The 72,089-nt window shown below is 37.3% G+C and overlaps 2 protein-coding genes across 4 annotated transcripts in view; both read left to right on the forward strand.

The window, feature by feature from the left end:
• The first annotated feature begins 18,598 nt into the window (after nucleotides 1–18,598).
• CARTPT (CART prepropeptide) lies at nucleotides 18,599–29,683 on the forward strand. Of its 3 annotated transcripts, XM_056824731.1 has the most exons (5): nucleotides 18,599–18,890; nucleotides 24,476–24,530; nucleotides 25,635–27,458; nucleotides 27,942–28,025; nucleotides 29,152–29,683. In XM_056824731.1, the coding sequence occupies exons 3-5, from the start codon at nucleotides 27,306–27,308 to the stop codon at nucleotides 29,257–29,259; spliced, it is 345 nt and encodes a 114-aa protein (XP_056680709.1). In that variant the 5' UTR covers nucleotides 18,599–18,890; nucleotides 24,476–24,530; nucleotides 25,635–27,305; the 3' UTR covers nucleotides 29,260–29,683. The 3 variants fall into 3 exon arrangements, with proteins under 3 accessions (XP_056680709.1, XP_056680710.1, XP_007486564.1); XM_056824732.1 differs by lacking the exon at nucleotides 18,599–18,890 and having other exon boundaries at nucleotides 23,678–24,530; XM_007486502.3 differs by lacking the exons at nucleotides 18,599–18,890; nucleotides 24,476–24,530 and having other exon boundaries at nucleotides 24,593–27,458.
• A 27,404-nt stretch (nucleotides 29,684–57,087) lies between these two features.
• LOC100618941 (tubulin alpha chain-like) overlaps nucleotides 57,088–72,089 on the forward strand; it is a 15,295-nt gene continuing 293 nt past the window's right edge. The window contains 2 exon segments of the mRNA XM_016432586.2: nucleotides 57,088–57,173; nucleotides 71,825–72,089. The exon segment at nucleotides 71,825–72,089 is cut by the window's right edge and continues 293 nt beyond it. Coding sequence (XP_016288072.1) covers nucleotides 57,088–57,173; nucleotides 71,825–72,089 — 351 coding nt within the window.

The raw sequence follows: 72,089 nt of genomic DNA on the forward strand, positions 1-72,089 counted from the left end.
TCTCTGGCTCATTTTACATATGGGGAAACGGAGGCAAATAAGGTTAAGTGACTTGTCCAGGGTCATCTAGCTACTATCTGATGCTATATTTGAATTTGGGAAGATGAGATTTCCTCACTTCAGGCCTAGCATTCTATCCACTGTGCCACCTAGCTATCCTCTACGTAGATTCCTTCTAACTGCCCCAATGACAAAGTTCTTGGACTTTACATGTATCACCTTCTTATTTGGTAATATAAATAGTTTAATCTTAATTAAACTCTTGTGATTTCCTCATATATGTTTATCTTTTATTGACTCTCTTGAGCCGTGTGTTTGAATGTCAAATTTTCTATCCATCTCTCGTCTTTTCATCACTGGAAGTTGTTTATTTCATGAAAAATTCATTTTTTTCCTCTATAGGATTACAGTATTATGCTGGGTAGGTTATTTTTTATTGTAATACTAGTTCCTTTGCTTTCCTTTTAATGTGATAGTTGCTAAATATTTTGTGCTCCTGACTGTGGCTTAGTGATATTTGAATAATTTCTTTCTGACTGCTTTCAATATTTTATTCTTGAAGTGGGAGCTCTGGAATTTGGCTATAATATTTCTGGAATCTCTTTCAGGAGGTCATGAATAGATTCTTTCAATTTCTATTTTGCCCTTGGGTTCTAAGATACCTTGGAAGTTTTCCATTATAATTTATTGAAATATAATGTCTAAGCTCTTTTTAAAAATTATAGCTTCCAAATAATTAAATAATCCTTAAATTATCTTTCCTTGATTACTTTTTAGGTCACTTGTTTTTCTAATGAGATAGTTCACAATTTTCTTTTTTAAATTCTTTTGATTTTGTCTTATTTATTGATGTCTCATGGAGTCATAAGCTTCAAATTGAGCAATTATACTTTTTAAAGAATAATTTTTTCTGTGAAGTTTTGGATCTCTATCATTTTGCTAATTCTGCTTTTTAAGAAGTTCTTTTCTTCAGTATTTTTGTGCCTCTTTTTATAAACCAAGTTGTTAATTTTCTTTTTATATTTTTTACATAAATCTGATTTCTTTTCCCAATTTTTCCTCTTTTCCTCTTATTTAATTAAAAAAAATATTTTTTTTGCTGTGGGGGAAACCAGCCCTCTTGGGGATTGGGGGTCCTTGACTGGTGTAAGAAGATGGGAAACAGTTAACTTGCAGCCAGGCATCACAAGAACTGTTCTGCCTTGCCCAGACTAATTTTTGTTTTTATACCCTCAGTGGTTACACATATACTTGGCACAGTTTCATTTTTCAACATATATGCTTCCTTACAGGTAATGGAATAAGTCATACATTAACTTTTAGCAAATCATTTGATTAACATTCCATGATTATCCTACATACTTTGTTTCTATAGATTCTAACAACAAAAGTGAAGCTTTATAGAAGATATGTTTTCTCGTCATGGGTATCATGACTAGAGGTCACTTCTTCATTAACCTGTGAGGTGCCTAGACATGCAGTTAAGCCAAGAGTGATTATTCATTACACTAATCAACTACATAATCAATCAGACTTCTAAGGAGATAATCAACACAACATTGTTGCCAAGTCTGTGGGGTCAGAGGGTAATCAGCATAACCCAGTTTTAAGTATTATTCCAATGCCTGGTCAACAGTTAACAAAAACAATATAGTGAGGTGGGATGGAACGTATCAGCCTCTCCATGAAAGGCAATTAATATACCAGATCAGGGAAGCTTGTTGTCCCTGGCCTGTATGGGGGTAGAGAATCTAAATACAGTTTTGTTAGGGGTTTTGTACCTAAAAAGGGGGTCCCATCTATGATCCCTTATCTAAATGGGTACATAGGAATCCTTAGGTTTAATTTTGTAAGTAGCATCTCTTGACAATATTCTAGGGGAATAGATTGGAACATCTACTTCAACCCTGCAGGCATTATCTCATTTATGTTTTCCTGGGGCTGGGTAAGAATAATAATCATAATAATTCCAATAATAAGGGGGTGTTAATAAGAGAAGAGTCCCTCGGGGGTCTGAGTGGGTGTTTCCATCCTTCCTGGGGGCCACTGTGCAGTACCCGGTTTCTACCTGTGACTATGTCAGACAGTGTGGACTTGATGGCTCCTGGCATTTTTTGTTCTTTAGCTCTTCCAGAAATTCTTGTTGGTTTTGTGTCCAATCTTCATTTTCCCTTTGAGGTTTTGCTTATAGATATTTTCATGTTGTCTTCTTCTGTGTTTGTGTATTGAGCTACCCTGTCACCATAGAAAATTTTTGTGGTCAGTCAGATTTTTTTTTCCCATTTCTTGCCTTTGACCTTTATGTTAGAGTTGGGTTTTGCCCACACATGTGCATGTGCATGTGTGTGTATTTGAAGGCCACATCTCAAGTTTTAGGCTTTTTTGCCTTTCTTTTTCTCCAGCTAGTTCTGGGGATCTATAAGTTTTCAGTGCTTCCAAGATATTGTGATCTGGGGAGAGGTGTGGTCATTGCTCTCCTGGTTTATATTGGTCCTTACCCTCTGCTCCCCTTGAGACCAAAAATGCTAGAGTTCCTACTTCTCCCTGGAACTGTGACCAGGAACATGAGTCTTTGCTTTTTCTCCTCCCTGGAACTGCAACTAGGAACTAGGTTCCATGCTTCTTTGCAACTATAAACATTCCTCTCTGCCCTTCAACTCAGAACAGGCATTTGATCTTATGCTCAGTGCTGGCACCAAGATCTCTGTAATTTCTTTCTGACAAGATGTCCAATCTACTTTCTGTCTCTGGGTGGTAAGAGATGCCATTATTCATGCTGCTGCTGCAGCTGTTGCCCACTTCCTTCAAGGTCCATAGATAGTATTGCCACTGTAATCCTAGCCAGCTCCTATCCTAGTGCTACAGACCTTTTCTTCCAGCTTCCCAAGTTGTCCTGGTATGAAAAAATGCTTCACCCTGATCATTTGTTGGTCTTGCTGCTTCAGAATTTGACTTGATTCATTATTTTAAAGTTTAAAGCTAGAATGTCCCCTCTCTTCCATCATTATGACTCCCTCCAAAGTAATTTTCCCATTTAATTGTTGGTATAATTTCTGAGCTATTTTCTCTTCTAAATTATGTGCTAGTTGGTCACGTCATCTACTTGACTCTTTTCTATTAGAATTCTGCTAAAATGATACCTTATCTTTATTCCTCTAATGAATTATAGCTGTTAGTGATCCTTTCCCTTAAAGTTAAAGTCATAGCTTTTTTGGTGCCTTTATCCTATAGGTTCAGGGTTATTTAGGCACTTTTGTGAGTCAGACTCACAGCTAAACTGTGACTAAGCCAGTAAGCAGAAATATTCAGATTATCTGCCTTTGGAACTGCAAGCTTCAATTCTCATTTGATATTGTGCTACTTATTTGATTAAGATGATTAAATTCCTTTCAACTACCATAATTTCCCTTGGTTTTTAGAAATGGGTCCAGAAATTACTCTGGGACATCATGCAGTAAGGTTCTAGGGAGAGGAAGGGGTCTGTAATTTCAATTCTTCATTCTTTTGGCATCAAAATGACTCTTTTCTCTAATATAAATAGACTATCTTGCTTCACAGAGCCCTTGAAATTTCTATGCATTATAGGGAAATTGTAAGTGTGGAGTACAGAGTAGACATAAACCTGTTCTTTGACCAGTGCATCAACTCATTATTTTGAGCTACCATAACTCTGGTTAGCCTTCACTACTTCTCACCTGAACCAACCCCCCACAGTGCTATGTTCAACTTTACATTGTGATCCTTTCCTCCAGGTTCTGTCTTCAGATTGATCCTTCACTGAACAGCTCTTTATCCCTTGAATTCCAATTGTTGAGTCTTAGCTATTTCTAGCTTGCCATTTCCCAGACATCTTCATGCTATGTCTCCATGTCCAAACAACAATTGTCCCTCCCAGCTTGGCCATTCAACCAGATGAGGAGAGGATAATTATCTTATCAGGTTTAGGAAAGAAAAGATATAACCTGTCTCAATGGGGTGCTTAAAGGCAGAAAAAGGGTTTTCCAAATACAATTTTTGCAGATGAAATATGAATAGAAACAGAATTTACACAGTGGGAAAAACTTTGAAATAATTCAAAAGATCTGAGTTTGAATCCATTTCCTCCTTTGAATAGCTATATGACTTTGGGCAAGTTACAACCCCCCTAAGCTTAAGTTTCTTCATCCATAAAATGAGTTACTAATTGGATCTGCAGACAAAGGTGACAGTGAGAATCAAATGAGATAATGAGTTTCTCATAGTTTTCCAGTTAAAAACATTATTTGTTATATTATTTTAATGATTGTTATTAATACTTCATCCAAAGATTTCTTCTCCTTTAAATATATACTTTTTCAAAGATTTGTTTTATTTCTGTTGTATTTATTTAATCCTTGAGGTAAAATGTCCCTGGTAGACAAAAACTGTGAAATAGAAAGTTATTAAAAATAACTTGCTTTCAAGTCCCAAGACTTTGATATACGAAATATGGATATTAATACCACCCACTCTTAGCTCAGCCTGCCTGATCTCTGTGTAGATTGATAGGATTATAAGTAGAAGTGATCTTAAAGCATATCTAGTTTCCTTTCCTCATTTTATGATAAGAAGATTGAAACTGAGGTGTTGGAAGGAATGATTTGAGGTCCTAGAGTGAGGTAATAATGTCAGTGCCAGATCCTAAAGTGAGGTCTTCTGACTCCCAGTCTAATATTTCTATAAAGGTCTTAGAAATTTGATTCCAAAGATATAGAAAATTATATTTTTCATTTCTTGTGCCCAAACCAGTTACTACATTAAAAGTTCAGTGCTCAGGTTTTATATTATTCATCCTGTGGTGCCATAGCTATTATCTCATTTGATAAATTACTTTACCCATAGCACATGTCCTGAGTTAGATTTTTAAAGTTTTCCTTAGTACTTATTTGGTGAACTGAGGCAGGGTGCTAAAGACTAGAATCTTAGTTTGGCAACATATTTGGTGTGAGAAACCTATTTTTAAAGAAGTTATTTTTAGCTAGTAATCCAGCTTCTGTCCACTGGCCTCTTTGCTATTCCTTGCTCAAGACACTTTATCCCCTGATGGTGCATTTTCACTACTAGTCCCCCCCTCTACTCTTATATATATCTATATAGATATATAGATATATATCTAAAGTCCTACCTGGTATAGGAAGCCTTTCCTGATGCCCCTTAAAACTAGTGCCTTCCTTCCTGTCAATCATATCCAATTTATATATTATATATATAAATCCATCACTATATATTGAGAGAGATTTTAAAAATACATAAATGAGACTGTGCTTCTCAAGATCAGGGCCCATTTTTTTTTTTGCTTTTCTTTGTATCCCCAATTCTTGGCACAGTACCTGGCACATAATAAATGACTTGACTCAACTACTTCAAAGGCAAGTAGCAGAATCCAGTACTAGTTCCAGGTTTACCTTACTCATTCAGTCAAACAACAATAATTTCCTAAGATCTGCTATTACAATGGATTGTGATAGATACTGGAGAAGACACAAAAGTATGTAATACAGTAGCCCTGCTTTAAGATAATATGTTTCAGTGGATAAAGATTAGGGACTTAGAGCTTTGCAGATCTGTGTTCAAATTCTGCCTTTGATATTTGCTGACTATGGAATTTCTCTGGGGCTTAGTTTCCTCATCTTAAAAATGAGAATTTGAGCCAGATAACCTCTAACGTCACTTTCAAATCTAAATCTATGTTCCTATAAATTTTGTCCTTAAGGGATTTACAACTGGACAGAACTTAGAAATGTAGTTGAACTATGAAAAGGACAAAAAAATGAGCTCTTCGATGTGGTTCAAGTTGCCTTGGAAAAAAGTTTTACCTCCAAAAGAAACTAACCCATCAAGTTCTCTATGAGGGTACCATATTTGGACTTGTATGTATGTGCAGTGGGAGAAGAGTGGGGAAGATGGATTTTCTGCCTTAACCCATGGTAAAATAACTTTTTTTTAGGTGACAAAACAAGTGATGTAGGAGAAACCTAAATATGGGACTAAAAAAATCTTTTTTGAAATATAGTAAAATGCTTTGAAGTCTCTTGGCGGAAAGTTTAGCAACTGTTGTGCTAAGCTCAAGAAACAAGTGAAAGGCAATGTTTGCCATAGCTGTCATGTTGAGATTATAATAAATTATGAGAGAGGGGACATGTGAGGAGATTTTTAGCAGAAGCTATCCATTAATTAATATTAATCGATAGCAATAATACATTAATTATATTATCCAATCACTTTACCCTTCCTGATCTTTTTTATAGCATTTGATACTGTTGATTATCCCCATTTTCCTGGATATGCTTTCCAGCCTCAGTACTCCTACCTGTCTTTAATGCTTAGTGCTCTTTGCTGAATCATCAGATGTTCCCTGATCCTTTATCAACATATGCTTCTTAAGGCTCTTTTCTTCCCTTTTTTATACTCTCTTGTAATTATCTCATTAGTTCCACTGGTTTCAATTGTCATCTCTACATGCATGATTCCCAGATCTATATATCCAGCCTAAATTTTTTTTCCCTGAGCTTCAGCTCCATATCATCAACTTCCTGCTATTTGCTTGTTTTCTTTTCCATTAGACTATGAGCTTCAAGGATAAGGATAGCCTTTTGCCTTTCTTTACATCCATAGGGCCCAACAGTTCCTGGAATGGAGGAGGTGCATAATAAGTGATTATTGATTATTGGATCTGTCAATTTGCATATCCTTTAAGAATCTCAAACTCAACATGTCCAAAACAGAATTCATTTTCTTTCCCCTGAAATTCACCTTCCTCCCTAACTTTCTCATTTCCTTTGATAGATCCTTTCAATCACTCAGGTTCACAACATCAGAGTCGTTTTGGACTCTTCCTTCTCCTTCACTGCCATTTACTAATGCTTTGTTAATTATACCTCCACAGCATATTTCACATCCCTCCCATTATCTTCACACATAGAGCCAGCATATGAAAAAATGAAATTGCATTTAATGATAACATTTATTATAAGCCAATTGATCACATGTAACATTTAGGTAGGTATCTGCAATTATAATTTTATAAAGAGTTAGACCCAGTTAGCAAAGTATGTATAAGATATAAATAATAATAATATAATGTTAACACAGTAGTAGAAAAGATAGATGTAATGTGGGGTATTAGACCATTAGAGCTACCTATAAAATTAAGAGCTTCTGTTATTAGCTTTGGAATGTTAAGTGCACAGCTTCACTGACTCCTGATTCTTGATAAAGATGATAGGAACAATCATTGAGTGAATTGTAGAAATTAGGAATTTATTACAAGAACAAGATAACATTTTGCTTTTGTGAAAGATTTATATTCACTATAGGATCTTCAGAGTTTATGGCTCAGATAGGTATCTGTGATTTATATTTTAAGAGTCAGTATAGTGAGGTGTCTGATTATTTCAGTCTATTATTTGTAGTATCAATTAAAGACGACTGAAAATTGTATCCTTATCAGATTCATTCCCATATTTTTCTGTTACTGTTACTTTCAAACTGCAATGATGAATGGTGTTTGTGACATACCATAAACCACACTCAGTTTTAGAGATTGAGACATTTAATAGAGGCCTTGATCTTTGTAAATCCTTCTGATGTCCAAACAAGAAGCCTGAATTGTTGCTAAATTATCAGAAGAAGAAGGGTAAACAGAAGCTGCTTGTCTTAAACCTTTATTTGGACTTTATTAACTCCCTTAGCAAATATTTCCTAAACTTTAGTAAAATATTCTGTATGCTTGTTTTGTTAATCACTTATGTTAATTGACTATCAAAAATCTATAAAACAGACTGTTGTACATCTAAATGAAGTCTTTGCCACTGGCTGAGTGTGGCAAGACCTCCAGTTCTGGTTTCCCAAAATTAAAGTTGAAGCTTCAACTAGAGTTAATTGCCCAGATATTTTTATTTCTAGCACACATTGATTCTGTCTGTCATCATCTCTTTCATGGCCTATTGTGATAGCTGTCTAATTGTTCTACTAGATTCTAGTCTCTTCTTTCATCAATCTCTCTTCCATGCACAGTTGGCAAAATATTTTGTCAATTCCTTGAGTGAGAAGCTTCAGTGGTTCTCTATTGACCCAAAGATACAGTACAAATCTCTTGGCTTTGCATTAAGCTTAAGTCACATTACTCCCCTTCATACATGGCATATTCCAACCAAACTGGTTTTCTTTCCCCCTCTGAACTGTAAGGATGATATTAGAAAATAAGAATTGTTTTATTAGTTTAGGGATAAGAAGTAACGTGGCTGGCTTGAGAAAAGAACTGGAGTTTTTACAGAATCCAACAGCCCATCTCTCCATTTTTTTTCTTTGGCCATCCTTTCCTTCACAGCTGTTCACAGGAGTTCACTCCTCTACCTCTTAGAGATCATGATCTTCTTCAGAAGATCTTCATATGTCACTTTCTATTCTAAGACTTTCCATATCTCCTTTCCATAAACTCTCCTGCCCATAGCTGGCAAAATAGTATTCTTCCCTTCCTCAAATCATCAGGTATATGTTTATTGGCCTGCATGTTGTTTTTACCAGAAGAATCTAAACATCTTGAGTATAGAATATTTTCCTCCCCTTTATGTGCCTAGTACAATGTCTTGCAGAAAATATGTGCTTCAAAATAAAAGTGTATTAGATTGGATCCAAAACTTATGAAGGTGTGAGCTCCTTTCTATGCCATTTGAGTTGTTGGGGGCTCTGTCTCCCCTTCAACACAGAATAAGAATATTGTTCCTCTTGTCTCAGGAGTAAACATCTTAGTTTGGCTTTGCCCTTTGTCTTCCCTCTAATGTTTCTTAATTGGGAGGTGGCTATGCCATGAGAGCTGAAGTTAGTAGGGAGCTGCAATTCCTTCTTCATTTTGAGATGTGAATTTCAAAGGAATGAGGGCATGGAAGCATTTGGAGTAATAGGCTATGCAACAAGGAATTAGAAGGTTTTGTTCATATATTAAGACAAAGACTGGATCAACAAATCTAGTCAGTCAACATTTATTGAACACCTGCTGTACTCAAGACACAGAGCTAGGAATGTTGAGGGATTAAAAAAAAAGCACATCATGGTTCCTACATATTTATCAGAAGTGTTGCTGGATTTTTACTGGCTGATATACCCAGACTTCCTTTCCAGGGTCCCTTTTAAAGGAAGATTTTTGCTAGAATGGTGGGTTGGGTTAAAGGTGCAAGACTTTCTGTGCCCACAGAGAAGAAAAGGACAGAAAAGAGATAATTGTTTCATCTAAGAACTGAACCAGCATCATGGGCTCATTAGCATCATAATCTCTTCTCAGGCAGCCTTACAGAAAAAGGGGAATAATGTTGAACTGGAGCACTAATGGATCTACCATAGTCTAGGTTTCTAAAATGCAACAATATATTCTCCCAGCAGCCACAGAGAAAAGAAAGTCTTCCATCTGATTCTTCAGTGGAAATAAGTCAAACTCTGACTTCTGTATGAATTACCAGAGGGCTTCCTTTCATATATATATATTACTCCAGCCTCAAATCTGTGGATCAGATAATTGGGCTTAGGAAGTTTTGCCTGCAGTGAAAATGTAATCTCTTAGCAGTATCACTTACTCCTCTTCCTCTTTTCCATTTCATATTTGTCTTTCCGATTATTCTCATTTTGACTTGGTGGTGTGTCTGAGCATAGTGATTTTGGTGTTCATACTGTGCCTTCTTGGATACAAATCATATTTAAATCTTCATACAGAACTCTGAGAATGCAGTGTTAGATTTAGATCTGTCCAAGATTTCTCTTGAAATGTTCCCTCTCTTTAAACTCTTTCAATCATTTAAGAATACCTATTGCTGATTTTAAAAAATATTCATGGTATTTAAGCTACTTGCAGATTCCTCCTGTTTTATGTAATATTCAGATACAATCAGGAAGTGGTAGGAAGAATAGTAGAGTAGGAGAAAAGAGGACTCGAGTTTGAGTCCTGGATCTGGTGCTTCCTGTATGACCTGGGCAAGCCATTCAACCTTGCTGAGTTTCCTTTTCCTCATCTGTAAAATGAGGATAATAATGATAACAACACCAGCCTTCCTTCCTCCAGTCAGGTTGTCATGAAGGAGGTGCTTTATAAAACAACAAATGCTACGTATTGAGTGTAAATCTGGAACTGGAAAGGACCCAGGGACCATCTAGTCCAACCTCCTCATTTTGCATAAGGGGAAACCAGCCCACAAACATTATTAGGCATTTAATGCATGCCCAACAGTGTGCTCAGTATTCTTCTCATTGTATGTGTATATACATAGACATATATACATGTGTAAGCTTGAATACACTAAACCTGCACTAAGACTTTTGGGGTTCTCTGCCTAGGCACACAGACATATTGATGAATTATACATTTGTTCTGCTTCCAAGAGATGAAGAAAGTCTCTTCAGTTGTGTAGTTTATTTTGGAGTTCTTTTAATTCTGGTAGACACAGTAAGACAAATGGTATGAGGATCTGTCAGCACTTTGGCCAAATAGAGCTTTTCTAACCCCTGCTGCAGAGGCTACATCGCTACAGGCTACACTGAAAATTAAGGATGTCTTTATTCTGAGCTCATCTGGCTGGAAGTACAAAGGCCAGAAAGTGACATTTGCATTGGAGCATCGCTGTTTATGCTGAGGTTTCCTCTCTATCCCAGCCAGGCGGATGGGTATTTTGTGTAAAATAGGACGTTGCTTCTTATTTATGGTCCGTTAAAAAGTGAGATCTCATTATGACCCGCTCTCCCTTCAGCTCGGAGAATCGTCTAACCCAAGAACCTTTTCTTAGTGTAGAAACAGACCTCAATGCCGGTTCCGGCCAGGAGTGCTGAAGCTCTCCTCCATTTTCCCAATTCAGGCATGAAGACTGGGCTTAGTCATGGAGAGCCTCTTCCAGAGAGAGGGACCAGATTCTTCCTGTTTCTGGCTCTTCTACTCTGGGGCCTGGGAGAAATCACGGAAAATTTCCTATAGCCAGACTAGCAGGAGTGAGGCCGTTCCTCTCTCAAGGCTCTGAGGGTTTATGGGTTCTTTAATACTGCCTCAAGCTGAAAGAACGGTTGGAATAGAAATGCAGAAGCAAATAGATGATTTATTTGGGCTTTGGTTTTATAAGATTATTCAACTGCAAAAATGAACAACATGGAAATATGCTTTGGGTGATAATGCATGTTTAATCCAGTGGAATTGCTTGTCAACTCTGGAAGGGGGGGAGGAAAGAAGGGCAGGGCGAATCATGAATCATGTGACCATGGAAAACTTATCTGTAAATTTGTAACTGGAATAAAATAAAGATAAAATTAAAAGAAATCAGCCCTAAAAAATACTACCTCAAACCTCCCATCTAGTATGCTCCTCCCAGGATTAGTTGATCAGTCAAGACTTCCTCAATATCAATTAACCAATTGGCAGCCATTAGCTTTTAAAAGGGAATATTTTGCAGGCAGCTGGGTAGCTCAGTGAATTGAGAGTCAGGCCTAGAGACAGGAGGTCCTAGGTTCAAATCTGGCCTCAGATACTTCTCGGCTGTGTGACCGTGGGCAAGTCACTTGACCCCCATTGCCTAGCCCTTACCACTCTTCTGCCTTGGAGCCAATACACAGTATTGAATCTAAGATGGAAGACAAGGGTAAACAAAAAAAAAAAAGATATTTACTGAGAAGCCTTAATAAGGCCTTAAGTGCAGGAAAAAAACCCTTTTCCCCTAACTTAGGAACACTTTCCCTACTATACTCTCTCCTGGGTCCCAGAAAAGTGGATCCTAGTTTAGAGTGGTTGTTACAAAACATTTTCCCTTCAAGGTCACAACTGCATATAGCTTTAAAAAAAACCCTTACCTTCCTTTACTTTGAACCCAAGACCTCTCATCTCTTGGCCCTGCTCTATATCCACTGAGCAATCTCAGTTTATTCAAGGTTATATAAAGATATGATACAATTAATGATAGTTTCTTTAATCATAGAATTTAATCATAGAATTAATGAATTTAACTACTCATCAGAAAAAGTAAACATTTAAGATATTGTTATACTTTATTTTTTTCAAACCCTTACCTTCCATCTTGGAATCAATACTGTGTACTGGTTCCAAGGCAGAAGAGTGGTAAGGGCTAGGCAATGGGGGTCAAGTGACTTGCCCAGGGTCACACAGCTGGGAAGTGTCTGAGGTCAAATTTGAACCCAGGACCTCCCATCTCTAGGCCTGGTTCTCAATACACTGAGCTACTCAGCTACCTCCTATTGTTATACTGTTAATGTGTTGCTTGGTTTTGTCAAACTGATTTCTTTTTTGCCTTTTCTTTCTTTTATATTTTCTATTGCAAAGGACAGGGCATTGGGTAGGGGATATAGGAAAGGATATTTGGAAGTAAAGGTGAGATTAAACAAAAGATGACAATAAAAATTAAGAATTAAAAAGATCATTGGTAGCATTGGAGAGAACAATTTTATTTAAATGAGATTGGAAAGCAGATTGAAAGGGTTTGAAAAGCAAATTAGGAGAGAGGGGAGAAAGCAATGAATGTGGACAGTTTTTTCTAGGAGTTTGGATGTTTGAGAGGGAAAGATAGAAGCTGATAATTAGAAGGAATGAAAAGGTCAAGTGAGGACTTTTAAGAATGGGGAAGATGGAGAAAGATAAAAGATTAGAGAGAGGAGATCATCTTGGAGGAAATCTGCTAGAAGAGACACTCAAGTACAAATTGAGAGATAGATCATCTTTTTTTTTTAATAAACCCTTACCTTCCATCTCAGAGTCAATACTGGATATTGGTTCCAAGGCAGAAGAGTGGTAAGGGCTCGGCAATGGGGGTTAAGTGACTTGCCCAGGGTCACACAGCTAGGAAGTGTCTGAGGCCAAATTTGAACCCAGACCCTCCCATCTCTAGGCCTGGTTCTCAATCCACTGAGCCACCCAGCTGTCCCTTAGATCATCTTTTAATCAGAGACCAAAGTAAAGGAGGAGGGAGTGGGGCAAGGTATCAAAGGGTTATGAAATGTACAGTAAGGAAGGAGAGGGAGAGCTCTGCAAATGACTTCTATTTTCTCAATAAAGTAATAGGTGAGGCTCTCTGTTAAGAGGGTGGATGAAGAGGATAGTGTGTGAATCCTTAGGAGAGAAAAGAATGGTTGAGAGAATAGCTTGGGGGGGGGCAGCTGGGTATTGACTCTGAGAATAAGATTGCCTTTGGCAGTTGAAGACCCGTTTGAGATTAGATGGCACAAATGTATAGTCAGGACATTTGTGTGATTTCCTTCAGGGGTCCTTTCAAGGACAATTAAAATTGAGCCAATTACCTATAGAGTTAAGACTGAGAAGGGAGGAAGGTAAAGCATAAGTAGGAGTGATATTCTGGGCTGATCACTGACAGAGTAGAGAGAAGAGAGGTCATGTTGGAGACAAAGAATAGGATTAGGAAGAGTGAAGAATGGGGAAGGATGTTTAAAGAAGGAAGATTAAATTAACCCTCTCCTGATTGTGAAGATTAAATTAACTCTCCCCTGATTGTGAAGATTAAATTAACTCTCCCCTGCCCATTTTTAGATTTAATCACCCAAAGCATATACACCCCACTTACACTTGAGTGGGGGAGGTCTGTGACCCACTTTTACAATAGTGGGTGATGAATCAGAATCGATTGACTGACCACTTGACAATCCTAAGCAAACCTTTAGCTGTAATTGGTACATGTAAAGTGGAGGAAAGTCACAGGAAGTAAGAAAAAGGAATGATTTTTAAAAATGCCAAGAACTTCCTGTGAGGTGGCTCTCTTTGGTCTTTTGTCTTCAACTGGACTTTGGAGGAGCTCTGACTGAGGATCTTGAACTTCTTCTATTTTCCTTAAACTACCACATGGAGTGAGTAAAAAAAGGCTGACTCCTTTTCTGGATTTTCTGAAGGGACTAGCTTCAGCAGAGAACTGCCCTCTTGAGAAAGGCTCCCTGCATCCCCAGGTTTTTGGCTCAAGGCTGAGGTCCTTCTGACTAAGGACTAATTTGTCCTGCCTGAGTTGAACCTGTGGCTGGAGCAAAATACTTAGTGTGTAGGCTAGATATCTTACCCTATTCTCTCTCTGATTTTTCTTACTTTCACTCTTTCCATATTTTATAAGTAAATTGTTAAAAATAAATCTCTTTGGAATTAATTAAATTTCTGGCAAACCCATTCTTAATCCAGTCTAACTTTTTATAAAAGCTCCTCACAATTTCTACTCCTTACAGATTAAATGATCAGACAGAGGAAATCCAGTTTATTAAAAAACAATAATACTATATATTGGTTCTAAGGCAGAAGAATGCTAAGGACTACGCAGTTGGGGTTAAGTGACTTGCCCAGGGTTACAAAGCAAGGCAGTATCTGAAGCCAGAATTGACTCCAGATCTCCCATCTTCAGGCCTAGCTCTCTATCCACTCAGTCAACTAGTTGACCCCAATCCAGATTTTTTTTTATCATGAAAGTTACACATTATGGGTAATGTTGGGTTTAACAATTCCTATGAAGGATTGAGGTAGAGTAAGGATCTTGGACATTGTAATGTAGGAGGTTGATTAAGTGGAAGTCCAAAGTATTTGAGGGAACATCAACATATATGCCAAAGTCTCCTAGTATAAGTGTAGGAGGTTTGGGATGGAGAGAAAGACTGAGTCAAAAAGTGAATTCCTTGAGAAAGATGGGAAGATGATCTAGAGGCTAATGATCTGAATAGAGTGAACCTCATTGAAGGAGAGGTTATGAAGTGATGGCAACAGAGAAAGGGTCTGGAAGTGACTATGGGTAGAAGACATTTTTCACTAGTATGTGTAAGGGGAAAAGGGCTTATTTTTAAAAGCATTGGACTGGATTATTTAAGAGTGTGGTCGCCAGGAATTTAATTAATTGCAAAGAGATTTATTTACAATTTATTTACAAATTGTAGAAAGTGAAGTAAGAAATCAGAGAGAGGATAAGGAAAGATATCTAGCCCAAGCACTAAGTAATTTATCTCCAGCCCCCTGACTCAACCCAGGCAGGGGAGTTTTGTTCTCAACGGGATAGGCCCCTTATAGCTCAGGACCTGGGGAAGTCTCTTCAGAAAAATGCAGCAGTTAAAAGTCAGCTTTCAATCACCATGTGTCAGTCTAAGGAACAGGGTCTCAGGTCCAGTCAGCAGATCCTTCTGCCCCTCTTCACCAGCCTCAACTCGAAAGCATGAAGAATTGAATTTCTTCTGGAAGTTGTCACTCCCTTTTTAAAGATATTTTCTCTTATATCACTTCCTTTGTCTTCCCCTAATTTTATGTCTACCAATCACAGTTGAGGCTCTGCTCTAGGACTGCCCAAAAGGCAGTCAATTCTGATTCGTCACTCACTATCACACACATGGGTCACAGATCTCCCACTCAATGATTAAGTGGGATGTTTACACATTTGGTGATTATATCTAAAAATGAGCAGATCTCCATACTCAACTTTTAAGTAGGGTGTTTACACTTTTGGTGATTAAAATCTAAAAATAGGCAAGGGTTACAATTTTCATCTTCACAATCAGGGAAGAGTTAATTTTAATCTTCACATATGTCAAGGGTAGGAGAGAAGTTCCAGTCAATGCTGAAAAGAATTGCTTGGGATTCAGTGTCTTGTTGGGTGACTCAGGTCTCTCTATAAATGCCACAAAAGAAATATAAAGGGAAGATTCCTAAGGTGAAGGGATATTTGTTGTTGATAGACTTGGGTTTCTAGAGAGTTAATATGAAGGGGAAGGAAGAGTTGAGAAGTATGTTCTGTGGAATCTAAGAGATTGCAATTTAATAGCCATTGTATAATGACATAGTACCTTTTGACAGGAGCTCCCACCCTTAAGCCTTGTATGAATGGCATTAATCTTTTTTCAAGTCTTAAGGGAGAAGGGATTGGGCTTGGTATTAGTGATCATTGATTTATTTGTGGTCCTGGAAGCAACAAGTTTTGTATTTAAGTTCTTGGTTCTTACATGGGTCCCTGAAATAAAAATATGGAGTTAGATGCTCTTGTCTTGGAATGGGGGGAATGCTCTTATCCTAGAAGTGAGGAGACTAAGAATGGTAATGTCATTGGAGAGAAGGGTATAGATTTGAGAGATAGATAGATTTGGAGGAAGAATTGAAGGACTTGACAACTTTTTGGATATAAGGGGTAAGAGAAAAGGAATAAACAGCTAAGAATACCTTTGAGGCCACCAATGACTGGGAAGACTGGGAGGGTTGGTGGTACCTTCAACATAAATAAGGATATTTGAAGGAAGGACAGGTTTTCTTGGGAAGATGATGAACAGCACCATAATCTGCTAATTTTGTACCTGAAGCAAGAATATAAAATTCTCTCCTACCACCCTAAACAGTATGGCATGATTGGGACAGTAGGAACATTTAAAACCTTTTTTGCTTTCATTTTTGTATGCTTGAGGCAAATGAAACAAACTTGAATTTGAGGTGCCAATGGGAGAGCAATGTAAAGCTTGTTTTTTTTTTTTTTTGTACATATGACTCAGAATAAGACTCATGGAAACACAGAGAACAAAAGTGCCATTAAGTTTATTTATGATCTAAATTTCAGGTTTAATTCTTGATTCTCCCAAGCCTGTTTCCAGGCTCTAAGACATTCTGTAGATACAATAAAAAAAACTTTAATACCTTCTAAGGACTTTTTGTTTAGTTCCTCATATATTAGAAAGTCTTTCATCTTTGAGACAGGCCTGAACACACATAATTGATATCTTATCTAGCATTGTAAATCTAGTACCCCATTACATATTTAATATATAGTAATGAATTTAATTGAAATGAAATTGAACTGTGTGATATGAATAGTCACTTCTTTATACCCCAGCTTCCTCATCTGAAAAATGAAGGGTTTGGATTTGAATATCTTCAAGGACCTTTTAGTTCTAAAATTCTCTGATTCTATATCTCAATTCCTCTGCTTCACTAGAAATTCACTGAAGGCAGATTGCTTGATTGACAATTTAGTTTATTCATCTTAGATCCATGATAAACCTGGGTGACAGTGGGTAGCCAAATTCTTCTTTGTGAATTTCAAAGTTTGCCTCCCCAGGTGAACAGGCATGAATGGAAGAAGAACCCATCCTGAATCCTAAAGCCTTCCTCCATGGAGACAGTCTAATTGACTGATAAATTCTTTCCCCTGCAGAGGAAAAGAAATAACTATAACTCTGCTTATAGAGCTTGATTTTCAAAAACCTGCCTTCTTTCTGCACTAAGACACTCACCAATTCCTGCCTTGATAGGATACTGCTTTGCTATACAACCCAGGGCAGGTCATTAACTTTCTCTATATCTCAATCATCTAATCTGCAAAAAGAGAATTGGGGATCAGACTATGGATTAACCTCTCAGCATGATAGAAATTGGGAATGATGCTGAAGCATTTCCCCTTCAGATAGGCTTGCTTTGAAAAGGCTTATTTGAGGAGCTTAGGGAATCTAATTCTAAGTCTTTACTAGTCTGAGTTGAAAGAATCTATCTCTGAGTCTTTACTAGACTGACTTTCCTGAGACAGCTTGATGGAAGTTCAAGGGCCAGTACATCTAGACTTAGAGGGCATGAACAGTCCACTCTGATTTAATGGCAAGCCAAGTCAACATGATGAATCTGTTGTTAAGACTCGAACCACATTAAACGTCTGCTGACGCACACCATGATAAATGTCAAAAGCTGAGGTCCCTTTAAAGATACATACAAGGAAAAACAACTGATTTCTTTTATATCTACAGAACAGACTTTCCCCCTTAGGGCTCAGCCTCTTAAGATCATGACAGAATGTGTTTTGTCTTCACCTTCAAGCTACTTTATTCTGGTGAGTGGTAAAAGATTCAAGGGAAATATTCTGGCTGATGGGGACAAAGTCAGGTTTTTGGTTCCTCAGTTCATTTTGGATGTTATACATCTCCATTTTCTAGTTACATTAAGTTCAATTATATCAAAAAGTTAGAAGAGTAAAGAAGAACTTCATGAACCGGGAAATGCTTTTCTTGTGACATGAAATTTTCTTCTTAGGAAACATTTCTCTTTTATTTTGTTCTATTTGCAACTTATATCTGACACAAATAGTCTTGGATTTTTCATATGGTTTTTGTTGACTTGTGTGTCCACATGTGAGAAACCTGGGAAACTATCCATAGAATCCTCTAGAACAATGAGGCTGGCTCTACAGTTGCATGCATACATTTTGCAATATTACAGAAGAAAATTTTACAAAAAATAAAAAAGAGGTCTTTGAATAAGTGTCCAATTATATCGAAATTTCCAGAATTACCCAATGCAAATTCCTCCTTACTTATGGTCCCAGCACATGACTGTGAAGAGAACCTTGGATCTGGAGGATCTAGGTTTGAAGTCTTCCTCTCTTACCATCTGTATGATCTTAGATGAGTGATTTCTGCTTTCTGGGTTCAGAATAGGTAGCCCCCAAAGCAACTTTCTTTTCACAGTCCTAAAGTTCTCTATGTGAGAGATTTCTCTCAGAGGCTTTGCATGAATCCTGTCTATTATTGTTCGTTATTCTCTGTTGGCTATATAACATAAGACTTGGGGTTGGGTAAGTAAGTGACAGGAGTCTGAGTCCTATCAGGCTGACAGACCGCCTTGATCTGGAACCTTGAGCTAAGGCCTGGCTTAGGAATTCTGTGAGACCTGGGAGTTGGCAGTTCTGTTAAGTCAACTGTCTTTTCTCTCTCTGTTGGTGTTCCCTGCCCAGAGAGGTGGCCAAAACTTTGGCTCTTGGGAATTCCTTGAACTGGAGAGACAGTTGTGGAAAGAAGAGGAAATTAGAACTTTTGGGAAGAGTTGTGAAAGGAAGATCTGTAGTTAGAAGAAGAAAATCTGGTTTTTACTCTTCTGTGGTTGCAGAAGGCAGCAGGTTGGGCTTGGCCTTTTCAGGCCAGAAGTCACTAGGCCAAAACTCCTTCCTGGCTGGCAGTTGGAAACCTAACTGAACAAGGAGGCAGTAACTAAATAATATATAAAATTAATAATTATTAGAAATAGACTTCATTAGTTAGAAAATTGGTTATAAGATAGTAATAAGGAGTGAGAGCAGGTCTGGTTTTTATCTGATGGAAGCAGATCCCTCCAGGGACCTTGAGTTGGGTGTGTTGGAGTTAGTGCCCCAGTAGAATTTAGGGATCTTTTCTGAGAAGCTTTCACCTTTCCTTTAAATCTTTTTCATCTGTATAACCTTAATAAATAGGTGTTTTATTTTTACCAACTGCCTCCACAGTTGTGTCAGTTCTAATCCCTCAAGAAGGTCTTACTGTTAGATGGTCCACTGTTCTTCCCAGCCTATATCAACTTTGTTACAAAGTTAAGGCTCTTCTGAATCAATCTCCAAATATCCACAACATGGCTAAAGTTGGTAGAGGAACAGAATGCCTTTTTTTTCTTCTAATCCCCACCCTCCTTGTTCTGGGTGTCTCCATGATGCGCCATAGTGCAGCTGCATAAACCACACAGTTTTAGATAGGTGTCTACTGTTCCACATCTTTTGGTGCCATCTCCTCCATGTATGAAGAGGACAGATCCTTTAAATTCTTCTTTCGCCAGGTTACCTCTTTCCTCTTATTTGGGGATGAGGTAGGATTAGAAATAAAGACTTTGGTGCCTTTGAAGGTTAGATCTATGTACAGAAAAGAAGAGTGATATTTAATTTGTAAGAAAGTGTCACCTTATGAAACAGAAAGAGAACAATCTTAAATACAAATATTTAAGAAGTCAACAGAGCCCAGGAAGTTTTACTGTTGAGCAAGACCTCAGGGTGATAATGGATAATAGAATAGACAGATGTTTATTTGTTATGACAACTCAAAAGGCCAATGCTATTCTGAGCTGTGCATGAATATATACCAGGTACTGAGATATGAGAATAAAGAAATACTACTGGAACTTGGGGAAAACTAATTTCTGTGCAGGGGAAACTAGGTAGTACATTGCATGGAGTCCTGTGCCTGAATTAGGAAGACCAGAGTTCAAATGTTACCTCAGGGTTTTTGTGAGAATTAAAAGAGGTAATATTTGTAAAATGCTTAGTGTAGTTTCTGGCACATAGTAGCACTTGACAAATGCTTTTTACTTTCTTTTATGTCTAGTTCTGCCATTAACTGTAAGGCTTATTATTTATAGCCTCTCTGTTCTAGCTTCATCAATTAGGGATGATTATTTTTACCCCATCTTAATGAGTTGGCCATATGAGAAGGTGATGGTGACACAGCAGATTGATGAGTTCTGAATTGTTTCCAAGAAAGGTGATAGAGGTAGAAGAAGGATGTTCCCAAATGGTGTTTCAATGAACATAAAAAAGCATATGAGGAGAAGTGATCATTTTTGGCAATGAATAACTAAATGGTCATCCAAGTAATTTCTAATCACTGCTCTCAAAAATATTAGGGTGTTGTTTTCATTGATCTTCTGTTGAACAGTTGGAGTATGAAGTTCAGAGTATGTTTTCAAATTTGTTGAGAGAGCCATTTATATGCATGTTTGCAATGAGCATCAATGTGTCCTTTGAAGTTTATTCAACTTCAACTGACTTGTGAACTGATCAGTATGGCTAATTCTTTCAATAGTTTAGGCCAAAACCCCTCCCTGCTTTCTTATTCTTGGTGATTCTTGTCCATATCTTGAAACAAATTGTCCATAAAGGATCTTCCTAATGTGCTGGGGGTCTTGCTATGATTCTTTGAATGTTTTATGGATGCTCACTCAACAGCTGGGCTCTTCAACTGTAGCCCAAACTCTTGTTTTTGACCATTCTGAGTCCTTTACTTCCCTTAATACCTGACCTTAAAGATTTGTACCAATGCTTGTGTGTAACCATCGTTAGGGATGTATTGTAGGTTATATATATTTTCTGTGTGTTTTCCCACCATCTTTTGAGATATTTCAAATGTGTATTGATTGATGGATTTAGCAAGCATTTAATTTTGTGCCATAGACCAAGTCCTTGAAATACAAGGACAAAAATGGCAATAGATGATCAGGCTGACTAATGCAATAAGAGGCTATAGGAGTAGTCCAGCGAAAGGTAATGATGGCCTCAATGAGGGTAATGGCTGTGTGAATGAAGAAAAGGGAATGCTGATAGATGTAAAAGATGTTATGGAGGTAGATTTTTTAAAAAGACTTGCCAACTAATTAAGGATAAGGGAGAATGAAGAATTGAGGCTGACTTTAAGGTTGCAAACCTGGGAAACTAGAAGGTGCTGATTGTGCCTTGGACAGAAATAAGGGAATTAAGAAGCAAAGTAAGTTGGGGTAATGGTGGAAGTATAATGAGTTCAATTTTGGACACCCTAGGTTTGAAATGCCTACAGGATGTCTAACTGGTGATATCGAATAGACAATTAGTGATGCAAGACTGATGAGAGACTAGGGCTGGTTGCATAGATCTTGGAAGGAGGGAATAAAGTACTAGATGAATACATGGGATCTATTGTTATCTGATGAACTGATGAAGTCACAGGGGTCCATGATTCACAATGAAATAACATCACTATTAGAATATTGTTATTAAAAAGGCAGACTTTTTATTCACCCACAACAGAAAATACTTTGGGATACCTGAAGGTGCTATTTCATTTCCCAAATCTGACATAGTGCAATATTCTTCTATTTAGGGTTGAGGACATTTTAAATCTATAGTATTTGTACAAGATAAGTGTTCTAAGAGGTAGAGATGAGATGGGGATGTATTCTAGACATGGTGAAAAAGTCCTGAGATGGAATGTAGAGTTTAAGGAATAGTTAGGAATCCAGTTTGGTTGAAATGTAGCACCTGTGAAGATATAGAGTAGGAAATAAATCTGGCTAGGTGGATGTGATGAGATTATGGAGAGCTTTAAATGAGAGAGCTTTCAAATAAAAACTTTTATAGTTATCTAAAATGCAATAGGGAGCCTCTGAAGATTTTTGAGCAGGAGGGTAAAATGATACAACCTAAGCCTTAGAAAGATTATTATTTTAAAATATTCATGCTTTAAAAAAATCCCTTACCTTCCATCTTGGAATCAATGCTGTGTATTGGTTCCAAGGCAGAAGAGTAGTAATGGGGGTTAAATGACTTGCCCAGAGTTGCACAGCTGGGAAGTGTCTGAAGTCAGATTTGAATCTAGGACCTCCCATCTCTAGGCCTGGATCTCAATCCACTGAGCTACCCAGCTGCCCCCATCTTTTGTTTTTAATATCACTTTCATTTATAAATGTATCTCTCATCTCCTACTTATCAAGATGCTCCTTGAAATGAAGAATTTTAAGAAGAGAAAAAAATAGTTCATCAAAACCAACCAACATATCAATTGAATCTTATGATGTCATAGTATTCCAAATCATGGTCTTCCCCTCTTTAATAAAGGAAAAAGAAAAGAGAAATTTCAACTCTTCTCTAGGGTCAAGCTTTTTAGTCATTACAATTATTCAATATTCTTTTTATTTTTTGTATATTTTATTTTTCCTAAGTATACATAAAAATTTTAATATTAGCTTTCTAAATATTTGAGTTTTTATAAATTCTCTCATTCTCTCCCTCTTTTCCAACCTCCCTTCCTCCTCTTTCCCTTCTCTGAGACAGTAAACAATTTAAGCTAGGTTATAGATGTGTGATTGTGCAAACCATATTCCACATTTATCATGTTGTGGAAGAAAATTGATATAAAAGAGGAAAAAACACCAAAAGAATAAAATGAAAAATAGTATGCTTTGATCTTCATTCAGACTCCATCAATTCTTTCTTTGGAGGAGGTTAGCTTTTTTCACCATGAGTTCTTTGGAATTGTCCTGAATTATTGTATTGTTTAAAATAGCTAAATCATTCATAGGTGATAATTGAATTGTATTGTTGTTACCATGTACAGTGTTCTCCTGGTTCAGTTCACTTCAGTTTGCATTGGTTCATGTAAGTCTTTCAGTTTTTTCTGTAGCCATCTTACTCTTCATTTGTTACAGCACAATAGTATTCCATTAGAATCATATATCCTAACTTGTTCAGCCATTCCCCCATAGATAGACATCCTCTCAGTGTTCAATTCTTTGCCCCCCAAAATAGAGTGCTATAAAGATTTTTCTACAAATGGGTCCCTCCCAGTTTTTGAATCTCTTTTGGATACAGACTTAGTAGTAGTATTGCTGGATCAAAGAGTATGCACAGTTTTATACTGGGTAGAGTTCCAAATTGTGTTCCAGAATGACTGGATCAGTTCACAACTCTACCAAAACAGTATTAGTATACCAGTTTTCCCACATCCCCTCTCAGACTTATATTTTTTTCTCCTATTGTCATTATGGTACCTCAGAGTTGCTTTATTTTGCATTTGTGAATATAGATAGCTTTGATTTCTTTGTTTGAAAACTGTTCATATCTTTTGGCCATTTATGAACTAGAACTTGTATTCTTATGCATTTGGCTCAGCTCTCAATATATTTGAGAAATGAGACTTTGTCAAAAATTTCCTCTCAGTTTTCTCCTTTCGCTATGATCTTGGTTGCATTGACTTTGTTTATGCAAAACTTTTACAATTTAACATTATAAAAATTATGCATTTTACATTTTATGATGTTCTTTGTCTCTTGTTTGGTTGTAAATCCCTTTATTCCATGGATATGGCAGAAAAACTATTCCATAATATAATATTCAATTTCATTAAAAATTTTTATTTATTACATTAAAATACCCAGTTAACTTCTCTCTCTCCCCTTCTCCAATTAGAAAAGGCATCATTTGACAAAAAGATATATATATATATATGAAACTATGTCTTATTTCTGTTGATCAGTTCTATCTTCAGAGGTGAACATACACAAGTCAGTCTTCAAACAATATTTCTGTTGCTATATGTAATGTTCTCTTGATTCTGCTTATTTTGTCTTTTCCCATTTATTTATTATTTCCATTGTTGTAATTGTGCTTATTATTTTACTAGTGCTGCTTTATTTAGTATCAGATCCCTTTAAATCAAAAGATGACTTTGCTGTGTGGAGGAGGGATTGGAGCAGGAACTGAGTGGATATCAATAAAAATCAATAAATATCAAAATAAAGATATCAATCAGAAGGATAATGTAATGGTCCAGGCAAGAGTAGTGACTATAAATGGAGAGATGATGAATACAAGAATTGTAAAGGTGTTTGAATGGAATATAAAGTGTGAGAAAAAGAGAATTAAGGATGGATAGGAGGTGGCAAATCTAATTGAAGGAAGGATGGTGGTACCCTCATAATAAAAAGAGGGAAGTTAGAGGAAGTTTTGGGGGGTATGAAATGAGTTGTAACATCATCTATGGCTGGTCACTTTTGGTGACTTTATGCCAAATACTTCATTCGATGCTGATACTCAGTGGATTTTAGAATAGTCCATGGCCACATCTGTCATGGAATCTTCAGAGAAATATGGAATCATAGATTTAGAACTGGAGGGTCCTCAAGACATCCATCGAGTATAAAAACTTTATTTTCCAGGTTAGGAAATTGAGGGTCAAAGAAGTTAAATGACTTGTCCATGGTCACTTACAGGGTAAGTAGCAGAAATGACTTTAGACCTGGTTCCTTTTACTGAAAATCCATTATTTTTGCTACATTGCCTTCCTTATAATATTAACATTTACATGAGAGAACTTCTTTGAGAAGGTTATGTTTTTCTTTGTCAAGTCAACAAGCCAAGTTAACAAACAGCACAGAAAGTATGATCTTTTCTTAACTATCTCAGACAATTTGTTACTCTGATGATATAAAAAAAAACTTACAGTGACCTCCTTCTTAACTCCTTACATTTTTTAATCAAGGAAACTTTCATCATGTTTAGGCCTTTCTCAAAAATTTTACCAAGATTAGAAAATAATGATTTTTTTAGACACCTACTGTTTTTAGGCACTATATAGATGCTGGGGATATAAATACAAAATGGTCTCTGCCCTTAAGGAGCTTACATTTTACTGGAATTTCTCCTTTATTATTTTGGTCAGATAATTTGCAGAGAAACTGCAATTATCATGAGAGTGGCCTATTTACTCATGTTCTGAACCAGGAAACATAATTTTTGTATCTAATGCAAGTGATTTAGAACACACTATCAAACAAGCCTGAAAGGCTGCATGGCAGGGGTATAGGAGAGAAAGGCAGAAACCAAAGGGTAAGGCAGCTGTCCAAGGAGAGATTACTTAGTGAGCAGTTGCTCAGGATTGATGAAAAGCACCTGATACTTTCAGTTTTAATTAAGTCTTCTTAGTAACCAGGTTCTAAGTTAAATTGTTTGTAAACTACTGAAGAGCTTGCAAATACTTGCTAGCACCTTCTAAATTTCACCACCCAGAGACAAAACCCTAGTCATCCCAAACCAGTAAGAATACTACAAAGTGAAATGACCCCAACATCCATGAAATGCTGTTGATTGTTGACTTTGGGAACATGAGGAAATTAACACTCTCAACTTTGTTTGCCTAAAAAGAATTTATATCTCCCAGTTCCATTTATATTGAGAACATAGCTGTGATTCAGTTCCTCCTGTAGTCCAACTAATTGGTCACTGGACAGATTTTACATTTTTAGAATATCAGTAGTTAATAAAGCATTTTCATTTAAGAACTTTTTGATTCTTAGCAACCTTTCCCCTTTCCTCCAGGTCAACCCCATCCCTACAGAATTGGAAGGAGAGATTATGATGGACAGAGGGTCTTGCTGGCTAAAAAAAATGGGCATTTATTGGCCAAATTTCTGATGAGTTGCTCCATACTGGATAGATCATTGGACAGCAAACACAGTCTATTGCGAAAACCATATTCGAAGCCTTTCCAGCTTTAGATAGTAAAGAATGATGCCACTTACATTTTGTTATGGAGAAGTACATAGAGTGTTTCTATGTGTGGGTGGAGAGAATGCTAGACCCTTTTTAATACTGAACTAATCAAGAAAACATATGGCTCTTAATAAACCAGTGATAATATCACGTGCCATTTGTGAAAATAGTTGGTATTTTTGCAAATCTTTCCACAGGTTGCATTTGAATTTGAATTTGACATATGAATGCTATATAAATATTACATATTCTTTCTATAAGTTGATTCTCCATCTCTGAATGCCAAGTCAGCTAGTTATTATCAGTGGTTAGGTTTTTTAAAAATCAGTATGATGCAGAGTCAAGGTCTACCTTCATGATAATTTCTGAAACTGTCCTTGTGCTTTTTGAAAGGGAAGAATAGAAAAAAAGATGGATATATTTGATAATTTGAAAAATAGAACTGAAAAGACTGAAAGCAAAGTAACAGAAGCAGAATAACTGAAAAAAGAGAAGTAACAGAAAGTCAGGAATAAATGAAGGACTGAGAATCCCTTTTCAGAAGAGTAAGATTATCAGAGTGGATGGCAGGATCCTGGAGTCTGAGCCCTTTGACTCTTCTCAGGTCCCACTTCCTTTAATACAAGCTTCCCCACAAATCACTTGTAAGTCTTCTAGATTCTGAACCTTATGGATACTTCTGGAAGTGAGAATTTAATCACTTTCAAGGTTGAGACTACTGTCTGGGTGCCTGAAACACCCAGACATTTCTCTCAAAATCTGACTTGCCCTAAGGAAAACCAAAATACACTGCATGGATCAGCTGCCAATTGGGTTGCATGGCGACCAGAGGAACAGTGCAAGTCTATTTTCCTGTTCGTTTTCCTGGCAGTTTATCCAGTATCACACGCACCTAAGTAGCACACCTATCTATGGAGTAGACACCTCTTTTACTTTGTGTTTCTCTCTTCCCTCATTCCTACAACATAGAAACAGGCTGGCTGTATCAAATGCTCAATAAATTTTGCTGATTGAAGGACAAAACATCTCTCTCCTCCCTCCTCCTCACCCCCTCCCCCAACCTAGGAGATACAGGTTGTAGTTGGTGAAGAGTATTGTGCTTCTCTGCTAAGTGAAGGAGACTTGTGCATGTTCTTCCCTGAAGCTTTTTTTTTTTTTCAATTTCCTTATCCTCTGCTCCCTAGCTAGGGCTTCGACCCCAGTGGGAGTGCGGCATTCGCTTGCCTTGTTTCTGTCTGGAGCCTAGAGACGGCGGGTCCTTTTTCTGCCCCCCTTTACCCCTTCCCACTTCAGCGGTACGCAAAACCTCGGTTCCTGGGCTACTTAGAACCCGGGGGGCATTGACGTCAAGCGTTGGAGAAGCGCTGCCGACAGAAAGGTGACCCAGCCCCTTCGCCCCAGCTCCCCCCTTCTTCTTCCTGTCTCCCTCCCCCACAATCGAGACTGAGGTTTTGTATAAAATCCGGGGGTCCATAAGGTGTTCAGCACTTCAGAACCATGGAGAGCTCCCGCTTGCGGCAGCTACCTCTGCTGGGCGCAACCTTGCTGCTGCTCCTGCTGGGGGCCTGCAGCCAGGAGGATTCCGGGCTGCAGCCAAGAGCCTTGGATATCTACTCCACCGTGGAGGATACTTCCCATGAGAAGGAACTGGTAAGTGCTTTCCTCTTTTCTCCTGTCTTGACTCTGCCCCACGGCCTCTTTTAGTCCTACTTCACTGGCTACCTGGTACCATCCCCAGTTTCAGGGGACGGATAAGTGGCATCTAAGTACTCTAGGCACCTGAGTGTAAGACGGCGGGTATCATATTGCTCCAAATCCGCTTCCCGAGCTGAATATGAAAAGTCCCGCTTCCCCGAACTGCTCTTGGGAAGGAGGGGATGGGAGCCCAAGGCTTAGGCTGAGGTTTCCGAAGTTCTTTGCTCCAGAACCCCAGTCATCATTTCTCAAAAGAGCATTCCTGGCGCTCTTTCGGACGGGGTCCCAGGGTAAAGGACCCTTTTTTAGGTCCAGATGTGAAGCAACCTACAAACGCTGCCTCAGAACTACGATTTTTAAGTTAGGCTAGATAGGCTCCCTGCCACCGCTGACAGCAGCTACCCGACCCGTTCAAAGTTCCGAATCTGTGTGTTGCAGATAGGAGCACTGCAGGAAGTCCTGAAGAAGCTGAAAAGTAAACGCATCCGGATCTACGAGAAAAAGTACGGCCAGGTACCCAAGGTGAGCTGGTAGGGATTTTCTCTTCATTGTCCTAACGCAGACACATCCTATTTCTTGGGGTTTGGGAGGAAACAAACCTTAAATCCTTTGTGCTGTTGGCTACCCTAATTGACCTTTCCCAGAATAAATTTCTGATTGCATTAAGTTATTACATGATTAATGGTGGCTCCAGAATCATGTTCCATTTGCATTTCCCTTCATTTTCACCACATAGTCTTTCTCTAGTGTTTCCTGAAAAAAAGTCTTTTGCTGATCCCTATAATTCCACACAAATGTGATGAGAAGATTAATTAGTTTGAAAGAAAGGACAGGGGGTTGAGAGCCAGACTTGGAGATTCTGAGGTTAAATCTGGCCTTCCTGGCATGTGACCCAGGCAAGTCATTTAATTTCCATTGCCAGTTCTTACCACTTCTGCCTTGGAACCAATAACTAGTATTAATTCTAAGATGAAAGGTAAGGGTTTCAAAAAAGAAAGATAGGACAGTCTTAATAGGGGTAGAGGGACTGGGGGAGGATGGGAAGTAGAGAAGTGTACAGGTCTGTAAATGGGCACCTACTTGTTTTTGATACAGGGAAATTCTTTCTAGCTTATATAATCTTTCTCAAAATGATTATTTCTGCTTTATCCTTCCAATACAATAAAAAAAAAACCTATATGACTTTCAAGTGCTAAATAAAAGTTTTTGGTATGATCTTTGGAAAGTTTAAGGTAGGAAATGTGGGAAAGGATCAGGAAGAAGCTATGGAGAAAGAGAAGGGATTGTGAGATGAGAGACTGTATATCTGAAACAACATTTCAACATATAACTTTTTTTTTTCTGTCTGAGGAAAGGAACTTGTGTTCCTCTCCTCCCCCACTTTCCTATTTTGGTGGGTAGAAGTAGCTAAGAAATATGCCTTTAGGGAGAGGGACAAGGAAGAGCCACACATTTACTTTTATTTCTTCTTATGCTGAAATTGTACCTCCGTATTTCAGCATATATACAACAATAATGTTTATACATTTTGGGGAAAGGTCTGCTCCAAATTCAGTGTGTGGTAGTCTTACATGATGTGGCAAGATGAGCTGTGACTTATCTCACTTTTCCCATGGTGTAAATTAACATGTTGTGTTGGTTTTGACAGTGTGATGCTGGAGAGCAATGTGCAATAAGAAAAGGAGCCAGGATTGGGAAACTCTGTGACTGTCCTCGAGGAACTTCCTGTAATTCCTTTCTCCTGAAGTGCTTATAAAGAAGCTTCCCAGTCATTCGTTCCCACTGCTTTTCCACAAAAAGACCACACACCCATCTCTTGGTATTGACTGTAGAATCATACTAAGCTTGCAGTTTCACCTGAAGAAGATGCATTTTTTTCCTTGCAGTTTACAGTTATGAGAATATAGTAAGAGTTACTGTGTTGAAAGATAAACCATGTACTGTGTTGAAATATCTGTATTTTCTCTCCACTTCATTTTATTGATGTGTCCACCTCTTGTGAACCTGGGTATAAAAAAGCTCAACTTATCTTTTCAAATTGTATTTTTGTATGTGGAGTGTCCTAGAAAAATTAGACTAGACAACTTCAGTAGATAATATCACAATCTGGAAAAAATCACCCTACAAAAAACTAATTCAGCATGTACAAATTATGCATAATAAAATGTTTTTAATAATTGCTTTTATTGTATTGTGGTAACCAATTAAGTTAGTTTAGGGAAAAATGGTATGTTTAAGTATTCTAGAGAATTTTTTTCAAGAGTAGAGTCATTTAAAAATTATGCTTAATCAGGAGTCTAAATCATGTCTTTCTACTATTTTTGATCTCCTTGTCCCTCCCCATCTTACCCACCAAAATGAGGGATGGAGGTGAGGGGGAGGATTTCTGCAAGTGGGTGGTAGATTTGGTTGGGAATCAAAGTGGGACATTACCATGAGTTGAAGTATTTGACTGTGAGTAAAGCTCCTAAGTATGGAGAGAGTGAGAAGGCTGCCTGGTATAAGTGTGCTAGGATTTTTAATGATGAAAACCTGGAAGGCAATGTGGATTTTGACACCAGTATAGGAAAAATAAAAACTCCTTGTGATAGTGATCGACAAAAAAAAAGAGATGTTTTGAAAATGGAAAACAGTTTTCTGAAAATCATCTCACTAGTGAATATAAATGGATGGCTGACTTGGTATGTGGGTATATGCAATTGTGAGTGCACATAGGAAAAATAAAGGGAAATAAACAAGTCAGATAGTTTGGCCCCAGTGGGTATATGAGATCCAATTGTTGCTCCAAGAAGCCCAGGCCTCTTGGGGATTCTGTGTCCAATGAGAGAAATAATCATGTAGACGATAATTACTTTCAGACGAACATGTGTAAGTTGCTAGGGATGAATTAAAATAGAAGAAAACAAAAATATTAGCTCCAAGTTTTAGTATTAAGCCATTAAAAATAGGCACTAAATGTTGGTATTTAAAAGTGCTTTGGTTATCCATTAGTTTTTATTTTGGGAAGCTTAATGTTTGGAGAGCACAACAACAACAGCAAGTATTAACAATAAATAGCTCACTTTTCTAGCACTTTTAAGGTGTAAAAATACACTTTCTGAGACAAACAGTGCAAATAGTATTCTCCCCATTTTATAGTTGAGGGAACATGGCTTGGAATGAGAAGTGACTTTCCCATAATCACTTGCCTAGCTATTAAATGTTGATGCTTGGATTTTGAACCTCTGATTCAATCTAATGCACTTTCCAGGACAAATGGATAGCATAAAAAACAATTTGTGCAGATTTAGTTAGGAATAAGGGACTCTCAGGTTCTCTCAAAAATCCAAAAAAATTAAAGATCTCCTAGCAGGGGATGCCTGGTAAGTCTCAGAGCTCTTTGGGTGGCTAGTAGACAGGCTACCACCAGGTTGCAATATGTACTTCAGTCAGTATATGTGGTTTAATACTCCTTATATGTGATCCAACGCAATCCCAGTGACTCATGATGAAAAATACCATCTGTTTTCAGAGAAATAGCTGATGGAGTATGAAACTATATTTCACTTTTTTGTTCTTTTTTCCTTTTATAAATTTGTTTGAAATCTCTTTCACAAAATGACTAATATGGAAAAAAATTTCTGTGATTGTATGTGTAAAATTGATATCAGATTGCTTATTGTCTCAAGGAACAGAGAGGAGAGGGAGTAAGGGAGAGAATTTGGAACTCAAAAATTTAAAAATGAATATTTAAAATAGTTTTTCATGGAATTGGGGGAAAAGAAAATATTATTATAAAAAATAGCATTTGTACTATGAAAGCATCCTATGCAGATAGTCAGGTCTCTATGGAGATTCAAAGTATGCTCTCCTTCTTCCCATCTGTTGAATTTGTTTTGCAGTTTGTAGTTCAGTTCAAACTAACATTATAAGAAGCAAAATCTAAACCAGCCTGTATAAATGACTGCAAATATGCTTCCAACTTTACAACCCCCCGAAGAGTTGCTTTATATTTGTATTATCTATCTTTTCCAAGGAAGAAGAAAAAATAGAATCCTTATAATTGACATTCACATATAATAATGGAATTGTTAATTTGCAATTTATACAGAACTTCCAGTAAAGATTTTTTAAACCCTTTACCTTGCATCTTAGTAAATTTACTGTGTATAGGTTCTAAGACAGAAGAATGGTGAGGGTTAAGCAATGGGGGTTAAGTGACTTGTCTAGTGTCACACAGTTAGACAATGTCTGAGGCCAGATTTAAACCCAGGACCTCCCATCTCTAGGCCTGGCACTAAATTACCTAGCTACCTCCCAGTAAAGGTTTTTTAAAAAAGTTTGGCAGTTGAATCCCATAATTATTTTGCTAAGGCTTGGGTCTAAAGAAATGTTCAGATTGGGGGCAATATACTGTGTATTGATTCCAAGTTGGAAGGCAAGGGTTTAAAAAAAATTCAGATGCTATGTTGTTCAGAGGGCAATGGCAAGAACACTAGATCATCCCTTTACTCTTGTGAACCAGTATTCTCATGCCTTAGCATTAGTTGCTATGACAAAAAATAAATAAGTAAAGTCACTTGTTGGTTAACCAATTGCAGGCTTCACTAACATGACTTGACTAGTCCTTTCTTAAGTTTGTTTCCTTACTCTTACTCCAAGTCTTTCTAACTTGGCAGGATCTGTTAAAATTTGTGCTCTGCTAGTATTGCTTAGAAGAATCCGGGGTTGTCTCCCTTCTACTATGAGGCACCAGAGTTGGACTATAGTAGAGAGGAAATTTAATAAGGAGAAACTTTGTTATGCATTAGGGGTCAAGAAATCAGTTGCAGAAGTATAGGATTTAGTTCTTATGAAAATAACCTGGGACTTTGCAGTATATTTCAAACAATATGAATCAATAGTGTAACAGCTGAAAAAATGAATGTGATTTTACACTAATAGAAATAGAGACTACAGAATAAGAAAGGTGACTATCCTGCTGGTGTCTCCCCCTGATTAGGTCATGTCTGGAATATTGGGTTCATTTTTGGGTGGCCTGTTTTAAGAGTGCTATTGAAAAGCACATATGCAAAAGAATCAATCAATAAATCAAGTAGTATTTATTTATTAAGGCTCTACTATGTACCAGGTAGGGGAAGTTAGATGGCTCAGAGCTTGGAGTCAGGACGTCTTGAGTTCAAATCTTACCTCAGATACTTACAAATCACTCTAGTATCTTTGCAAAGAAAACCCTATGGACAGTATGGCCTACTGGTCATGAAGAGTTGGACATGACTGAATGACTAAACAACAACATATACCAGGCACTGCGTTGGTCATCCAAATGTAATGAATAAAATAATATATACTTTCAATAAGCTTATTTTCTAACAGAAGAAAAAGAATATATACATATATTTATACACACAAACATATATTCTTGCAAATGTTATGTACACATATCTATTAAATAAATATAAAGTCATATTTATCCAATAAATACAAGGTAGTTAAATAAAAGACAGCTTGGGAGGGCACCAGAAATTGAGGGGATCAGAAAAGGAAAGTGGTGCCAGGGCAATGTCTTGAAGGAAAAAAGTCTTTTATGTAAGGTGAAAGGGAGGAGGGAGTGCATTGTAGGTGACTGACAGAGGTTTTTGTGAGGAACGGAGAGAAGACCATTATGGCTAGATCTTAAAGGATCTGAGGAAGAGCAATATCTAATGATGTTGGAAGGATAGGTTGGAGCAATGTAGTGAGGGGATTTAAAAATTAAACAGTGAATTCAGTTTTTAGGAAATAGGAAGCCACTGGAGTTTTTGGAGTAGGAGAAACTGGCAATAGGCAATTGGTGATGTAAGATTGAAGGTCAAAGAAGAGATTGGTGATACAGATACATATGTATACCCATATGTAAGTCTATGTGTGTATATATATATATATTATACTATACATACTATAAATTATGTATCTACTACATATGTGATACTAGATGTGCATTACTGGCATAGAGATAATTAAATTCATAAAGTTGATAAAGTCACCAAGAGTGGGTAGAAACAAAAGAGATAGATAGGATAGAGCCTTGGGGAACACCCAGGAGTATGCTGGCAAATGTTTAATCATTGACTTTCCAGGAAAAAAAAAGTATAGATGACATATTTTTAAGTTTAAGTTGTATCACTAACATTTTCTCCATCACTTTCTTAAGTCTTATCAGTCAACAAGATCATAAATAAGTCAAGTCATGGTTTGTAGACTTTGAAATTTCTGAAGTGTAAATTGAAAACTGGACTTCAGAGAGTAGTTCAAGTTGATTTCAGAGTATCTTATTGAAATATCTGAAGTTAGATAGCATAATCTGGATGGTGATCCAGACTGAGGATGAGTGGTTAGGCAAGGAGAACTAGTATCACAAAAGCCCAAAGAGGAGATAATATTCAGGAGAGGTAGTAAATTGTATCAGATCCAAATTAAGAAGGATGAGAACTAAAGAAAAGGTCATTCGATTTGACAAAGAACTATTAAATTGAAATAGGTAAGACTTAATTTTATATATACATATGCCTTTTTTGTCAAATGATGCCTTCTCTAATGGGGAGAGGTGAGGAAAGTAAACTGATATTTAAATGTAACAAATGAACAAGCAAACACAGAAATAAATAAATAAATAAACAAACAAACAAACAAACCAATAAATAAATAAATAAATAAAAAGAGAACATTAGTAACTTTGGAGAAATTTCAGCCAAGTTATGATGTCAGAAACCAGACTAAAAGATTGAGGAGTGAGTAAGAGGAGAGAAGGTAGAAGCCAGTATAAGCAGCTTTTTTTTCTAGGTGTTTGATTGAGAACAGGAGAGAGATATGGAAAAATATCTTGAGGGAGGAGTAGGATCTAATGAAAGTTTTGTTTTGATTTGTTTTATTTGGAACACAAAAAAAGAAATTGAATTTGAAACCATTAATCTTCTAGTTCATATTTCTTGCCTTTAAAAAGTATATATCAAATTCTATACTTTATTTTTTAATTTAGAAAATTTTATTTATTTATATAATTAAGAATATTTTTCCATTGTTACAAGATTCATGTTCTTTTCCTTCCCTCCATTACTCCTCTCCCATAGCCGATCTGCAATTCCACTGGGTTTTACATGTGTCATTGATCAAGACCTATTTCCATCTATACTTTATTTTTGAAACTGTCCAGCAGACCCATTAACTTGTTTTTGAAAAAAAAATTGATAACTGTATTTCAGTATAATTGGTTTCCTTTGTAATCCCATGTGTTTTATTCTATGTATTTTCAAACATTATTTTAAGAAGAGGTCTATGAGCTGCACCAGACTGCCAAGGTTTCTTGACTCAAAAACAATTAAGAACCATTTTGACTATATTACCTTCTGAACACCCTTACCTTTTGTCTTAGTATCAATTCTAAGACAAAAGAGCAGAAAACGTTAGGGAATCAGGTTTAAGTGACTTATATATGACTTAGTCATACAACTAAGAAGTGTCAGACCAGATTTGAACTTGTCTTTCCTAGTCCAGGACTGGCACTCTATCCACTGTGCTACTTAGCTGCCCTTCAATCATTCTAAAAATGTTTCAGTGTTGTTTTTTTTACTTAAAATATTTATTTTTTGCCATTGTTACCTCTATCTTTTTATGAACCAAAAATCAGAAAAAAAATCCCTCTATTTAACAATAGTAAAGGAAAACAAATCTTCATATTGGTCACATCCAAACATATATGGTTCTTTCTATACCTTGAATTCTTCCTTCTCTCAGGAGGTAGGCAACATACATCCTCAGTCCTCTGGAGACATAGTGGGCTAACACTTTGGTCAGAGTTCTTAAGTATTACAAGCTGTTTGTTTTTACAATGTTATCACCATAAAGATTATTCTTCTAGTTCTTCTAACTTCATTTGGCTTTAGTTCATACTTCTCAGGGGTCTTTGTAATTTTTTTGCCCTTTGTAATTTGTTATGGTAGACATGATAATATTCTAATATATTTTATACTCTAATTTGTTCAGCCATTTCCAAATTAAAAGACATCCCTCTTAAACTCCAGCTCGATTGCTTTTTCTGTTGAAGTTGTGGGTGTGTCTGTTTCTCTCTTTTGGCAAGTCCAGCAATAGTGAGCTTTATCTGATGCCTGCTCCTCATTCCTCTTCTTCCATGATTATACACACTTCTCAAAAACCTCCAAAATAGCAAATAGCAAGTTCCATCCATTCTTCCTTTTTTGCCTTATTTCTTTTTTTATTCTCTCTTTTCCTTCCCTTCTTAAAACCCTCAGAACAGAACTAATCTACCTAGGACCTCTGTTTTTCTTATTTGACTCTTTCATTTCTCTTTGAAAACCTTAACGTTTTGAAGTAATATTTATTTTGTTTCCTTCTATTAAAATATTCACATTACATCACCATACAGCTACTTTCAACTTCTTAAATAAATTTCCCTTTCTCAGTTTCTTTTGACTCTTGTGTTTGTATTTCAAAATTCCTACTCAGTTCTGGTCTTTTATTAGAAATACTTGCAAGTCTTCTATTCTGGTCTATTTTCCCCTGTAAGCTTCTACTCAACTTTGAAAGACAAGTTATTTCTGGTGGAAAATCTACATACTTTGTATATTGGAATGTTACTTTCTAAAATCTCTAACTATAGTGTATTTTTGAAGCTGCTAGGTCTTAATGTGATTCTGACTGTGATTCCTCAGTGCTTCAACTCTTTCCTTCTAGCTGCTTGTACAGAATTTTTTTCTTGATGTAGAAGTTATGAATTTTAATTATAAAGTACCTGGTACTTTTCCTTTTATGTTTCCTTTTAGTAGCTAATCAGTGGATTCTTTCTGTTTTCACATTGTCCTCTAGTTCTAAGAGAATTAAATTTTTCATTTGTGATTTCTTGATATAGGGTAAACAGGACTTTTGAATCATGGTTTTCAAGAAATCTGATAATTCTTGAATTCTCTGTCCTTTATCAGCTATTTTTAAAAAATCAAATCCTTTGCATTTCTATTGCATATTTCTATTTGCATATTCTATTTTTTAATCTTTTGATTTTATTCTACTATTTCTTTCTGTCTAGTGGAGTCATTGATTTGGTCTGTTCTACTTTTCAAAGAATTCATCAGTAGGGTAGGGTTTGCCACTTTCTGTTCTAAACTTTTATTTCTCCTTCTACTTATTTCCCTTAGAGTCTTTATTTCAGTTTTTAAATCTCTTCTTTCATTCCTTCTAGGCATTCACATAACCTTTGTGAATAATTCATGTTTTCTTTTGAGTATCTTCTTCTGAATCCTATGTTACTTTACCTTCTAGGGTGGATTTTGGATGTATTGCTAGATCTATAGTGGTATTTTCAGTTTACTCATCTCTTTAGACCTGGTACCTGAATTGGGTCTTGGTGCCAGGACTAGGTTCAGCCATTACTGAGATTTAGGTAGGGATGATAACTTGAGGGAATAACAGGATTTAGTAAAGGTTTTTAAGGATAGGAGAGATTTAGAAATGCTTAAAAGTAGTAAAGGAGGAACCACTAGTTAGTGAGAAGCTGATTGTCAGAGGGAAAAAGAGGGGATGATCAAAGCTTCATCTGCTGGAGATGATAAGAGAAAACATGGGATCAAGGGCACATGTAAATGGGTTGGCCTTGGCAAGGAGAAGCATAATCTCATTATCAGAGACTCAAGAAAGGAGAAACAAGTTGGGGGTGATTTCAAGGGGTTTTGAAATGAAGAGAAGGGTATAAGGGAAGGGAATGAAGAACACTGAAAGAACACTCAATTTTTCTCAGCTAGTATATAACAATTATTATAATTTATATTGGGGGAGAAATTTTTGATATTATGAATTTTTAAGGAAGAGAAATCGAGAATTGTTGGCAAAGCAAGAGTCTGATAGTTGCACTGTGCAGCAAGGAGTATTCTTTTTTTAAATTATTTTAAACCCTTAAAATTTTTTTTTAATTAAAAAAATTTTAAACCCTTACTTTCCCTCTTAGAATTGATACTAAGTATTAGTTCCACCACAAATGGACTAGGCAACTGGGGTTTAAGTGTTGTGTTAAATGTTAAGCCAGAATCATACAGCTAGGAAAACTTCTGGGGTCATATTTGAACCCTGGACATCTTGTCTATAGACCTAGTTCTTTATCCACTGAGCCATCTAGGTGCCCCAGAAAAAAGTATTCTCTCTCCCCTTTTGGGCTGGTGTGCTGAGTGTATATGTAGGTGAAAGGTACAGTCAATGGTGGAGAGGAGAACCAGGGACTTAGAGCAGAGATAGAAAGCTGTACCATACAAAAGGAAGTTTATTTATTAGGGAACAGGAATTCCAGAGGGCATAATAGAAAGGATGAAGAGGGAAGGTGTAGGACAAGAGTCCGGTAGGATTGAGGAGGAGGGTGATGAGAGAAGAGGAGGTAAAGATGGGTGATTGTTTTCTTCTGATGGGCCAGTGATTGATTAATACAGGGATAGAGAAAGAAATGGCAGGAGGGTGGTATCATTAGCTTAATAGAAGTCCAACATACATATAATTATTTACATATGAAATATAAATATAGATGAAAGTAATATGAAAGGGGAAAGCATTAGCTGCTGAGGGGACTGGGAAAAACCTTCTAAAGAAGGTGGGATTTAAGCTAAGATGAAAGATAATGCTCAGTCTCTATGGAGTATTGTTGCTGGGCAAGGATCAAGAGCGAAGGACTTTAATTCCTCTTGGTGAATGTGGGATATGGATAGTCCTGCAGCTAGGTCTCCCAGTCAATAGAGAACTCTAGGCCAGATCTGGATCTTGTAGCAGCCTGCTTTAGTAGCTTTGCTGTTCTGGCCAGCTAAATGCTGGCCCTCCTCCAGGGTCACTGGGTGATCAGGGAGCTACAAATACAAGAGGAATAGCTGAAAGAATGGGGATCTTTGGCCTGGAAAAGAGAATTAGGGGTGTTATGCTCATTGTCTTCAAAGATTTGAAGGACTATTATTGATTTTGTTTTCTTAAAATTTTTAATTTTAATAGCAAGTTTCAACATGAATTTTCCAAAGTTATATAATCCAAATTGTCTCCCTCTCTTCTTCCCTCCTCACCTCCCAGAGCTGACAATTCAATTTGGGTTATACATGTATTATCTCACAAAACATGTTTCCCTATTGTTCATTTTTGTAAGCGAGAAATCTTATAAAATAAAACCAAAGCCCTAAAACATATAGCCAAATAAACAAGTGATAGGTCTTAAGCTTCCATCTGATTCTTACTCCAATAAGTTTTTCTCTGGAGGTGGATAGCATTCTTTTTCATAAGTTCCTCAGAATTGTCTTTGATCATCGTATTGCCAAGAATAGAGAAGTCTTTCACAGTTGATCATTCTACAATATTGTTGTTACTGTCTATATTTTCCTGGTTCTGCTTATTTCACTCTGCAACAGTTCATGTATATATTTCCAGGTTTTTCTGAAGTCATCTTGTTCATCATTTTGTACAGCACAATCACCATCATGTACTATAATTTGTTTAGCCATTCCCCAGTTGAGGGACATGAAAGATTATTATGAGAATAGACTTGTTTTTTTTTTTAATTAAATTATTTCTCCATTTCTATGTAAAAAATTTCCAGCATTTTTGAGGAATCTTGAGTCCCAGATTCTTTCTCTCCAGATAGATTTGTTTTAGAATAAGAATTAGGGGCAATGAGTAAAAGTTTCAGAAATGTGGATTTTGGACTGATGTAAAGGAAAACTTCTGGACAATTTTAGTGACCCAAAAGTGGAATGGAATGTCTTAGGGGGCACAGAGTCTTCATGTGGAAGTTATACAATCAAGGTTGTTTCTACCTAGTAAAACAGAAGATGTATCAGGTTTCTCCCAAATCCCAAACCACTCAAACCAGCACGATGAGGAATAGTTGGACAATGTGATGTAGTAGAAACAGAACTGGGCAAGGCTCAGGAGAGCTAGGCTCCGTCATTAGTTGTTGGTACTTTGAGCTTTTAACCTCTCTTGGATTTTTTTCCCCCAGCTATAAAATGAGTAAGTTGGGTTAGATGGTCTCTAAAGTCCTGGGCAGTACTATTATTCTGGCATTAAATGTGATGATAAATTGCTTGCTTGCCTCTTTGATCATACCTCATATCTCTGTTTGAGCACCTAAGGAATGTAGTAACTTGAACATAAAATACTAGATAGTTTTTTTCCCCTCAGACACTGGTTGCAATTAATTTGTCACCAAATGATGTTCTGGTAGTGAGATGCTTATCAACAAAGAGAAAACAATCCCTCCCCATCAATTTTACATGTTTTTACTTCTGATGAAGCTGCTGGTGTGACAAAAGATTATCAGGTTATCAAAAAAAAAATCACACTACCAGCTTTTGGATTTTTAGAGAATAGCTTTTTAAAAATCATACATCTCAATCAACGTCACAAATTATATTTGTTTCCTTATTGTATGCTGTATTTTCCTGTTTCCTCTTAGTTGTCAAGACCAAAACTGTAGCTTCTCAGAAAGAAGATTCATTAATGCAAATATTTCAGATGAGACTAGAAAACTTAGTCCTTTGAAAAATTGTCCCTAAAACGCATAGATTAGGTAGTGACTCTCATTGGGAAATCTTGAGATTTGAAGGCATCCATTTAAAGGCAGGAGGTTTGAAGCTACATTTCTGAGGGGTTGAAGTCTGTTGTATGATGAGCTAAGCTCGTCTAGGGTGATAAGGTTGATTCTGGTAGAATGCTGATGTCAGCAATGATTTATGGTCTTCTCTCCAAGCTGTTTTTTGCTTGGTTGTCTTGGGGATTTGCAGCAACACTGAAAGGGTTTTAAAAATGTTTTCATTTCTTTCTTAGAGAAACCATAGCCTTGGATGTTAGTCATAGGATGTCTATAGCTGGTAACAGAGGGAAGGTGACAAAGTAGTTAATTAATCAGTCATAACAATTTATACGACTTGATATTTGGTCTTCCTCAATTGCCTTCTTTCCTGGACAGATAGTGTAGGCGCCCATTTTGTTAGGTCACCAAATGGGCTTGATATATCCCTTGGAAGCAAAGTGTAACTCTTGTGGTTTGTACACTGGCATTTGGGGGATACACAGAGCCTCCTTGAGTCATGAACATGAGTGTCTCAGTCCAGGCATTCAGGGATTGGGTTTCACCCTCATCTGCTGCCCTATATTCTCACAACAAGTCCTGGGCTTTCGTAATTGTTGAAGGTCTAAATAGGAGAGTTTTGGTATTGTTCAGTTATTGTAGCATGTTGTACTCTTTTTAATCCCATTTGGAGTTTTCTTGGCTGAAATATTGGAATAGTTTGTCATTTCCATACAGTATCCTAGGCATTATGCTAAGCACTAGGGATTCATTTCATTTTACAGATGAAGAAACTAAGGCAAATGGGATTAGGCAACTTGACCAGGGCCATCTAAATAGTATCTGTGGTCAGATTTGAATTTAAGAAGATATGTTTTCCTGACTTGAGGCACAGTATTCTATTGATTGCACCAATACAGGCTCTACACCTCTATCAGCTTTGTACTATTGTTGCACCCAGCCAGGTGAGGGATGGGGGCAAACAGACAGCTAATCTCTAATATTAGTAACTATGCATATTTTCTCCATCATTGAACTCTGGACAATTCCAACCTGAACCAATCCTCTGAGGGACAGGGTTTGGAAGGATTTGACCCTGGAACCTTCTGCTACTTCATGTCCTCTGGTGTTTAAAGCCCCTTCCTAGATTTCCAGCCTTCTTACATCTTACACTCCTTGATGGAGTCTATGATTTGGCCACACTCGCCTCCTTGCTGTTCCTTTGAAGTGGCCCTTGATCTGTCACCTCCACATCTTTGCATTGCTTTCACTCCATGCCTGGAATGGTCTCCCACACCTCTGCATTTTTTGTTTGCTGGCCACCTTCAAGACTAAGCTTAAATCCCACCTTCTTCAGAAGACCTTTCCTGGTCCCCTCAGCTGCTAATGCTTTCCCCTTTTGTATTACTTTCTCTTACTTTGTTTATAGCTTGTATAGGTAGTTATTTATATGTTGTTTCCCCCATTAGAATATGAGCTTCCTGAAGGCAGCAGCTGTTGTGTGTGTGTGTGTGTGTGTGTGTGTGTGTGTGTGTGTGTGCTTGGCGCAGTGCCTAGTACATTTTGAGGGCTCAACCAATGCTCATTAACTGCTTACAGGGCGTTTAAAAAAATGAAATTCTGCTGACATATTTTGTTTTGAATTACTTATATTTCCCAGTGTACACCTCCTTCTACAGAGCCACCCTTTTTATAAAAAAAATAGAGAGGGAAAAAGTTGAACAAAACTAACATACTGGAAAAACTCACATTATATGCTTTATTCCACATCCATAAGCCCTTCTGCACAGAAGCAGGAAGTGGTATTTTCCCGCATCTCTCCTTTAGGGCCAAGGTTGGTCATTAGAATTTTGCTGCATTCAGTTTTTTTCTTATTCTTATTTTTAGCTATTTTAAGTTTGTTTGTTTATTTATTTTTAAAGTTTTACCTTCCATCTTAGAATCAATATTGTGTACTGGTTCAAAGGCGGTAAGGGATAGGCAATGGGATGAAGAGACTTGCCCAGGGTCGCACAGCTAGGAAGTTTCTGAGGTCATATTTGAACCCAGGACCTCCTGTCTCTAGGTGTGACTCGTTCCACTGAGCCACCCAGTTGCCTCCTATTTATTTATTTTTTAAATGTATTAATAGAATTTATTTCCAGGTGTCTCAGCCCCTTCCTCCCCTCCCCACACCATAGAAGACATCTTTTGGCAAGCATATATGTATGTAGGAGATCATGTCTGTTACGTTTCCATTTCTCAGATCATTCTCTGAAAGTGAACATTCACAAGTCATTCTTCATATATTAAATTAGTAGCTGTATATAATATTCTCTTGGTTCTACTCATTTGATTCTTCTTTATCTCATGTAGTTTTTTCCAAGTTAAAAAAAATTAATCTGCTTATCATTTTTTATGGTGCAGTAGTATTCCATCATAATCATATGCTACAATTTGTTTAGTCATTCCTCAATTGATGAATATCTGCTCTATTTTCAGGTCTTTGCCACTGCAAAGAAAGTTGCTGTAAATATTTTGTAACATGTAGGGTTTTTTTTCCCCTTCTCTCTTGATCTCTTTGGCAAACACATCCAGCAATGGCATTGCTGGGGTTAAGGGTATATACAGTTTTAAAACTCTCTGGGCTTAATTCCAAATTGTTCTCCAAAATGGTGGGATCAATTCACAGTTATAACAACAGTGTATATGTCACCATTTGCCCACAATCACTCCATTATTTGTCATTTTGTCCTTTTGTAATTTTGGATAATCTGATAGATGTGAGATGACACGTCAGGTCAGGTTGTTTTGGTTTGCATTTGTCTAATCAGTAGTGATTTAGAGTATTTTCCCATATATTTATACAGGTCTTTGATGTCTTCATATAAAAACTTTTCATATCTTTTGCCTATTTATCAATTGGGGGAATGGCTCTTATTTTTATAAATTTGACAAAGTTCTCTATATATTTTCTATATGAGAAGTCTGAGAGACTATTAACATTTTCTCCCAATTTTCTGCTTTCCTTTTAATCTTGGTAACATTTGTTTTATTTGTAAAAAACCTTTGCAATTTAATGTTCTCAAAAATATCCATTTTTACCTTTCACAATGCTCTCCATCTCTTGTTTACTCATAAATTCATCTACTAATCATAAATCTGATAGGTAATATGTTCCCCATTCTAATTTGCTTGTACAGATCTTGGATCCATTTTTATCTTATATGTAAGGTATTGGTCTATACCTACTTTCTGCCAAACTACTTTCCAGTTGTCCCAGCAATTTTTATCACTAATTTCTTATTCCAATATCTTGAATCTATACTTTTGTAAAATTCAAAATTATTATAATCTTTTACTATTGTTTGTTCTATGTCTGTTCTGTTCTACTGATCTACCTTTCTACTTCTTAGTCAGTACCAGATAGTTTTGATAATTACTGCTTTATAATACAAATTAAAAATCTGGTACTTCTAGACTACCTTTTTTTACATTTTTTTCATTAATCTCATTTTTTATATTCTTGATCTTTTGTTCTCCCAAATGAGTTTTGTTATTATTTTTTTCTAGCTCAACAAGATAATTTTTTTGGAAATTTGATTGGGATGGCATTGAATAAGTTGATGAAATTGGTAGGATTGTCATTTTAATTATATTGACTCTACCTATCAATAAACAATTAATATTTCTCCAATTGTCTAGACCTGAGTTTATTTGTGTAAAAATGTTTTAAAATTTTGTTCATATAGTTCCCAGGTTTGTTTTTGGCAGGTAGTTTGTAACTCCCAGGTAGTTTGTATTCAGTTTGATTGTTTTGTCACGTTCTTCTGATTTTCTTTGTAGTTACTTTATTTATTTATTTATTTTTTATGGAAAGGATTATTATCCTGCCTGAGTCACTGAATTTGTCTCAGATACAACAAAACTTCAGTGCTATGTTAATGGTGAGAACCTAGAGCTTGGTTTGGGAGATCTCATCTTCAAATTTATGGCTAATATGTAGACAATACTTCCTCATCCTGCTTTGCTGATCTATTTGGGATAAATAGCAATGCCCTCAACCTTCTGAAACCAGAGCATATACACAAATATTTTAGGTGTCTCACCAAGATCACCCTGATCAGGGCATCAGACATCAAGCTTGACCATGAGTCATGTACAAGGTATCATTCAGGTATACCCATCCCCTGCTGTTTTGTGATGAGGTACATGTGTGCATTGGGATCATATCATGAGGTGTTTTGCTGGAATTCTGATCATATCTTCTTTCTGGCTCATCCTACTCTCTTTTGTCATATGAGAGAGAGTACAGTCTGCTACAATGATGCTTTGTCATCACAGGACTGTGGAGGGTCAGAGTTCTTATGAGTTCCAATTCCACCTTTGTTTTTCAGTCATTACAATCATGCCCAATACTTTATGAATCTATTTGGGGTTTTCTTTGTCAATCTACTGTGCCATCTAGCTGTTGTTCTATAGTTAGCAAACTCCCTGCTTACTCCTCCTTTAATCTCTGTAGCTTCTGAAGTAAAAATTTCCTTCCCCTTCTACCATTCCTTTTCCCTCATCTCCATTCTCCTTGCTTCCCTTTCCTTGGTGCTTTATGAAACCCCATCAAGAATTAATTATTTAACAAGTACTTATTAAATACCTACTATGTACAAGGCAGGTAGGTATCAAAGTGGATAGAATGCCTGGCCAGGAATTAGGAAGACCTGAGTTCAAATCTGACCTTAGACACTTACTAGCTATGTAACTCTCTGCACCAATTTCCTTATCTGCCAAATGGAGAAGGAAATGGAAAACTCTCCAGTATCTTTGCCAAGAAAACTCCAAGTGGTATCATGAAGAATAAAACATGCCTGAAAAAATAACTAAATATATAATGATGGAAAAAATTCTCATTTTTCAGGACTATACAATCTAATAGGGGAGACAAACACACATATGCTCTCACAATATGATTAATATAACATAACATAATGTAATGTAATACAACAAAATATTGAATGAGTAAGTATGGACATTCAATGAGTAAATATGAATAAATGAAATACAGTCAAATATAAAGTAATCTGAGGAGAGCACTGGCAGTTGAGGGGGATCAGAAAAAAGCATCATGTTGAGGGTAGCACTTGAGCTGAGTCTTGAAGGAAGAGAGATTCTATGAAGAAGGGAAGAAGAGGAAGTGCATTCCAGACATGGAGATGACCAGTGCCAAGACACAGTCTTTGGAGATGGAGAAGATAGATTCCCATGTAAGGGAATCCATAAGGAAGAAAGAGAAAATTGTTTTGATTCTATCTCAGGGTGGGAAAAGGGAATGATGTCCAATGAGACAGGAAAGATAGGTTGGGGGCAAATTGTAAAGTGTTTAAAAAGGTAAAGTAGAGGAGTCTATATTTAATTCTAGAGACAAGATGGAGTCACTCAAATTTACTGAGTAATGGAATGACATGATAATATTTATACTTCAGGAAAAATCTCTTTAGAAAGTGTGGAGGATGGACTGGAGTGGAGAGACTCAAGGCAAAAAAATCTATTGGGAGGCCTTTGCAGTAATCTTGGTCAAAGGTAAGATGGTAGTTTTGTGAATTGAAAGAAGAGTTTGGATGTGAGAGATTTTATGAAGAGTGAAATGGCCAGATTTGGCAAATGGAGGTGAGTTGAAGAGAAAAGTCAAGAATAATGCTAAGGTTTTGAATCTGAGACCCAAGAAGAATGATAGGAATGTGCTAAGTTTGTAAGAAGAGTGTCTCTTTGAGGAAGAAAATTTGTTTTGGACATGTAAAGTTTGAGATATTTATGAGGCATCCAGTTTGAAAGGTTCAATAAACAATTGTTTATATAGGATTAAAGTTCAGGGAAGAGTCTGGGCCTGGATATATAGATCTGTGAGTCACCTGTATGGAGATAATAATTAAACCTCTGTAAAATGATGACGTCATCAAGAAAGATAAGACTTCCTAGTCACTCTCTCCAGAATTGAAGGTTTGTTTCTTCTCCCATGTTTCCTGGCATCCTGAACTACAGGGAGCAGGTATATTTCTTACTCCTCACTATCATTTTCAGACTCAACTCTTTTCTATCATAATTTAGCAACTTCTTTTCTTTTAAATATTATTCTATCTGTTACACATCTTTGGATCCAGATCTTTATTGTACTCATTCACCAATTTCTAAATAGGTCATTTTCCTTCTTTCTCGAGGAGTTTAATATATCTGGATCACATTCTTCCTCTCTGCCCCAATCCTAGCCCACGTATTTAGGTACTTCCATATGAATACTGATACTTCTTCTGATACCCAAAACTTTCAGTTCATCCCAATCTTAGTTTTGTGGCGTGTGTCTCAGTCACCTAGAGACATAGTCCTACTTTATTTTTCACTATAACTGGGCATTCTTCAAGATCCTAAACTCTGAAATTTGTGTCCTGGATCACAACTTTCAATCCATTTTCCCCTCTGCTTTGCCCCTCCTAAATCTCTTCTTTATCTTTATAAGGATCTCTACTCTCTCTACTCTGCTCTGTAAAAGCCAAACTCCTTTACAAAAAAAGTTGTTTGTATTAATTGCCTTCATCTCCCCACATCCCACTCACTTTTCAATATGTTGAGTCACTCATTATCTTTCTCTTTAAATCCAGCTTTCCTCCTTATTTCTTTTGAGGTCACCAAAATCCTCCTGGGTTCACAGTCTGGTGACTCAATATGCAATCTGGTTTCTGGCTTCATTGCCTCTCCAAGGCTCCCAGAAATCTCTTAATTGCTAAATCCAATTATTCTTCCTCAAGCCTCATCCAGCTTAACTTTTTTACAGTTTTTGAAATAAACTACCTCCCTTGATTTTCATGACAATGATCTTTCCCAACTCTCTTCATACCTCTACTATAAATTCTTTTTGGTCTTTGATGTTGGCTCATTTCCCTACCTTGGAGAAACCTGCTGAGACTTTGACCCTGTTTGATAGGTTGGGGTCTGCACTCTGGACCATTCTTTCAGGAGGGATCCCAGCCATGCTTCATTTCACTCATGATTTGACTCTTCAGACTTCTTCTCCTTCTTGCCTTTGTACCAATATCCCCTCCACCCCTTTCCAATTCCCCTTTATATGTTGTCTTTCTTCTGTATATTACTTTTGGGAGACTATCTTGTTTGTATTTGTGCTTAGCCTAGTGCCTGACATGTAGTAGGCATTTATTAAATGCTCAATAATTCTATCTATCTATCTATCTATCTATCTATCTATCTATCTATCTAATTAGTTGTGTGTGTGCCCCAAGGTCCTATTCTTGGTTTTCTTCCCCTCCCTTCTTTTTTATTTCCTTCCCTCCTCTACCTCTATTCTTTCTCTTGGTATCTTGATCTATTGGTATCAAGAGGGCTCAGATATCATCTTAGGGGCTCAGATATCATCTCTACATAGATAATAAATGTAAATCTATATAACTAGTCCTAATGTATCTCCTGGACTCCATTCTTGAATTCTCAGCTGTTTACTAGGCATATCTACTTGTACGTTCCATCGACATCTCAAACTTGACATGTCCAAAAGGGAAATAATTTCCATTCCATCAAAACCCCAGGCTCCTCTGAATTTTGCAGTTTATTTAAAACAATGTTATCCTCATAGTCATTCAAGTTTGCAACCTCAGATTCATTCCAGATTGTTTCATCTTCCTCATCCCCATCAATTCCATCAGTTATGAAGTCTTCTCAGTTCTATCTCTATCTAAAATATATCTCCAATATCTCTAGTATCAATATTCTTCACAGCCTCTATCCTAATTTTGGTTCATCCTCTCTTACCTAAATCATTGCAGTAGTCTCTTAATTAGTTTCTCTTCTAGTTTCTATCTCTTTTTAATCAATTTTCTACACAGCAGCTAAAAGAGTATTCCTAACACACAGCTCACTCTGTTCTGTTTTTTTCCTTCCCCTCTTCACAATTTGGCCCAGTCTGTTTCTAGCCTTATTTCATGCTATTTCCTTTTTCATATTCTATTTTTCCCTCCCTTTTTCTTTTTTCTCAATTATATGTATTTTTTAAAACATTCATCAAAAAAAAAACAAAAAACAAAAAACAAAACCTGAGTTCTAAATTTTTTCCTCCCTCCTTGAGAAGGCATTCTGATATTGATTATACATGTGAACTCCACATTCTATTTCTAATTGAGCCTGAATTGGAATTTACATTCAGACTTAACATTTCATTTCCCACCACCATACCTCTGCCCAAGTTATCTATCCATCATGCATAATATGCACCTGTCTGCTCATTTCTGCCCCTTAAAACTCTTTAAGGCTTGGTTTAGGTGTCACTTCCTCTGAATTTTTTCTTGATCCCCCTAGTTAGTGTTCCTTCTCTGTTCAAATTATCTTATATTTACTTATTTATTTTCATGTTACATCTCTCAATGTAAGAATGTAAACTTCTTGAGAGCAAGGTGTATTTTGTTATTATTTTTGTAACCTTAAAGATTAACATAGTGGCTTATTGAAGGAACCAAATACATATTTGTTAAATGTGAATTTTAGATTTACTCCACCCTGCTTAGTTTAGCAACCAGGTATGTATACACCCCTACTTAAGGATTAAGTGTTGAGGAGGATGGCCTATGGCAAACATGTGCTAGCAAGTGACAAATAAGAAACAACTGACAGACCACTTGGGCTGTGTTACAAGGGAATCACTTTAAAAGACTGATATATATTAATTTAAGGTCGCCAAGGAATCAGCTATGTAATTCCTAAATGAAAAACTCAAGTCAGCCGTCAGCCCTTTTTGGAGTTTAATTACAATAGGAGCAAGAAAGGAATTAGAGATATATATATAGAGAGAGAAAAGGGGAGAGAAGGGAATAGGGCTTAAATACCCCTTCTGTTTAGGCTGGGCCAAAAGGCCCAAGCCCTTAGATAGCTGGGGCAAAGAAAAGAGATCAGTCCCTATTACTCACGTGTCCAAAATGGAGAAACAGTCTCAGAGGCCCCCACCTTCAGCTTCCTTCAGAGCAAGCTTCCTCAGAGCCCAGGACCCACACCGACCAAAAACTCCAACCCTTCCTCAGTCTCCAGACCCTCCTATCTTTAAGGACACCATCCAAGTTGCCTCCCCTCATTCCTCACATCTACCAATCACTCTTCATCAATTTCCCTGTCAATGGAGGCTCTCGCTTAACCCAGGACCGCCCAGAGGTTTCTGGCTTTTGCACATGTCTGTTGAAGGTCATATTTTCAAATGATTAAATCTATACTCCTTTGCTACAGCCCTTTCTAAATCCTGTTAACTTGAGTATGGTAGAGATTGGAATAATTAAATTTTGATCTAGGCTGCAGCCCTTACTCAATCCTGTTAGGACTGAATAGGGTGGAGATTTATTCCAAGTATCTCCATTGTATCAATTCTAAAATCAATCAAGACTCAAAGAAATTCCTGTTCTATGCTTAAGCATAGGTCAAAGTCCTTTCCATTGTTCAGCAAAGGGTTTCTGTCCTAAAGTAATCTTAAGAAGGGAAGAGAAGGAACCTCCCATGCCAATGGGGTTCCCATTCCAATAGACTATCAGTAAGAAATTTTCCAAGTATGAAATATCCCAATGGTGAAATTTCCAACATTTATAAGTCTAAGGAATTTTGAGGGTTACAGCTGTCCTAAGTCATGCTTAAGCTACCACTGGTACATGTGAGACACAGGAAGTGATGTAAAGAACGATCTATATATTTTGTGTCACTTCCTCTCTCTGCTCTCTCACAGAGATGTAGCTCTCGCTCTCACTTTTGCTCGCGGAGATGTTGGTCTTGGTTGGCAGCATGGAGAGTGCTGGGTGGTGTTTGGCATCTTGGTGGTTGGCGTTTGCGGCTTGCTGGTAAAGGACTGGAGAAGCTCGGTAGCGTGGGTTAGGTGAGGAATCTTCCCTGAGCAACCTGAGTGAGTGATTTAGGCTGATTCCTTTTTCCTTTACCTCCTAAAAACACTATCCTCTTAGGAGGATCTCGGAATAGACCTTGTGGCTGGAAGCTGAGCTAGTTTTAATCTGAGGAGGCCTCGTGGCTGAGTTCTCTGGACTTCCCTTAGCTTAGGCTAGACTGGAGAAATCTTATACCCTTTTTTTCTCTCTCTCTCTCTTCTTAATTTCTTCCCTCTATTGTAATTAAAACACCATAAAATTCCAAAACTGACTTGAGTATTTTTATTAAGATTGAATTAATCCCTGGTGACCACTAGTATAATATATTCAGTTAATAACTCCTAAATTTACCCCTTACATAAATTAAACTGAACTGTAGGACTGTCATTTTCAATAAATTGGCTATGCCCACCTGTGAACAATTAATATTTCTCCAATTATTTAAATCTGATTTTTATTTGTATAAAAAAGTATTTTATAATTATATTCATGTAATTCATGGGTTTATTTTGGCAGGAATACTCCTAGGCATTTTGTTCTTTCTATGGTTGTTTTAAATGGTTTATCTCTTACTGTCTCTTCTTGTAGGACTTTGTTGATGATATATAGAAATAGTGATGATTTATGTGGGTGTTTTATATCCTGCTACTTTCCTAAAATTATTGATAGTTTAAACTAATTTTTCAGTTGAATTTCTAGGATCTTCCATGTATACCATCATATCATCTGTGAAAAGAAATAGTTTTATTACCTCTTTGCCTATTCTGATTCCTTTGATTTCTTTTTCTTCTCTAGCATGTGTAACACAATATTAAATAATATTGATGATAATGAGAATTCTTATTTCACTTCTGGTCTTATAGGGAAGGCTTATTTGAATGAAATTTAAGGAGTTAAAGGAACCCAAGTCAACTCATTCTTGTTTGTTTGGTTTGAGAACTACATTGCTAGGGAAACTTATGATCCTCAGATTTCAGGGCTATGGAATTTTCTATGAAGTTGAATGTTAAAATTATTTGTGGTTGAACTTCTGAATATATTAATTAGGTGGTCACCAGGGATTTAATTTCTAAAATCCCAAAATGAATTAATAAGGTAAATAGAATTTATGGTAGTTTATTTACAATATTTACAATAGAAGGAAGATATTAAGGAATGAGAGAGAGAGAAAAACTCTGGCTTCTTCCGATACCAGTTAGAATCTCTAAGCCCCAGTCAGGAGAAGCGAGTCTCAAGAAGATGGGCCTTACCTGGAGGCTTCACACAATCTAGAAAGGTGGGGTCACTAAGTCAGCTTTTGACTCACCAATGGTGACAGTCTAAAAGAAGTCTGGGTGTCTGTATTCTGGTTGCTCCACAAGGGTCTGTCTTCCAGTCGCTCCTCCAAGTCATGCCCAAATGAATAAAATCCTTCTGCCTTTTGGTCCCCTTTTTAAAAGTTTTTTCTCTTATGTCACCTCCCCTAATTTTCACATCTACCAATCACAGCAGACACTTTTCTCCAGGACTGCCCATTCTTTAGTTCTCACCTTCTTTGGTTAGATTTTCTCTGGGACTGTCTATTCTTTAATTGTCACCTTCTCTGGTTAGATTATATCTTTTTGGGTTACTTAACACCTCTTTTGGTAAATTGACCTTTTGTTACAATTGTTAACCTTCATTGTTACAACCAGGAGATTACAATTTTATCTTCACAATAAAGAAAGAGGTAAGCATCTTCATTGTTACAATCAGGAGATAGCTAAATCCAATCTTCACATGAAGCTCCCAGAGGCAAAATGGAAAAGTGGTTAATGGACCAGCTGTGGAGTCAGGAAGATCTTTGTGCAAGTCCTATTTTCTGACCCAAGTTAACTGGGTGAACCTGAGCAAGTTATTCAACTTTTCATTACTCTAGGCAACTATCTAATATCCTATGTTCCAGAACTTAAGTTCATGTAGGGAAATTCCAGCTTGGGAGCTCCCCACACCAACCCATTTCTGGTATATTGTTTGTTTTCCCCATAGCATATTTCCTTTATGGACTGGTACTATTATCTACTTTTGTATGCTGCTGCTGTTAGTGCTGGGTTCTGTTTTCCTCTCTCATTTACTAAACCTCCTTTGTTATATCCTTCACCCTTAGAACATTTGTCAAATGGAGAACAACATGACAAAAAAAGAAATCTTTTTAATCTTAAAATAATGTTCTTTGTGGAGGAAGAGGATGCTATAGGGTGTACACTTTGAGCTTTCTATCCAGTAGAAATTATGGGTTAGGACAGATTTATCTTTGTTTTCTCATCTAGTATCTACTCCTTGTTACCATCAATGTACTTTTGAGAGATAATGGCTAATTATAATAATCACTTACATTTATCTTTCACTCACTGTTCATGACTTGGTTCAACTAAGGGGATAGTTCATTTAAAAAAAAAAGTACAGTAGGGTCCCTATATCTACCTTGGGGGATATGTTCCAAGACCTATCATAGATGGAGGAAACTGAGGATATATGTGAAAATCTGCTGACCCTATATATAATATGATTTTCTTGTACATACATACATGTAAAAAATTTAATCAACACATTAAACACAGCAAGAAATTACCCATATTAAGTACAGTAATAATAAATTATATTGTACATTATTCTACAGTACTATAATCTCTCTTGGGGTGTATGCATGTTCAAGGAGGACTAGCCCTTTTGATGTGATTGCTTGAGTTCTTTTCAGGGCTGTTTACTCATCTTTAGTGTCCACCGGGCACTCAATTCTCACCTGTGACTCCAAGGAGTTACAGCATGTGGAGTGGCCACACTCCTATAAAACTATCTTGGTCAATGGGCTAAATAAAATCGAAGGTTACCAAAGAGTCACAAACCCATCATTGAGTTAGAGGGAGTGTCTACTCCAAGTATGAGAAGATTTTCCACCTCCTGAATGGGTAAATAAGAACAATTTGTTCCAATAGCCATGAAGGGAACTGAAGCAACTACTACAGAACACTTAGAGCTTATTCAGACATTGAAGATGCCAAGGTCATCCACTACATCATAGGCCATCACATTTGTCTTGATTTTTTTCTTGCCATTGGACTTTGGTGACTCTGGGAGAGAGAGTGAAGTTGACAATTTTATGCTACTCTGTATCACTTAAATCCAATTCATGCACAAGTCAATACATCATCTTGTGATGTCATTGGTCTTTTTTGAAAACGAAGGATAAGCAATAATAATTCTCTCTTTCTTAAAAGAGAATGAGTCATGTACAAGGCTGATATACTTCACCATGTTATATCCTGTACTTACTGGTGGGTGGTTGGAAACTTATGAACTGTTTATTTTGTTATTTGCTGGAACATTCCAAATTTCTCATTTTTTGCCTATGGTTAACCACAGGTAACTGAATCAGTGAATGCTAGGTAAGTGGTATGAGGCGGCCCTGCTGTAATTGGCAGTAACAACCCTATGTGAGTTTTAAGATTTCTTATAATATAATCTTTAGCTGGTCAATTGCCTGCTATTTTTACTTTCACGATATCCTCCACATGTGATTCCTCACATGTCCACTATTCTGGTTTAGATTCTCATTTCTCTCATTTAGATTATTGCACTTTAGATTATTACTTTCCACCTTTTCTAATACTTCTTTTCTACTACTGCCAAAGCAGTGTTCATAAATCACAGATTTAACTCTCGCTTCACTGGCCAATCCATTTCAATGGCTCCTAAACTTCTAAAGTCAGTTGCAGACTCATGGAATTAGGTAATGTATTGTTCATTTGTTTCAGTCATGTCTGACTTTGTGACCTCATTTGGGCAATATATAGACCAAACCAATTTATCTTTCTGGTGTCATGACACATTATTTTCTTCCACATAATTTACAGTCTCACCAACTCGACTTTCTTGCTATTCCTCAGAGATGACATTTTGTTCCTACCTCTGGACTTTAGCATAAGTTCTCCTCAATTGGAATGAATTCTCCACTCAACTCTGCCTCTTGGAGTCTCTGATTTCCTTCAAATTTCACTTTAAGCGTCACATACCATATGAGATGTTTCTTGATTTTCCCCAGTTGTTAATGTTTCCCCCTTTGAAGTTATGATATACTCAGGTAATATTTGATATATATTTTGTATGGCCTCATATACGTGTAACACAGGCTTTCAAAACAGAGGAATTTTGTGTGCTAACACAGACCTGCATGGGGGAAAGAGTTGGAGCAAGAGGTTTTATAAAAAGAAGACATTCCTTTTCTTTGAGAGGACATGTGATGTTTCTGACACACTCTGCACAGATGTGAGGAGGAGAAAAAAATTAAGATCCTGGAATATGTAGACATGTAGGGAAAGATAGCTTCTAAACATGCCCCTGATGGTCAGCTTTCCTGCCTATAGATGTCAGGAAATTTCCCCTTCAATGAAAATCAAATCAAATCCCTGTGAGTCTTTTTCTTGATTGGGCTAAGACCTCATCTTATTCCAATTTAAAAAGTACATCTTCTCCTACACATTTTCTAGTATATTCTAATTCATATAACTTCTCTCTTCTTAATATTTGCTTGGATAAATGGTTTTACTCATTCTCTATTTGTGATGGCCTTGTACAATTAGTATTTGGTGAGAAGAAGTTAAACTGGCAAGTATAAGCTAAGGCCTAAAGGGCTAATGCCCAGGAAATTAGCCTTTTTGTGGGGGAGCCAAAATCATGTCCCTCAATTGGAAATATTTAGGGAGAAGATAGATATAATTCTAATTACTAGTACCCCTGAATTTGGAGAATAGAGTAGCCAAATTCATGGCTCTTCTCCAGCATACTTCAAGGCAGGAATCATAGTCTTCCTTGGAGAGGGGTGGGCAAGACTCCCAAGATTTGTTTGAATGATTTCTGCCAGCCACATTTAGGCAACTCATGTGGGCATACATATCTTATAGGTGCGTATACACACTTTAGCCAAGTGCATTGTATTCTCTGATAAAATGTAAGATTTTTGAGGGCAAGGACTACTTCTTTTTGGTCTTTGTGCCTGTTTCCCAGGCTAGTGCTGGATAAATAATGTATTCTTAAGAATTATTTGATGATTGATGATCACTTCTGTGATCCACCATTTAGCACCATGCCTGGCACATAGTGGACACTTTATAATAAACATGTATTGATAATTGATATTGGAGGAGTCACTTAAACTTTTTGAACCTCAGTTTCTTTAACCATTATTATTCAATCAGGTTTTGGAGAAATCAGAAATAGAATTGTTCTTTTGGTGGTGAGCTTCTGGGTGCTCTTCTTAAAAAACAGAGCAAAACAGAACTCTAACCTTCTGTTTTAGGATTGATATTGTTACATATAAAAGAGTGGTTGCCTTAAACTGTGACTGCAAAAATATGGCTTCAAGACTTTGAATTGCCAAAACTGTAAAGATAATTTTTTGTGTCTTGATTTTACATTAAAAATAAAGTGGTTGCCATGGGAAAATTCCCAAATATGAAATACCCAAGTCAGCTGTGTTTTTATGGAGATTTTAATTGATACAAATACGGAATTAATGAAAGAGAGAGAGAAAGAGGAAATAATGAGAAAAGGGCCAGGCCAGCCTAGGCTTAAGCCTTAAGAGAGAGATCAGTCAGTCTTTAATCCACTCACCACAAGATTTGTCCCAAGCAAGATTCTAGTGTTCAGAGAGACCCTCCAGTTTAGCTCCTCATCTCAACTAAGTTCAGCCACCGAGCCCTCCAATTCAGCTTTGGCAAGCCCCTTCCAGAGGCCTTTCTGACCTCCTTTTAAAGAGAATTTTCTCCTATGTCACCTCCCCTAAGTTCTCACATCTACCAATCACAGTAGACATTTTCTAAAGGACTGGCCATTCTTAATTCACACCTTCTTTAGTTCTCAACTTCTCTGGGTAGACTAAAACTTCACACGTCTTTTGTTAAGCTTGTCCCTTGCAAGTTTGCAAGTTGCCTGACCTTTTAGTGATTAATTTGACCTTCATAGGTACTTAGCACCTTTTTGTATTAGATCTAAAAATAGACTTAGCTTTAAGGGCTTTTGCCTCACTATAAGTATGAGTTAAGTACTTTTCATTGTTCAGTAAGGAGTTTACAACTTTATCTTCCCCTAAAGTATGCTTAAGTATGGGTGGAGTAATGTTAGAGTTCTCACATTCCTGATCAAGTACCTTAATTGTTTAAAATGGGGAATGGTCTTAACCAAATGTTCTAAGGTAGAATCTGAGAATTTTTAACATTCACAAGTCTGAGAAATTTTAAGATTCACAATACTAAGTATTGATTCTAAGGCAAAAGAGACATAAGGGTTAGGCAATTGGGATTAAGTGACTTGCCCAGGGTCATACAGCTAGGAAATATCTGAGGTCAGATTGATTGTGTGCCCTTTTGTTGATGTTCATTCATTTCAATTGTGTCTGATTCTTCATGATACCAATTAGGGTTTTCTCAGCAAAAGCACTGAAAGAGTCTGCCATTTCCCTTTTTTTTTTTTTTAGGGATCAGGAACTGAGGCAAATTGGTTAAATGACTTACCCAGGGTCACAAAGCTAGTAAGTGTCTGAGGTTGCATTTGAACTCAGGCTGTCCTTTCTCTAAGCATGGAGCTCAATCCACTACCCTGCCTCATTGCTCTCTGACCCCATTATAGAATTGTGTTGTATTATAGAGCTGGAAGCAACTTCAGAAGTCAGCTAACTCACCCCCCTAATTTTATAAATGAGGAGAGGTCCAGGGAGATTAGGAAAGTTGCCTAAGGTCACAAAGGTAGTAAGTATCATAGGTGGGATTTGAACCCTGGTCCTCTGGTTCCAGAACTGATGCCCTTTCTAAGGTATCATACTTCCTTTCTTTTCATAAATGAAAGATCATGATTCTATCATTAGTGATTTTAAAATTTTTGCAATAATCTCCAAATAGCTAGGTGGCACAGTAGATAGAGCCCCAGGCCAGGAGTCAGAAAGACTCATCTTCCTGAGTTCAAATTTGATCTCAGATACTTATTCACTGTGTGACACTGGGCAAGTCACTTCATCCTGTTTGTCTCTGTTTCTTCATCTGCCAAATGAGCTGGAGAAGATCAAAGCAAACCACTCTAGTATCTTCAAGAAGCAAACTCTAAATGGAGTCATGGAGTGTCAGACATGACTGAAGTTGTGGTGGATGTGGCTCCTCGAAATCTTGGAGAAGTGACAACCAGTCTGGATCCTGACCTCAGGAATGTGGATTGGTCAGATAACCAATTTACAAAAGAGCAAAAGGCCACTTGCACTCCCCATGCCTATGAACCCCCCCAGACAGATGTGTCAATATGTGATAATTTATTCCATCATGAATGCATACCTTCTTTTCTGCCAAATCATCATCCCCTAGTCTCCAAAGTCCTCTGATTCTCCCCTTCTCTGTACTTGTCAAGTAGTATAGCCCACATAATCAATCTTCCCTTTCTTCCTCCATCTTGCCTCCAGGTCATTTAACCTTTCTCCTGAAAATTTTCTTTATTTTCTATCACTCTTTGGAACCTTACAATTCCTTAGGTGAGTCAGCCCCTGCACCCCAACCAAATCGGATAGTCCTCCCATGACAAAACAACTGAATAACAACAATAATGCTCAAATGGATTTGATCTTCCTGTTGCATTCAGTTAAGTGGTTGATTATATTAATCTGGGATTCCATCATTCATTCTCTATGCTACTCTATTATACTAGTCTCCCTCTCTCTTTCTTCTTTTCTCTCCTTCATCCCATCCCCATCCCCAATGCTTTGAGTTCTAGAGAAAAACCAAAGGAATCTTTGTGAAGAAGTCACTGTCCAGAGGTAGACTCGCTGTCCTGTCCCACTGAACTGATCCACTTATTTTCCCAGCCTCCTCCTACCTATTCCTCCGAAGCACTGTTCCCCCCCTCCCCCCCACTAACTGCCATCCCACTGAGTGGGCTGTCAGCCCTCTGGATGATTTAGATCCTTAATAATTACCCCAGTCAGCAATGACTGTCTTTCATCACTGTGCTAATGGCATTCCAGTGGTAAGTTAAAAAAAAAAAAGCCACCCTCAAACCTGTCTCTTATTGTTTCAAGTGCCCTGTGGAGTCAGATTGTATCTCATAAATTAATCAGTGGATGGCATCATGCCTTTGAACCAATAATGCAGTGAGAACCTGTGGATGTGCATGTGGAAGTCACATGGGATGGCGTCTGTGTGTATGTGTGTGTATGAAAACTTTGTTGGGATATTCCCCCAGTCCCTACTAACAGGGGTGCTGTCTTTTAGTGGGTCTGCTACCCAGGGAGGGCAAGAATAGAGCCTCCACTATGAAAGAGTAGGTGGTGGCAGAATATACTGTGTTTAGAGTCAAGAAGATCTGAGTTCAAATTTAGTTTCAGACACTTTCTAGACATGCCACCTAGCAGATTGGACATTATTACAGATGTTTTCAAGTCACTAATGGTAGAATTCTGATTTTTCATTTATGAAAAGGGAAGAAAATAACTCTAGCTGGGGGAATCATTTAACCTCTGCTTCAGTTTTTTCATCTGTAAAATGGGGCTAATAATAGCACCTGCCTCCCAGGTTTATTGTAAGGATCAAGTGAGATAATATTGGTAAGGTGCTTAGTACAGTGCCTGGCATATAGTAGGTGCTATATAAATGCTTATTCTTTTCCCTTCTTTTCTAAAGGCAATTAAAATCCCAACAGAAAAGGTTAAAGAAAACTGCAAAAGGCTGTAGAAATCTTTTTTTTTTTTAAACTGTTTGGGGGACAGGAGGGAACACTACAGATAGCTAAAATAGGAATAAAACATGAAAAAAAATTACTGAATTAACTAGGCTAGCACTTGCCCCCTGGTGCAGTGGAAAGAATGTTGACTTTGGAGTCTGAGCCCAGTGTTACTGCTCAATAGTAACATGATCTTGGACAATTATTGTAATCTCCCAGCTTATCAATAAAATGGAGAGGAAGGAGTCGGACTGTTTTCTTAGATCCCGTCTAGTTATAAATCTGTTTTGTTGTCATCATTCAGTTTGTTTTTAGTCATGTTTGACTCTTCATGACTTCCTTTGGGGTTTCTTGGCAAAGATACTAGGGTCATTTGTCATTTCCTTCTCCAGCTTGTTTTACAGATGAGAAAATTGAGGCAAATGGGATTAAGTGACTTGCCCAGTGTCACACAGCTAGTATGTGTCTCAGATTGGGTTTGAACTCAGTTCTTCTTGACTCAAGGCATGAAACTTTATCTATTGTGCCACCTAACTACCATAAATCTTTAGTATTGACAGTGAAGAATGAAATATAATGCAGGTACCTCAAGAAGTAATGGATGTGGGTTTCTGTGGAAAGTATTTGAAATCAGAGGAGCTGGTTCAAATAAGCTAGGTGGTACAGTGGATATTGTTGGATTTAAGAGTCAGGAAGTCTTCAGTTCAAATCTCACCTCACATATTTACTAGCTGGGTGGCTCCAGGCTATTTATTCTTCATTTGCCTCAATTTCCTCATATGCAAAATAGGGGAAATAATGACATTTGCTTCCCAGGGTTCTTGTGATGATAAAATGAGATATTTGAAAAGCAATTTGCAAACCTTAAAGTGCTATAGAAATGCTGGCTATTCAAATCCAGACTCTTTCATTTCCTAACTGTGTGACTTTGGGCAGGTCACAAAACCTTCCTCTTCTCAGTTTCATCATTTGTATAATGAGAGGATTGAATATGTTGGCCAGAAAAAACATAGAACTACCAATAAGGATCTTTAATCAAGATAGACAGATTACTCTGGGAAGACCCATAACATCTCAGTCCTGGTAAGTCCAATGAACTATAGAATACAAGATGCTTATATAGATTTTTAGGGAGAAAATAGGGTAATGGCATATGATTTATCTGGGGACCAAAGGATACTCATAGTCACAGATACTCCAGAAAAAATGTATTAACTTAGTCTTCACTTCACCTGCCCCTCTGCCCAACAGCACAATGGGTAGCCTTCCTCCCCTATCTGGGGTAAGGTGGCAGGGTGGTGGTGGTGGGTGGTGGGTGGTGGGGAGTGGGGGTGGGAAGGCATGGCAGGAAGTCTGGGGGGTGTATGGCACATGGTCTCAAAAAGGTTCACCATCACTGCTAGAGAAGATACTAAGCAACTTTGCAAGCAACAGATTTCAGTCTCTGCAACCTGGGATTCATAGCAACTTGATATATTCCTTAGATTTCTTTTTTGCACCAAGAGGTCCACTAAGGCAACTGAATGGTACAAAGCTTCTCACTATATTGCTCTAAGTATAGGATTTATTGGATAATATACAAATGAGATGGAAGGTGCTCACTCACATGAGGCAGTTTCAAGAAGACAAGAGCATATCTCTGACCTCTTCCTCGGGTCCTTGGATTTTTCTAGCCTGGTGCAATGAGCCTGAAACCTCTTCAGAGAAGTCATCTGTATTCTGTCGGCCTGAAAAAACCCAACAACACAGAACCACCAAGGCAGTTACAAAAGAACACAGCAGGAAAAGGGGGTCCAAACAGCCAACACACACATCATATACAGCCTATCTCTGGGACTCTGGCAACAATGTCTCCTGGAAAGACACCAATAAGGGGAAGTACAACTCAGAGTCTTATGTGTTCTTTAAGAAGTACAAGAAAGGAAATGCAACAGATTGGCTTACATAGAGGCTAAGAAAAGAGGATTCTAGCCAGAGGCTAGGATACCTGCTAGTGGCCTAGATAAAATTAGAGAAACTAAGAGGACAAAAAGGGTACTTAAAATTTGATTATATCTGCTTTTAATCCTATATAGAGAGATCAATGGGTACTTGAGGGTTTATTGTTCAGACTTAGGACAAAGGGTTTTCTAGGGTAATCTAGGGGTGTTTAAAAGTTTCCTAAAATAAGGTTGCCAATTCATACAATACTTATATTGTATTCACAACAGCCCTGATGGTCCCCAAGTTCTAGGGCTATGCTAAATTAGTTTAAGCAAACTGGAGATTCTTGTCAATGCAGATAAGGCTAAATTCCAGGGATTAGTAGAATTCCTTTGGAGTTAGAGCATGCTTCAGGGATATTCATCAGTCACTCTAGCTGTCTTTAACTCTGCATATCCTTCCTGCACCTTTGGGTGAAAGGGCAGATCTAAGCAGGCTATATCAGCATGTAATTAGCAACTTCAGAGTTGGTAGTTCAGGGTTATTTTCAAGACAACTAGTGAAGATAACCATCAAGATTTTCTGACTAATGCATCAAATTCAGGAAACAGCAAATTCTGAGTAATCTCTATATTGTTAGAAAAAAGGGGGGAGAATTATGCATAATGTTGGAAAATGTAAGTAATATATAAGTATCATGTATGATTTCATTATATAGAGTAAGATATCTGTTTAAATTAGTTATATCAACTATGAGGATAGAGCTAGAACTCTGGACTTGGACTAAGGAAGTACACAAGATATTTACAGGTAATAGAACCCTGGGCAAATTATTTAACCTTTCGGGCACTGTTTCTGCTTTTTTAAAATGGGGAAATTAAGAGCGTCAATTGCCAGGGTATTGATAGAATTAAAAAATGATATCTGTAAAGCTCTTTGTAAACCTTAAAACATCATATAAATTATTATTATTAATATTAACATTTTTCCTTTATCAGTGACTTTAGGAGAAGGGAAAGTCATTAACTAACATTCTTGAGCTGGGTTACATACCATGAGCTTTCAGGAAATATTGATCACTGCTTGTGTCTGGATCTTATTTAAAAGTTTCTTTGTACCATTTCCCTACCCCTAACTCCAAATGGGGTTGAATAAGAAATGCCCAGTATGAGAAGAAATGAAAGGATCATCACCACCAATGTCTAAATTCATGAGTCACCACTCACTTTTGTATTTTTGTCTCTTGTACTTAGCATAATGCATGGTGCAGAGTAGTTACTAATAAATGTTTATTGCATTGAATTACACAGTTGAATCTACCCAGTTGTCATGTATAAGACTTTCCATTTGTCCCTATTAAATTTCCTCTTAGTTTGATCAGACCAATCATTCTGATTTCCCAGTGGCAGGTGCTTTCCCCTGCCCTCAACATAAAATGAATTGTTTACTATATGTGTCCCTTGTATATATTTGCTTTTTATGTGTGTATGTCTCTATGTTGTGGGAAAGCTTAAGATAAAACCCTGGGCTTGGGAAGGATGCCCCCTCAAGGATAAGAGGCTCCAATGATTATCTTTAAAAATAGAGAAATGTATTAAGTTGAATTTATTGAGTTGAATGAGTGGGAGATGGGTGCAGGTAAATACTGCCTCCCTGAAGAGATGGGGCTTAGGATTCTTATACCCTTTTGACAACAGGGACTACATGACCAGGGATGGGGTGATGGGGTGATATGTTATACCTCGAAGACAAAGAGGGGTGAGCTGTGCAGTTCAGGGGACGATTAACAAATGCTTGTCAGAAGCAAATTAGGAGGTGCATATCTGTGTTTATCGAAATGCTAGGGGAGAGACCAAAGGGAGTGTTTTTCTCAGAAAACTCCTTCTTATCGTAGGACTTATGTTGCTCAAAGTCACCTTCCTTCAGTTCAGCCAGAACTACAGGAATGCAAAGGAAAAGGAATTCCCTGTATACCTTTTGACCTGGGATATCTCTGGGGTTTTGGGGTGTCCAGGGGAAACCCTGAATCCCATGCCATCCACTGATAAAATGTAAACTCTTTGAGGGCAAGGACCGCTTTGTTTGGCTGTTCTGCACAAATGTATTGCTCTTCCTTATACATCTAGTCACCTTGTACATGCTTGGTATGTAATAAGTGATTAATAAATGTTCATCTGTTGATTGAATTTGGTTACAAATCTAGTTTGTTGTACTATCATGTCAACTATATATTTATCTTGTGCATAAATATAGCTAGAATAACTTTTTGCTTTATTGCTAAAATTAAGGTATACTATATTTATGGAGTGGGGGAACAGCTGGGTAGTGCAGGGGATAGAGCACCAGGCTTGGAGTCAGGAAGACCTGAGTTCAAATTCGGCCTTAGATACTTACTAGCTGTGTTACCTTGGGCAAGTCACTTGACCTCTGTTTGTATCCGTTTCTCATCTGTAAAATGGGGACACATTTGAGAAGGAAATGTCAAACTACTCTAGTATCTTTTCCAAGAAAACCCCAAGGACTTTATCTATGGGGTCATCTAGAATTGGACATGACTGAATGACTGAAAAACAAATGTCTATGAAATTACTTAGAGCCACCAGTCTAGTCATTCTATCAAAGAAAGAAATGAGGTCAGTCAGGCATGTAATTTGTTGTTATTGAATTCAAGTGATCAGTGCTTCCCTTTCTAAAGTGTTTTACACTCCGTCTTTTTAATATTCCACTTTAGACTTTTGTTAGGGATTGACCAGAGACAGTTTTCTTCCTTCTTGATAACAGGATGTTTGCTTCCCTTTAGCTTTCTCATAGTGGCACTATTTTTCATAAATCACCAGAGATCACTGACAGTGGTCTTACAGACAATCTGTTCAGCATCCTGGTATGTACTTTCTCTGGGTCAGAAAACTTGAACTCTTCTAAATGATTTCTTACCATCTCTTTGCTGATCTTGGCCTCAATTCCCTTAACAATTCTTTTTCTGCACTCTTCAATTTTAAAGTCATTTTCCTATGATAGAGAAAATGCAGGAAAAATAAGAGTTAGGCAGTTTTGCTTTTTTTTTTTTGTCATCATTCATTTATAATCTATCAAATGATGGGTCTGCTTCTACCCAGCTCTTCCTGTTCTCATTTTAACTTTTAAAAAAAGCTTTCCTCCCTCACCTTTGTGGTACCATTGGCTCTATTTTTTTTTTCCTCACAAGTCCCAGCTTATCTGGGTTTTAGGCATCTCTTGATGATATTCTCCATGCCTTTCTTTATCATTTTCCCCCAGGATTAGGTGTTCTTCCTTCCATCTTTCATATATATCATTTAAGAATCTGATCTCATTAGTCTGCTTCCTGGATTCTTGGGTGGTTTCTTTAGTTACTCCCCACCCCTTTTCTACTAATTAGTATTTGTGATGGAATTGTTAAAATTTTGCTATTAAGATGAAATTGTCAGAAGGTGAATATTGATCAAATGCTCTACTTTTGTCAAAATGAGACTTCTAATAGATATCTTGATAGCCCAGTCACTCATCATAAAGCTTGTCCTTGGGTCAGTTTTTGACTTATGTTAGGAAATAAAGCATCTTTCATATAGTTGAATTGTGGTATACTCCCACAAAAAAAGATCCTTTCTTTAGCTAGTTCTCAATTAGTGGGAATAATGAATCCTGTGAAGCAGTCACGTGTATTTGAACTTGTACTGTTTGAAATTTATATTATGTAAAATATGGTAATTAGTTCCTTATCAGTGGAAATGCTATATGAATTCAAATAATGTGATTACTTAATGGGATTCATTATTTGCCCTATTAGGTCTTGGCTGTATTCCTCCCTCCCCTCCCTTTTATCCTCCAAATACTCTCAATTTTTCTACTCTTCAGTTCATGGATTTCCATGTAGATTTATATCATTTAGACATGGACTACTAAAAATCTGCCCCTTCATTTGTATCTATTTGTTTTATTTATTTTTAATTAATTATTTAAAAAAAACCTCTTACCTTCTGTCTTATTATTGATTCTAAGACAGAAGAGCAGCAAGGACTAGGAGATCAGGGGTAAGTGATTTGCCCAAAGTCACACAGCCAGGAAGTATCTGAGGTCATATTTGAACCTAGGTCCTCCATGACTCCAGGCCTGGCCTTTTAGCCACTGTACTGTAGCCACATAGCTGCCCCCACATCTGTTTCCTTTAAATAAGATATTGCTGTATTCCAGTTTGAACCTCATCCCACCAAATCTTGGGGAAAGGGAAAGGTTGCATTTATTTGAGAGTGTTAAAATTTCAAATTCACTTGGCTTGTTGCCCATGTTTTGAGCATTAGTATATCAACATTTACAGCTGCACAAATGTTCCTTCATGTTACTTTTCAGACTTGTTTTGTTTGGGGAAACAATCCTTCAGGTTATCACCTTTCTCATCAAGCCAGCCCAAACTGGCTCGGAGGACTTTGGAACTCTCTCATCTGCAGAGATGAGCTTGAAATGTCTGTTTTGTTTGAATGGATTTCATCTTTCTTCAGCCTTAAAAGCAAGAGGCCCCAGAAACTTTGTTGACTCCATGAGCTGGCAGTGATAACTAAATTGTTGGGTGATAGAAGTCGGACCCAAATATATCATGACAGTCTGGAACAAGGGGCCACATATAATCAGATGAAACTGGTCAGGGTTAAAGGACAAACAGGTTAAAATAATCAGCTAAATTATAAAACATGAGGAGACATGATCAAATAATTGTTCATGTGAAAAAAATCTAGAGGCTTTCCAAAATACAAGTTCTGTAGTGGGACATAGGGGCCTATAAAGCTAAGGAGATCTTAAGTGGCATTAAAGGAAGCATAGTGTCTTGAATAAGGGAGAGTTTCATTTTGCTCAGACAATAATAGCTAGGATGTTGTGTTTATTTCTGGGCACCATATTTTAGGAAAGATATTGATGAGCTGTCTATCTCTAGATATTGCATATTTAAAAAATTAATTTAATTTCCATTATAAATTCTCTTCCTTTCTACATCCATTCACCCATCCATTGAGAAGGCAAGAAATACAAAACCCATTAGAAATATAGTCAGTGTTCCCTCCCTTCCCCCCCCCCCCCGAAAAAAATAAGCAAGGAAGAAAAAAATACATTTCAAACTATACTCCAAAACAATCAATTCTCTATCTGGAGATGGATTGCATTTTTTTTATCCCTTCTCTTTACTTTAATAGCCACCATTCTTAATTCATATCCTCCTCAACTTTCCTTTGGATTTTTGTAATATAGTCCTCAATGGTCTCTATCCTTCCTATTTCTCATTTCTCCAATCCTTCCTATGCACAGCTGTCAAATAAATCTTGGGCTGAGATGAGAGTTAAATCTCATACAGAGGGGTCTCTTAGGTCTAGTCTCATGTCACTTCAAGTAAGAAAGTTCTCCATTGACATGTTTACTTTTTTAGAATGAAACTGAAATGATACACTTCCATTTCTTTTTTGCTAGGTTCTAAGAAAGGATCTGGTATCTATAAGGGGGCAAAAAGGACAGAGAGATGTATGGGAAGGACATAGAAAACAAGAGAAAAGAAAACAGAAATATGGAAACTTTCAAAGAGTCTTACCCTAGAGAAAGAAGATTGGTTTGAGTATTTCCCTGGAAACAATTAAAGGATGTAGGCTAATTCTGGTGGTTCCAATGTGGTGGTTTCCTATTGTGAGAAGAATCTTGGTCTTTAAATCAGAAGAAATCTGTATTCAAATACCAGCCATGAAAATTTCTAGTTTCGTCACCTTGAGCAGGTTCTCTGCAAAATGAAGGTAGTTTCAATAACTACCTCATAAGACTGAGAAAAATGCTTCGTAAGTCATAGAGCATTCTATAGATGGTAGCTATTAGTCAGAGAGGTAGAAAAGTACATTTTTTTTACACAGACTTGTGACAAACAAAACAGTCTGAAATCAATAGCGTTTGCTTTCTAATATAATTTGAAAGTTAGAAAAATAACCATCTGAATGATAAAACTGAAACACACAAACATATACACACATACACAGAGACAACACACACACACACACACACACACACACACACACACGTCAATAATTTTCTCACAAGTCAATAATCCAACCAATGAAGTTTAGGATCTTCGTTTTTGGAGGGAGAATAATAATAAAGTAGGACCATGTCAACAATACTCAGAAATTGATGTGTCCATGGTATCCTTTGGTTCTGGCAATTGTTGATGTCATATAGGTTTCCTACCCATTTTGATTGTGCTGAGAATAGCTCAACCCTGCCTGTTGGGACCAATATTGATTTTAGCCCAGAAGCTTTGCCGTCTGCAGTAGTTACTGTGGCTTTGCTTAAGTTATTAAGTCAGGCAGCATGATGATATTCTCTATAGAATAACTCCACAAATCCTTCCCCTCCAATGGAGAGATTGAACGTCTCACCAAAGAGCTCTTTGAAAAATAAGCCTGAGAAGCAAGATTTAAACATCGAATGGAAATGATACCCTGAGGCTTATGAAAAAAGCCTTTTTCTCCTTCTCTTTCTTTACTATCATCACTCATCTGGGACAGGCTCTTCAGAGCATGCTAAAAGAGCCCTGGTGGAAATATACTGTAGCCTGTGTGGAAAACTAGGCACTGTATTGATGGATTATGTGGCTAGAATCTATAAATGGTCAAAATAAGAGGAACCCTTAGGGTGAAGTGAAGTCTGTAGATTGGGATTAGCAAAATAGTTCAAGAAAAGGTGGTTTGGGCCAGAGGCAAAGGGGAAATAAGGGCAGTCAGTGCTGCTGCCAGGGACAGGGGATTGTCTCAGGATCTTTAGTGAAAATGTTGAAGCTGAGAACTTATTCTTGGGGAAGGAAGCATCATAGGACATTTGAGAAAAGATGAGACAGTTTGGAACAGTTGCTATGGAGTTTATGGATAGCAAATAAATTAGGAAGGATTAGAAGGATTGCCTTGCTGCAGTGAGGGTTTAACAAAAATTAGATAACATAAATTTGTACTGGACACAACATAATTTTGTGATTTCCTCTGGCACCATTCATGAATGGGACTGAAGGAGTTATATGGGGAGAGTTATCTAGGATTGGGGTTTAGCAAGATGTGATTGGCAAGAGAATGAGGTATGGGGGGGACCTAAAGTAGAGTTGAATTGGTTCATGAAGTGGTCAAATTAGAGAAAGGAGGAGAGAATGTAGCTGATGCAATAGTGATGATTTAGGAAAAAGAGCTGAGGGATGATAGTAATATTAGTGACAGTGTGGATAAAAAAAACAAGGTTAGGGGTTTTAATACATATGGAAAAATTGGATGAGAAAGGATTATAATTGGATAAATTCAGAGTTTGTAGAATTTTTGTGGATGATAGCAAGATAGAAGGTATGACAATTTCTGTGTCCTGCATTTAATGTGTTGTGATATATTGTTTTGATTGAAGTATATGAAGAAAATTCAGCCTCCTGTGGTATCTAATTGGAAGAAGGGAGGCAAATAATGTATTAGTATTATTATGTAAATAATTTTGACCTTGCAGACCTGCTGAAAGGGTCTTTGGGATCCTCAGGTACCCACAGACCATACTTTGAAAACTGCTGCTTATAATGAATCACTGCCCTAGATACTCCTATGAAGTAAACAGCATGTCTTAAGTCTTGAAGGTAGACCAAAGACTGACCTGTGGCAAGCTAGGTGCTGTCTTTCTGGGAGAAGGTAAAAATATCTGAATTATTTTTCATTTTTACTTTGGATTGTGGGGAGACAATATATGGGAAAGGCTGAATAGGCCAGAGATAGAGATTCATTAATTCTCTTGTCTAGCAGGCCTAATACTGACTCTCTAACCTTCCTGGTGACTGATTGAAGACTAGTCTCTCTAAAGTAGGGGATGCTTTGCTCATCTTCAACAGTCCAGAAGTGATGTCTTGTTAGACTAAAGGGAAATAAATGCCCAGGAGTCTGGATTAATTTCAACCCTTTGCTCCTTTCATCTATGAAGATCAAAAGGATTCTACAATTACTGGGAGGTGTGTGAATTCTTATGCTTTTTTTCCATTTGGAAATTTTTCATAAAAAAATGTTCACTGAATTATTGTTAAGTTCGGAGGCATAGGATATTCTGTGGTCCCCCAGTTCCTTATTCATCCATCATATACTGGGATAGAGGCAGAGCTGACTTCTCCTGGCATATGAAACTCTCTAATAATTTTTATTGTTTATTCACCAGTGGGATCATTATGGTGGGGAGAAGCCTGAGAGGTGACAGGCTGAGTGGGAGGGAAAGCAGGAGGAAATTTATTTTGCTATATTCTTGTAAAAAGATTATTGTTGAGGGGCAGAAATAATTCTCATATTTCTTGAATTAGTATTTGATTTTTCTCTTGCTTTGTAATTGAGATAGATATACTGCTCTGTCTAGCTGCATTCCCACTTCCCTGCCAAAATAGAAGAGGGAAGTACAGTTGTGAAGGAATCCCCTCTATAACATCCTCAATAAGTGGCTAGCCAGCTTCTGTTTGAAGCTTTCTAGAAAAGGAGCTCCACTAACCAAACTCCCCCTCCAGTTAGCCACTCTTATTTTCAGATAGTTCTACTTGTTAGGAAGTTCTTCTTAAAATCAAGTCCCAACATCTCAAGAGTCAATGTGATGCTGCCATTACTTCACACATTTTTGGAGCTCCCTTTTGAGAATTTTCTTATGGGCCTATGTCATATTTGGAGAGGCGTGGGGAGAGTGGATTGAAAGGGTGGGAGGAATGTCTCTGGGCCTTGAAAAATGGACTTAATTTTTGGAAACAAATGTTTTAATTCAAAATCTAAGAATTTTGATTTTTTTGCTTGAGATTATATTTTTACATAAAATCCAAGATTTTGATTTTGTTCGAGAAAATATCTTCAAGAAAGAAGCTTCAAACTTCTATATCCAGAGAATGAATTGTTGCAGAAAGATGACAGAAAACCTACACTACATCAAGAAGATCAAGAATGAACTTTGGATATGGTTGATTGAACTGAACTTTGATTGAACATTTATTGTAACTGTACACATTTATGCCAAAAGGGACTGCCCCTAATTTGGCTTTCTGTCAATGCGCCTAGCAAAACATTGGTTTTGCTTTCTTTTCTTTTCTATTTCCTCTCTCTCTATTCTAATTTCTCTTAGAAAATTGAATATTGTGTATATCTTTAGTTAGAAGTGAATTTAGAACTACAAATTGATTATGTTAAATGATCGATGGGGAGACTAGTCTCCCAATGATCATCAGGGGGGATTGTAAACCTCAAAATTTCTTAGACTTATAAATGTTGGAAATTTCACCATTGGGAAATTTCATACTTGAAAAATTTCCTATTGATAGTGGGTCTTGTCTATTGGAATGTGAACCCCATTGGCATGGGAGGTTCCTCCTCTTCCCTTCTTAAGATTACTTTAGGACAGAAACCTTTTGCTGAACAATGGAAAAGACTTTGACCTATGCTTAAGCATAGAACAGGAATTTCTTTGAGTCATGATTGATTTTAGAATTGATACAATGGAGATACTTGGAATCAATCTCCACCTACTCAGTCCTAACAGGATTGAGGAAGGGCTGCAGCATAGATCAAAATTTAATTATTCCAATCTCTACCCTACTCAGGTTAACAGGATTTAGGAAGGGCTGTAGCAAAGGATCAAAGATTTAATTATTTGAAAATATGACCTTCAACAGACATGTGCAAAGCCAGAGACCTCTGGGCGGTCCTGGGTTAAGCTAGAGCCTCCATTGGCACAGGGAAATTTATGGACAGTGATTGGTAGATATGAGAACTGAGGGGAGGGAACGTGGATGGTTTCCTTAAAGAGAGAGGGGTCTGAAGACTCAGGTGGGTGTGGTTGAGGAGTTTGTCTGAGTGGTTGGAGTGTGCTCTGAGAAGCTTGCTCTGAAGGAAGGTGAAGGTGGGGGCCTCTGAGACTGTTTCTCCATTTTGGTCACGTGAGTAATAGGGACTGATCTCTTTTCTTTGCCCCAGCTATCTAAGGGCTTGGGCCTTTTGGCCCAGCCTAAACAGAAGGGGTATTTAAGCCCTATTCCCTTCTCTGCCTTTTTTCTCTCTCTCTCTCTAATTCCTTTCTTCCTCCTGTTGTAATTAAACTCCATAAAAGGTTGACTGCTGACTTGAGTTTTCATTTAGGAATTACATAGCTGAATTCCTTGGCGACCTTAATATATATCAGTCTTTTAAAGTGATTTCCTTGTCACAACTATTAATAAGTGCATGAAAAAGTGCTTTAAATCTCTTATAATCAGAGAAATGCAAATCGAAACAAGTCTCACACCTAGCAGATTGCCTAACATGACAGCAAAGGAAAGTAATGAATGTTGGAGGGGTGGGGCAAAGTTGGGACATGAATGTATTGCTGGTGGAGTTGTGAATTGATCCAACCATTCTGGAGGGCAATTTGGAACTATGCCCAAAGGGTGAAAAAAGACTGTCTGCCCTTTGATCCACTGATGGGTTTGTACCCCAAAGAGATAATAAAGAAAAAGATATGTACAAAAATACTCATAGCTGCGCTCTTTGTGGTGGCAAAAATTGGAAAATGAGGGGATGCCCTTCAATTGGGGAATGGCTGAACAAATTGTGGTATATGTTGGTGATGGAATACTATTGTGCTAAAAGGAATAATAAAGTGGAGGAATTTCATGGGGACTGGAACAACCTCCAGGAATTGATGCAGAGTGAGAGGAGCAGAACCAGGAAAACATTGTACACAGAAACTGATACACTGTGGTACAATCGAATGTAATGACTTCTCCTTTAGTGGCAATGCAATGACCCTGAAAAACTTGGAGGAACCTATGAGAAAAACCACTATTCACATCCAGAGAAAACACTGTGGGAGTAAAAACACCAAAGAAAAACAACTGCTTGAATACATGGGTTGAAGGCATATTGTTGGGGATGTAGATTCTAAATGAATAGCCTAGTGTAAACAACAACATGGAAATGGGTTCTGATCAAGGTCACATGTAATACCTAATGAAATTGTGTGTTGGATACAGGAAGAGTGGGTGGAGGGGAGGAAGGGAAATAATGTGATTATTGTAACCAAGGAATAATGTTCTAAATTGACTAAATAAACTCATTCAAATGAAAAAAACAAACAAACAACTTGTGCTCACCTCATTATCTAGGAATCCTAACTGAGAATAGAGGTTACTTGGTTGCTAAGGATTGAAAAGGAAAAGTTGTCCCAATCTTGACAGGCAGGAATCTAGATGGCAGCCTTGGGAGTAGTATCTCTGGTGAGGATACATGCCCATTCCAGTGGTTACTCCAGCTGACTGTAGCAGAGATCACCAATGCTTGCTTTGAGCCTGCCAACCAGATGGTAAAATGTGACCCTCGCCATGGTAAATACATGGCTTGCTGCCTGCTGTACCGTGGGGATGTGGTGCCCAAAGATGTCAATGCCACCATTGCTACCATCAAGACATAGCGAAGCATCTAGTTAGTGGATTGGTGCCCAACTGGC

This window comes from Monodelphis domestica, chromosome 3 (assembly GCF_027887165.1).
Source record: "Monodelphis domestica isolate mMonDom1 chromosome 3, mMonDom1.pri, whole genome shotgun sequence".
Classification (NCBI taxonomy): domain Eukaryota; kingdom Metazoa; phylum Chordata; class Mammalia; order Didelphimorphia; family Didelphidae; genus Monodelphis; species Monodelphis domestica.

Coding starts and splice junctions, on each gene's coding strand:
- CARTPT (XM_056824731.1), top strand. CDS start 27,306: ATGGAGAGCTCCCGCTTGCGGCAGCTACCTCTGCTGGGCGCAACCTTG. Junction 27,459..27,941: donor CTTCCCATGAGAAGGAACTG/GTAAGTGCTTTC, acceptor TGTGTGTTGCAG/ATAGGAGCACTGCAGGAAGT. Junction 28,026..29,151: donor AGTACGGCCAGGTACCCAAG/GTGAGCTGGTAG, acceptor TGGTTTTGACAG/TGTGATGCTGGAGAGCAATG.